Raw genomic sequence first — 72,089 nt, 5'->3', positions numbered from 1 at the left:
CATTTGATTTGCGGCAATTGTTCCGCGAGGAGCTTGATGTGAGTTACTTGCACGTTTTTGTTTTATTTGATTTTTTTACTATGTATTAATGTATGTTTTATTTTATCTGTTATAGCCGGATTGGTGATAGGAGGAAAAATTAAAAAAATATGAATAATAATAATAATAAAGTACAAGTATATCCAATATTAATGTAATTTATTTTTTGTCGCACCCTTTCCCATACTTCCTTTAATAAAATATATAGTAAAGATGAAATCAAAGTATTTTTTTGCCACGCCCTTCCCCACGCATGTAAAACATTCCAAGATCAACAACAAATTATAAATAAAAAATTAATTAGAAACACATTATGTAGTGGACCGAATTGTGAATCTAAACCATTCTCGAGTCAACTTGAACACACAAAAAAATTTCATCAAAATCGGTTCAGCCGTTTAGGAGGAGTTCAGTCACATACAGACGCACAGAAGAAATATAAGGATATGAAGTATGATTATTGGGAAGGGTTGGGCAAAATAAATTACATTAATAACGATTATATACTTTTTTATTTTCATATTACATTAATGGAGTACGGGGAAGGGTGTGGTACAGAATAAATTACACTAATAACGGTTATAGATATTTTATATTTTAAGTTAAATAATATAATAAGTAAAAAACAAAAAAATATAAATGTAGGCGGCTACCACCAGTCCGGCTATAACAGATAAAATATACATTAATACGCAGTAAAAATCTAATAAATCAAAATAAAATCGGACAGGCAACTTACATCGATTTCTTCTCCGAACAAATATCGGAGGTCGAACAGATCGACCTCCGTCCAAGTTGCCGCCCACCGCGCTTCATACTCGCGCCGCCACTCTTGCCGCTCGCGGCACTTTGCAGGCAGTCGCGCGGCATCCTCCGCCGGCGCAATTTCAAAGACCGGCATAACTATGGCTGTTAAGACGAAAACAATTAGTTAAAAATAAATAAAATTTGGGTAATTGTTGAAGATTACTTACGATAATGTTTGACAATCGCCAAGAATGCTAAGGATTCTAACCTTGGGACCGTCATGTTGAACAGAAAATAATGAATAAAACGAACACGCTTGGGTTTATAAAGCACTGTGAAAACATCTCCCTCCAAACTCTAAGACCTGAGATAAGTAAAAACTCCAGTCTCTTTCTCTCTCTCATGAAGTTGCAAGGTTTGCATGAACTCGAAACCCTACAGGCTTATAAAGATACTTGGAAATTAATATTTTACTCGTGGAGCAAAGAATAAATTATGTTTTTAGGAATAATTATTTATTTTATAATGCCCCCAAGGCAATGTTCTTGTGGATTGTGGAATTATGAATCGTTTATCATCGTAAGGACTAAGCACCTTCTTTTCTTCACATATAGAATATACATTGTGCAATTTTGAACGAATACATCTCTGTTCACGATGCACTTCTAAACGTTCATACAAGCAACGTATATAATCATCGAAGGAAATAGTTTTCCTAACTACGTTACTTTTGACACCCTTCACTTTTTTCGTGTCCCGTTTGCCCTCTACGCGCAAAGCATACATTTTCGACCGAAGTCCGACAAACTCAGTCATTATACACGCATTATTTTCATCCTTCATTAGTTTTTTACTTCAGTACTTTTTTATTTACTCGTGGCATACTGTAAACATTGTCCTCGGTATAGTCGCTCGTGTCAAACCGATGTATATCGCGTTTCATTACATCGTATATGTCATCACATTCCAGTTCGTATATAAGACTGTCTGTGTCTGTGTATAATATTTTACAAAGATGTTTAAATTTCGGCCAAATATAATCATGATGGAATTCGTACAAACATGTTTTTGATATATCCAGAATACACATACCAACATAAATGGGTTTTACAAATTTAATTTCCAACTTTCGCATCTCTATTGCGACCAAATATTCCGAAAATATTGATCTGCTATGAAAATTTGGTTTTGATATCAGGGCCTCGGCCCCGTATCTACCATCCCATTTTGTAACTAATTTAACGTCTACATGATTTCTAACGTTCTCCATAGTTTTGCCAAAGACTGCATTATTCATTAATTTAAATAAATTCTTTTCAAAATCATTTTTAGCCGCAGTTCTAAGTTGCGTGTTTAAATTAATGTATTCGCGAAGCCATGGAGATTGTTTAAATTCTAAAACGCGATGAATTACAGAAACTTTTAAACCATGATTTAAGCATTGTTGAAGATTGCGGTAATGGATGATGTAACGTTGCTTATCCTGAACTGTAGCGAGTAGTTTCTCGTGTTTGGCATTAGGAGGCTTCTCGCGTATTGGACAAAAAGGTAAATCTGCATGCTTATCGTGTAATTCTAGCGGGTATTTCAAATCGACTTCCAAAATATATCCAATGTCCGAATTTTCGGATATCGCATATGTAGGCGATAGGATGTCGGACCTCGCTCGAGGATCCCCGTTTTGAGAGCATCGGAGAACAAAACACTATCGCGACGTTAAACCGTTACGAGCGGTTGCGGGTCGCGACCAGTCGACGAGCGAACGAGGAAATAGAACGTTCATCCAGACATTTTTATTTCTTTGCCAACGACCCAGGCCTTTTCCCTACAATTTAGAAGTGGGATTGATCGAAATTTGGTGCAGTGCGCGACTTTTGTTTTAACCGCGGCTGCCGTTTACGTGCCATCGATTGCCACCTGCGAATTTTGTTTGAGGGAATTTGTGATTAGTTGGTAACGATTTGTGTGTCCGCAGATCTGTATAGTTAACCTCGTGACTCACTTAAGGTGCAAGTTTTGTGTTGGACTTTTCGTTAAGCGTTTTGTAGACGTAAGTGTTATCGTATCAAAATGTCGAAGGGCAAATTACAGGAATTAACGATTCACCAATTAAAAGAACTGTTACGCGAACGTGATTTGCTGGTGACCGGTAGTAAAGCCGAATTGATCGCTCGTTTGTTGCAAGCTGACCCGGATGTTGAAAAGTCCCTTCCGACGGGTGCAGGGGGGATCGATGCAGGGCCTTCGGAAGGTACATCAGCCGAACGTTCTGTAAGTGGTTCGGATACACAAATTTTGTTGCAAATGATGGAAATGATGCGGGCGGAAATGAAAGCCATGCAACGCGAGCATGCTCAACGAGCACAAGAGCGAGAGCCACGGCAAGAGCGAGATTTACCACACGGACAAGAGTTGCAATTCACGCAACCGGTGGAGAGTGCGGCTTCTCTTTCCATGCACCCGACGATCGGAATCAAGACGATCGCTGATCTTTTGGTCGAGTTTTCTGGGGGACCTGAAGATAATTTTTGTAATTGGAGGCAACAGTTGGAATTACTGCGAGATACTTACCGTCTGGACGACAACAGTGCCAGAATATTAATGAGTTTACGTTTGCGTGGAAAAGCGGCGAAATGGTTTCATTCGAAGCCTGACCATTTGAGAATGATGGTCACCGATCTCCTCGACGAGTTGCAACGCGTTTTTGATAACCGACCGAGTAAAGCAGCGTTGCGCAAAGAATTCGAGAGACGATCGTGGCGCAAAGAAGAATCTTTTTGCGAGTATTATTTTGACAAAGTTACGCTGGCGAATAAAGTCACCATGGATCAAGAAGAACTTGTTGATTTTATAATTGATGGAATCCCAGATATCCGGTTAGGAGATCAGGCGAGAACGCATCGTTTCCGAAAGCCTGAAGATTTATTAGATTCGTATAGAAACATTTCGCTCACCGAGTCGCCAAGAAACGATCGAGATCGCAAGGAGGTGAGGAAGCCGTGGAGTGCAAAGACTTTACAAAAGGAAGAAACATCTATGCGCACGAGGGAAACGCTTGGACCTGCAGGGGATACATCGGAACGCACGAGGGAAGCTCGTTGCTATAACTGTAACGAATTGGGCCATACGAGGAAAGACTGTACACGACCTCGACGAGAGTGGGGTTCCTGCTTCCATTGTGGCAGTATGGAGCATCGTGCGAAGAATTGCACACAAAAAACAACAACGGGGAACGTACAGAAACCAGGGAAATCTTCAGTGGGAGAGACGTCAACGCATCTGGTTCAACCGACTTCTCCCGAGATCCCGTTCACGGCGCCGATATCGTTTACAATTTGCTATGATAATGGAGAAAAAACGAAGTTTGTTATTAACGCTATGATAGATTCAGGATCTCCCGTAAGTTTGATTAAGTCTAGTTTATTGCCCGCTGGTTCGTACTCTGCGAATGCGTCCGAGGAACATTCATATCAAGGGTTGAATCATTCTCCGGTAGAAGTTTTGGGTATTTTTGAAGAAATGGTTACCATCAATGACGTTGCGATGAAAATAAAGTTTCTTGTAGTTCCGGATGAAACAATGACGTATACTGCTATTTTAGGGCGAGATTATATTTTATCACCGCTAGTAAATATTACGTTGGGTCGTAAATTTAAAATTGAGAAGGCTAGCTTGGATTTTGCTGTTAATGAAATTATGCAAATCGAGTACGTTGAGAAACCCGAAGGCGTAGCCACAGATTTAGATATCAATCCTGAAATGGATGTTAAGACGTCGTCAATGCTCGAAAGAATTTTCCACGACGAAATGTCTGCACCTCGTAATTCGAGTCCTTCTTCGCCGAGCGATACCGAACTTGTTATAACGCTTAAAAGTGATCAGCCGGTATGTTTTCGTCCGCGACGATTAGCTTTTGCCGAAAAACAACAGCTGCGCAAAATTTTAGACGACTTATGCGAGAAGGAAATTATTAGACCAAGCAATTCACCATATGCGAGCCCCATTGTCTTAGTGCGAAAAAAGAATGGGGAAATACGTCTTTGTGTCGACTACAGAGAATTAAACAAGATTACCGTTAAAGACAATTTTCCGGCGCCTCTCGTTGACGACTGCTTGGATCAGCTGCGAGGTAGAAAATATTTCACTAAGCTGGATTTAAAAAATGGTTTTCACCACGTGAGGGTTTCACAATCATCTATCAGATATACATCTTTTGTAACTCTCTTGGGGCAATTTGAGTACCTGAAAATGCCTTTTGGGCTTACCAACGCTCCGCGTGTTTTTCAAAGATATGTTAATTCCATATTCGCCAATCTTGTTAAAGAGAATAAAATCGTATTATATTTGGATGATATTTTAGTTGCTACAGAAACAATCGAAGAACACATTTTGATTTTACAAGAAATTTTTCGTTTAGCTGCACAACACGATTTACAATTCCGTTTAGACAAATGTTCTTTTTTGTACCGCGAAGTTACATATCTCGGTTATTTGATTGATGAATCTGGTATTCGTCCCAGTCGAGAGGGCATTGAATCTGTCTTAGACTATCCAATACCACGAACAGCCAAAGACGTACAGCGTTTCGTGGGCCTTGCAAGCTATTTTAGGCGTTTCATACCGAATTTTTCTATTTTGGCGAAACCCCTATACGATTTGTTGAGAAAGGGTGTATCTTTCCGCTTTGGTGCAGAAGAAGATAAAGCCTTTACGTGTTTAAAAGAAAAATTAGCTAACGAACCAGTTTTGGCTATTTATTGTCCCGATTTTAAAACGGAGTTGCATTGCGACGCCAGTGCAAGCGGGTTTGGCGCGGTGTTAATACAAAAACAAACAAACGGTTTCTTTCAACCTGTATTTTATTTTAGTAAGCGAACCACTGTCGCGGAATCGAAATATGCGAGTTTTGAACTGGAATGTTTAGCCGTCATTCATGCCATCAAAAGGTTTCATATTTATCTTTATGGGATTCATTTTAAGATCGTCACTGACTGTGATAGTTTTCGGCTCACGTTAAGTAAACAGACGGTTAATCCACGCATCGCGCGATGGGCGATCTTCTTACAAAATTATGATTACGAGATCGAACACCGTGCCGGAACGAAAATGTCACACGTTGACGCATTGAGTCGTTGTAATAGTATCCTTGTCCTGGAACCAAATACTTTCGAATATGTACTGTCGCTTAAACAAACCGAAGACGAAGAAATTAAGAAGATTAGAGAACAGTTAGAGCAGTCTGAACAAAAATATTACGAGTTGCGAGACGGGTTAGTGTACACAAAATTCGATGATGATAAGCTTCTGTTTTACGTTCCACAGTCAATGGAAAACAACGTAATTAGAACGTGCCATGATGATTTAGGCCACTTGGGAGCCGATAATGTAGTTGAAAACATTTCTAGGACTTATTGGTTTCCGAGCATGCGTAGAAAGGTGAAAATGTATATTAGCAATTGTTTGAAATGTATACAATTTTCACCTCTTAGTGGGAAAAGCGAAGGGTTTCTGCATAGTATTAAAAAAGACAGTATTCCGTTCCAAACGATACACATTGATCATTTTGGCCCCCTTGAGAAAAGCAACGGTATGAAATATATATTATCAGTAGTGGACGGTTTTACAAAATTTATTAAACTTTATCCGTGTAAATCGACGACCACAAACGAAGTAATTAAGCACTTGAAAGAAGTGATCGCGGAACTTGTTTTACGTCTAGTGTCTTTAAAGATTTTTTAAGGGAAGAGTCAATTCAACACGTCTTAATAGCGACTGCAACACCCCGCGCAAATGGACAGGTGGAGCGTTTTAATCGAGTTATCACACCTATGCTAGCAAAATTGTCGGAACATCCAGACAAATGGTTCAAAATTTTAGATAGAGTAGAATTCGCTTTAAACAATTCGATTTGCCGATCGACGGGTGAAACACCTAGTCGTTTATTGTTCGGGATGAACCAATTGGGTGTTGTCAATGATAAGCTGCGTTTAGAATTAGACGCGAATATCGAAATAGAAAGAGATTTGTCTGCGTTTAGCGATGCTGCGTCTAAAAGGATTGAAAAATGCCAAGAGGTAAACGAGAAGTTATATGATCGGAAACACAAACCGGCAACAGAATATCAGGTCGGAGATTACGTCGTCATTTCAAATCATGTTGTTGCACCAGGAGTAAATAAAAAATTATTACCGAAGTTTAAAGGACCCTACGTTGTAACAAAAGTACTCGATAATGATCGCTATGTTGTCAGCGATATCGAAGGGTTTCAAAGGACACGCGTACCATTCACTGGAATTACTGGTCCTGACCAAATCAAACGTTGGTCTTGCGATACAACTTAAAATTATTAACAAATTATTGTATTTAGAATTAAGTATTAGTTGGTAATGTTACGATAATGTATTTGTAAGTCATTATAATAGGTAGTAAGGAATATGTTATATTTAGAGTTAAACATTAAAACTAAGATTTTGTCGCTGTGCCGTGCCCGCGGTCGGTCACGAGGGTCAGGAATGGCCGAGCTGTAGGCGATAGGATGTCGGACCTCGCTCGAGGATCCCCGTTTTGAGAGCATCGGAGAACAAAACACTATCGCGACGTTAAACCGTTACGAGCGGTTGCGGGTCGCGACCAGTCGACGAGCGAACGAGGAAATAGAACGTTCATCCAGACATTTTTATTTCTTTGCCAACGACCCAGGCCTTTTCCCTACACATGGATGTTAAAAGTTTTAATTTCATTATCGTCTAACCACTTAAACTCGCCGTAAGGTAGATACTGCGACATTGCCCATCCATACAAATTATTAACGTCGAAATAAACTAAATATCGCGATGGTTCTTCGAAATTGTATGAATCCATGTATTTATTATTGGCCTTTGCGTATCGATTAGAACATTGACTTAAACCACCACGTATGCCGCGCTCTATGAAAAGTAGCATATCGATATCCGTCAATAATTCTAATTCGATACGCGTGTGCTTCAGCATTGCATCCCACGTAAAACCGGGTAAAGTATAGTAATATGCAGGATCCAATTTGTAACTTCTCAAACAGCTGCCACGAAAATTTTCAAAAATGTCGGCCAATAATAAAACGTCTGTTTTTAGATATAAATCGCTGTATTCGCCAAGTGTTTTTATATTAAAACTGAGCGAGACTTTTATCGCGTGGTCATAATCCTGCTGTGAAACGGCACAGTCGCTTAGTTGATTATAAAATTTGTCACATGTCGGCAATGTCGTCTCGCTCAGTTTCATGTAGTCGGTAACATAATCGTATGGAAAGATGCCTTTTCGTGTAAGCAAATCAAATCTTATCTCGTTCAAAAAATTAAATTGTGACCGTAAAATCGTCATATCGTCTTTCCCTAGATACGAACTCAATTTATCTAAACTTGAATTTAAAAATTTGAATGAATCTATAAATCGAAGCGAAATTTTGTAACGTTTTAGATTCGTTGAAAATGAAATATATTTTTCTTTTGTAATTGGCAAGACTGATGTCGAGCCTTCGATAATCGTTACCAATTCTTTTATTACAAAATGGGCATCGTATCCCGATAAGTTATGAAACACTATTGGTATAAAACGTTTATTTTTATAATTTAAATTACATCCCTGATGAGCAGGTCCTCGGTAACGACCAGTGAAATGGCAATGATCTCGAACTTTTGTTTCGTCGATGTCGAACGGTTTTTCGCAAAGATAACAATGCGTTGCATTCATATAATTTTCTCTTTCATCACCCGTCAAATTTGTCATGGGCACAATCGTATTAAATAATGGTGCAATTTTTCTTACAAGGCTCTCAAGTTCATTCACGAACCATTCAGCACAGTCAGGACCCCGATACGCGCGATACTCGCACACCGATGCGTTGTATGAACAGTGAAATAATATCCCACACTGTATGCTTCGTGTCGCTGGTATGCATTGCAGTGTCCTTGATTGCTGTTAACCTTCTTAAGCATGCATTCGAAATCGGCGTACACGATGAATGGATGACGTTCTCGGTGACAAAAATTATCAAACTTTATTATTTTATCTTCACTCGATGGTAGAATGATTGCGCAATCGTTCATCTTCATGCAGTCCTTCGTATGTTTCAATAACTTTTCTTCCGCATAAAAGTAGTGAAGGCATCTGCATATAAACAAAGTAACTGCATTAGTACAAAAAGAACAAACGCATACACTAAAATAGATCGTAATGGCATGATACAAACCTGTCACAAATATAAGTTTTACTCTTATGTGCACTCAGCTGGTTTGAAACAAGCCGGGAAAGATTTTTAATCCATGCAAAGTGACGCACATTACGGTTGGGCGTTTCAAGCATCAGCAGGTTAACGTGACGAAATCTTTTGTTGGTGGTGAGTTGGAGCGGAGCACACCTTTTCACATTCAAGTCCCAGAAATAAACGTTTATCGAAACATCGTTTTGGCGCTCAAATTTTGGTATTTGATTAAGGGTTATTGGAAATGCGATGCCCTCCAAATTTAAAACGGTGTCATAGTTGGGATACGATGATGGTCGATTTGCATTCACATGGACGGGATATAATGCTGCAACTATCGATCTGACAAACACGTATCATCGTCAACTGTCACATTTACTACCGCTCTTTTGTCCTTGATTGTTTTTGGTATGTCTGTGTAACAACCAGCATGCATCGGATTGCATTTATTGATATTTAACATCAAATGCAGAATTTTCGATATTGCCCAACCACTGTCCCGTTCCTGAAATTCTTCCATCAGTGTTAAAGTTGAGTTCACAACGTATTTGTCATACCAATCGTTCAAGTTTGATGTAGAAAATAATTGTTTATTTCTTACACTGAAACTTTTCACATCAGTTTTATTATTAGCGGTAAACTCCCCATACAACACCGTATTCACTTTTATGCATGAATGATTTAGGAAAACTTCCGCTAGACGTTGGAATACTATTTTTCTAGCATCTTCCAAAAAGTTTCGTGGTTCAATATGCTCGGTGTTGATTATAATTCCTGTAGTTATCCGGTTATGGAAAGCTGATTCTACATTCTCCCAGATAAGAGATGATGATGCACGTGATTCAGCATCTGCTCTCCTTTGACCTTCGCCTATTTTTACAGATCCGTGTAACTCTGCTCTTAACGATTTAAATCTCGCTATCCTGGCTGTTAAACTATTTTTCAAACCAGTTGATAAGTCCTTTTCGAGTTGCAATCGCTCTATCATTAAATCAATGCATTGATTGCATTGCACCAGACATGCGTTTCGGTCGTCGTTACTACTTATGACTGCAATACGTTGTGTCACAAGTTGTTCTATACAAGCAAGTTCGTTTAGTAATATTGCCTTTTGACCACTAGGATGATCATTGTCACGATACAATATCCTACGCAAGGCGTCGATTCTTTCTTTGTATGCTTCTATATCTCGCCATCCTTCGACTGATAAATCGTCTCCCATTTGTAATCGTTCGTCTATCAATTCGATGCACTGGTCACATTGCATCAAGCAATCACAACGCTCATCTTCAGTATTGATGTTTATCGCCCGCTGCGCCAATAATTCGGTGATGCGTTCGAGTTCTTGCAGTAACATGGCCTCCATTTCTCTTTTCCACAAACGCGTTAAGTAGCCTTGCACTTCTAATTGTCAAACTACATATGACACACATTGCAAAATTTTCTCCCATTTTATTAAAGTGGGGCTGTCATTGACGAAAGTGTTTAATTGCTGTTCACTCTGCAGCGTCAACAAAAAAACCGCATTTCCAAGACGTAGAAAAATTCGTTCAAGGTCATGAGCAAAACCTCTACCTTCTATAGTCGCGAATTGCAGCGTCAGATTTGGTGCGCCAACAAAAAATCCCATTTTCAAGACGTAGAAAAGTGGCTGGGGCCTTGTGTCGTCTTCCGATAAGACAAAAATAGTTCAAGGTCATGGGGGGGGGGGGTATCATATTTTTGCTGATGGTGTCAACTTTCAGTTCAAGGTCGGGGGGGGGGGGGGGATATTTCTCCTGTGGGGGTAGCTATGGGGCGGGGGTTGTCATAGGGTGGGTATTTCAACTGAGGGGGTGGTTAAAGGGCGGGGGTTGTCATAGGGTGGGTATTTCTACTGAGGGGGTGGTTATGGGGTGGGTATTTCTGCTGAGGGGGTGGTTATAGGGCGGGGGTTGTCACAGGGTGGTTATTTCTGCTGAGGGCGGTGGTTATTGGGCGCGGGAGGGAGAGGGGGGGATCATATTTCTGCTGACGGTGGTGTCAAATTTCAGTTCAAGGTCATAGGGTGGGGAGAGGGGTGGATGTTGTCGGGGTGGGGGGTATCATATTTCTGCTGACGGTGTGGTGTCAAATTACAAAAAATGCTGACGCCAGTGATTTAGAATCCGCATAGAACAACTACTGAAAATTATTCAAAGCGACCTAGGTAAGATAAATGCGCAATTTTTTAAAATAATTGCGGGTATGCCGTCCTCTCCCACGCTTTTGTTTAATGTCAAGGTTTGTCAGCTCGCAGTATATTTCACCCGGGCTGATGGAGATACTTGTTAAATTTAGGTTAGGTTGATTCTGGTTCGGAGTGTTTTGAAAGGGCACTTGAGAGAAGGTGGTGTAGTTTGCCTCGAAAAAGTCGGCGAAAAGATTGGCAATAGTTGGAGCGTCGGACGATTCAGTTCCTAAATATGTCAGATTTGCTGGAAGAGATCGGGTAAGACGGTTGGAATTGACATAAGACCAAAAGGCCTTGATATTAGTTTTAATATTATTCTCTGTCCTGCGATATTATTCTCTGTCCAATTCATTCCAATTGATGGAGTTAAAAAATTGGGTGATGCTCGTATAGTCGGCGTTACGGAAATCCAGCTTGAATTTCGTTGAGGGGGTGAGGGGATATATCGAGGGAGATAAGTGGTGAGGAGGAGGGGAGGGTGATAGGAATCAACGGGTGAGAGGGGGTCAATGGCAGATATGACTGTGGAATCAGGGTTGTTGGAGAGGACAAGGTCAAGAATAGAGGACGTGGAATTTCTATTATGGTTTAATTGAGTAAGGTCGCAGGAGTCAAGGAGTTCGGATAGTAGAGAAAAAATGAGGGAACACCTATGGTTCGGGGAGGTGTTAAGGGTAGGAGTTAAAGAAGAAGAAGGTGTGAGGAGCCAGTTGATGAAAGGAAGGTTTAGGTCGCCTGTGGCGATTATTTTGTGGATCGGATGTGCTTGGGAAAGAGGAGGGTGGGTAGAGAGGAGAAAGATATACAGTAGAGAGGATTATCGGGTGGTGGGGAAAGTTGAGTTTGATGAAGAGGTGTTCGATATGTGAGGAGGCGGGGAGGAGCGTTGCAGGGCTAGAGGAGTGTACGGCGATGAGGACGCCACCACCTCTGGTGGAGTCGTTGGAATGCTCATCTCTGTCATGCCGGAAAACTGTGTAGTTGTTAAAGCCGAGCTCTGAGGTGTAAATACTACTGTTCAACCATGTCTCTGTGAGAATAAAAATATTATAATTAACGGATGTTGTTTGACAGGCAAGTTGGAGTTCGTTTAGTTTAGTGCGTATGTTACGTCGCGAGCGAGATACGGCACGCGACGTACAAAATAAAAAGAAAAGAAATTTATGTTTAGTTATATTATTATTTCTATTACTTTCTGAGTGGTTAATACACGGTTGAGAACGGTATTAGCGCTGCCACCAGTCCCAATCGTGCTCGACGATGTTAGGTCGGTAACGATTGGAACAATTTAAAAAGAATCGAAAAATTTAAAATAAGATCCTGGATTTATTTATTGAGTCCGTCAATGCTCTGGTCCCATACGGGCCCCTCGTGTGAATTCGTGCAAGAAGGTAGGCGTGTTAGTAAAGGAAATGAGAAAAGGGTGTTTGAACGCAAATTATTAGCAATTGAATATACGTAACCTGTGTATAATTCCGAGTAAAATAATTACAACATAATGGTTTGATTAACAAAATGTGCGAGCTGTATGAAATATATGGATAAAGAAAATTATAATATGTTAGAACGGATATTAAATCAGAACGAATATGTGTAATATAAATGTGATGAACTTCTAACAGAAACTGACAGGAAAACGATATTATTATTATTAGAAATCGTGATTCGAACTTCGGTTTTATCTCATATTAACGATCGGAAAAGAAGACGGTCCCAGTGGGATACTTCCAAGACTAACAGTCTCGTGGGCCGTCTTCGCGCGCGTGTAAACGGAAAATTTTAATAATTCTTTTGTTACCTCGAACTTTGCGCTAAGAACGGAACGATCTAGTGGGATACTTCCACGACCAGCAGCCTCGTAGATCGCCGTTTTGCCCTCACTCGACACCAGATTCGTTGTGTTAACAAAGATATAGAATGTGCAACTCACCAATTCGATGTACATTAAATTATTTAGATACGATTATCTTTATGCGTTTTGCTGTGGTGATGGTCTAGAAATCTGGAAAATCGAAGAGAGGATGAGAACTGATGCACACGCACTACGCGTTCGCGTTTCAGCCTTCGTTACGGCGTTACGGATACGAATTACGATACAACATACGAAACAATATACGGAAACAACGCGACGCGGAAAACGAATATAATTAATTATCGGACGATTTAAAAACGAAAGAAAATGACAGAATATTGAAAAGTATGAAAAGATTTGACGTATTCGTATGAGTCCTTGACACGAAACCGCGAATCGAAACACTCTCGACACTCTGCCTCGTTACACGGAGGAACTTTGCCGAGCAATCTAATTACACGATCCCGAAGACAACTATGTCTCTACGCGAACACGAGCTCTCCGTCACGTACCTTACGATTTTTCGACGAAGAGTGATTTGCCTCAGTCAAGCGATCGTGTCTCAGGGTTCGACCCGCGATCATGGTCCAAAGTGGGGACATCTTTGGCAAATCAGGGTACGTGTCGAAGGGGAAGGCCCGCACGCATTGGTTTTATCTAGGCGCGTTTTCCGAGTTCTCATCCCTCCTTGACCTTCCTTCCAACTCTGCCTATCGCTGACTATCTTTCTTTTTACCCCTACAGCGCTACATGAATTCCGTGCGTCGCAATTTCTATACCTTCTAGAATCTTCGAAATAGCTTCTATTTGATTTTATTCGTTTCTCAATTAATTAATAAAGCTTTTATGAACGAAACTCTGGTGTCGATTAACGTTTTATTTATGTTATTTGTTATAATATTCGTGTAGTTAATAGTATTTGGGCTCTTTAATTCATTCGACGTATTTTATAATCGATGTTCGTTTTATTACACGCATTTTCCGGCTTCCGTGACAAGGAAAAGAATCGATGTTTTACTTTTAATTAATTTCGGGAGCATTCTATTCGCATTTTAACGCAAGTTCACGCATATCGAATATATATATTGTAACGTGGTGACACCCGTGCCCCCCCGTTACAATCGCTGCGCTTTCCCCCACCCATGCGCCCACCTAATAATAACCACTAACCCTTCCCTCACCTTACCCCTTTTCCCCAGCCACCGGTGTCGGGCCGATGGAGGCGACGGACAGGTCAACGAGGATCACCCTCACCAGGAGCTTCGAGGCCGGCGACAGACACACCCCTCCAATAAGCGGAGCAACGTGGGACTCCCAAAGAATCTCCCAGAAACTATGATGAAGCGGCCCAAATTGACGCAAACGTCCACCCGGAACCATCTGTCGCCGAGCCCGAAGACCTCAGCCCACCCGTTACCGTAGGAAGTCCGTCAGCCCCATCGACCCCGACCACCGGTGTATCGAAGATCGACAATCGATCAATCCCGGGCCGGAAGAGGCCCCCTTCCAACCCCCTCCCCCCCCCCCCCCCCCCAAGTATCCCGCAACGGCCTCGTCGTCGCAGCGGCGACGACGAGCCGGCAATTAGCCTTGAGCATTGTATAGAGCGTGTTAGAATTTTCCCAAAAGCGATTATCGAAAGCGAATTAGAGGAGTTGTAAAGCGTGAGCAAAATTGTGAGTCTGCGAGCTCGGAGTGTGAGGCGTTTTGGTGAGCCCTTCATATTATTAACATTAATAGAGTTCTGAGTTTGGCAACGAACCCCTTCTCGTTTCGACCCCTGTTTATTATAAAACTACGCGTAACGTAGAGACCCCAGCGAGAACCCATCCCGACCCTGTACCTTCCCACCCCCAGCTATTTCCTCCTTGCGCACTCCCCCGCGAACGTGTACGGACGAAAGTGCCCGAATCCCCGCCGTTGTGAATTTCCCCAATACCCCTTTCTCTCTTTTTTGATTTCGATCGCCACATTACGTGGCTGGCGCCCAACAAGTTTTGTATTTTGCGACACCCCCTCTGTATAGAGTAAATCCCCGAAAGGGTCACAATATATATATGGCAGTTTTTGTTGCCTATCCGCAACAATATGTGTTTATGATCCCCGTCGACCGTTGTCTCGAACGTTCCTGAACGTTGGTCGACGTTTTCAAATTCGCAGTGGTTGTCACGCAAACCTCGCTCTCCATTCCCATTCAAATCGCTTCATATCATTCAGAACAAATCACTTTCATTCTTCATTGCAATGTTGGGATCCGGGTGAAGAACGATCACTTTTTAAAATATAAAAGTTTATTCGAATTGTTCCTCGTGACACGCCGAACTCAACTAACGCAATTTACATGAATAAGAAATACGTAATGGAACAACACAAGTACTTCACTTGGTGGTTGAATCTTTAATTCTCTGTTCTGACCTATTGTCACGATATATATATGTCTTCTTCGCTTAGTGGGGGAGGATGACTCTAACTCTTGATGCGTGAGATCGGAGGTAAGACTATCGCTGATGAGTCGGAGATCGCGGAATTGGATGGTGGGACATCCGGCCTAGACTTCAACGAATTATTGGTATTGGATGGTGGGATATCCGGCAGTGAGTTCGACGAATTATTGGTATAGAATGGTGGGATATCCGGCAGTGAGTTCGTAGGGTTACCGTTATCAAATGTTGGTCTTCCAACAGCACTCATTCTCCCGTGGAAGGACCGACTGACGCATGCTCTACAGGTATGAGAGGTATCTACTTGTAAAGTAAAGCAAAAATCGCATTTTCTTTATTCTGCGCAGTTAAGCTGGGATACCTCCAAGTGCGTCGCACTGCTTAACCGCGCGGCGAAGGATGTTATGATACCTCTCCTTGACCTTAACGGTCACAAATTTCTATACATTTCCAAACATAGTTCCAACGGCAATCGTCCCAAGGAAGATTAATTTGAATTATTCGAAAGAGCCGAATATAGCCTTTTTTTGAGTTCCTCGCCTGGGATACTTCCAAGTGCGTCGCACCGACGAGGCACACAAATTAGGTACATTAGCTGGTAAACTATTGAAAATAAAATAAAAGAAAAAGGAAAATAGATCCTAGCCACGGTCGAATTAATATAAATAATTCGGACGCAACACGTATATCTCTAACATTTTGGTAGTATAATGTAATTGGTGTATCCTTGCTTAGTTTTTTGGACGAGTGCTGCGCCTCGGTTTCGGAATGTCGGTGATCCGTGGTATCCCATTGATGTACCGGATGGTTTTGTCGCGTTGTCCTTGCTCATGCATTTCGTCCAGTCTCATTCTGAGTTGGCGTAGATACTCCTGTTCATGCGGTGTCTTGTCGTCTGAAATCTTGAGAGGCCCGGTTACCTGATTTTTGTGGAGGGGGATCCGGCGAGCTGTGTAGGCATCGTGGAGCGGGACCCTCAGGGGACGGGGCTTGACACCCGGCCTGCCGAGGCGGTTGACCCTGAAGTCGCCAATGTCCTGCGGTAGTATGGTGCGCAGTACTTCCTTTGCCCTGTTGTGGTCGAATTCACCATCAATTGAACGAGCTGAGGTGGAGGAGGTTTGTGAACCGGCCGGAGCTTCTGCGAGGCCGTGGATAATTATGTTAAAGGCTCGCTTCTGACGGTCTGCAAGTTCAGCGATGACTTTGTGGGTGGTTTCAGTTGGTGAGTCAGAAGGAAGCTTTGCACATTTGTCTTCTACTTCTTGTACCCTTTTGGAAAGCTCAGTCATGTCAGCGCGAATGGCACTGAGTTCTTTGCCGAGTGTCGCAATCTCGATCTTAAGGAAGTTTTGGAGGTTGAGGTGTGCGTTTTCGAACTCCATCCTAATGAGGTCCCGCACGAGACCGAAAACTCGTCGAGAGTGAAAGATGTAATAGTGCCACCTGTTGTCGCTGAGGTAGATTACCCTGGCGAGCTCGCAGTTGACGGCAGTGTTGATGTTTTGCAATTTAAAAGTCTGCCGTTGTGCCAGAGGTGCCCGGTACGAGAAAGACAAGACGAGCCCGGGTGGGCGGTTATACCACAGTCCGAGCATTTGATCGGGTTAGCCACCAGTGCTTTACAACCCTTGCACCTTTCACTCATGTTATATATATTTTATGTATATTAGGTATAAAGATCTTAACTAATCGTGTTTTGGTAGTGGTTGAAGTCGTCGTGATTAGCCGTTATGCTGGATACCACACTTTTGTTAAACTGTTAATAATAACGCTTCACCGAGAATTAGACAGCGTTATTAATGCAGAATATTTGTTAATGCAGTTGTTGTCAGGATCACTGGTGATACAAATACAGTCGGTCACGAAAATATTCGGACACCACTATAATTCTGACTATTATAGTTCGTACTTCAGAATTTTATGCAATAAGAACAAAAAGAGGTTTCACGTATGTTACTATGCAGTGTATAGTTAACAAAAACATAAGAGATATTTATTTACGATAAATGATTACATAAATAATAAAAGAAAAATGGAAAGTACGCTCATTTTCATACGTACGAAAATATTCGGACACTTGCAGTACTTCTCAAGTTTCCAGGTTCCAGGAACTGACTGAAACAATGTTTGTAAACATATCATTCATACTGTAACGACCCTGTAACGACCCAAGAATTTAACACAATATCTTTTTAATTTTATTTTTCTTTATTATAACCAATTTTTTTTTTTTATACAGAGTATTTTATTTTATTTTTATTGTTAATATTTAATGTATAAATTTTTGTAATAAACATTTTCATTTTTCGTCGATAACCGAGTTTGTTGAATTGATCGATAAAAGTTTAGTCGATAAGTCGGACGGTAAAACAGTTTACCGATAAATTATCGACGTCCGACCGCGCACGCGCGAGCGCAACCCCAGTAACCATACGGTGGGGTAGTATTCTAGAGTGGGGATGCTGGACCACCACGTGACGGGAAAAACCCAGCTACCCCAAGAACTCTATGCGGAAAAAAAGTGCCGACTCAGCAAAATCTGAGTATAAATAGAGGCGTTCCGCACAGTTTCATAGCAGATCTTCTCAGACCTCGGTCTGAAACAGACAACACTCTGATCAGTAGAGAAGAGCTTGCGCTGAACTGTCTAGGCAGCGATAGAGCGCGAGCTATAGCTAATTTCTACTATTCCACTGGTGGCGTGCAGGACTACGGAACAGTGGACCTCCTATTCGCGGTGCGCAACGTGTTACACAGGTGTTACGCTAAGCCAACATTCAAGTGTAAAGAGCTAGCGAGGAGCGGAGCTCCTTGAACGGCCTGCGTTTAACACGGCTCTGGTATAACCAGAAACCGATTGCGACCTGTAGGAAGGGTTAACTTGATTCCAATAGTCTAGCACAAACCTCTGGAGTTTAGTTTCCATAATTATTGTTGAAAACAAACAGAGTGTTGGCTGTAGAAGAAGACCACGCCGCATTTGCGTTAGCGCTAACGATTAATTACAATTATTAATTTTTACTTACATATTAATTACTAATTACATATTTTTCAATTGTATTCCCAATCTAGGGCGAACTAATTATAATTTCTTATTGTATTCCTATTTCTAGCCGCACTTATTGTGATACTAGCAACTTTGTATTATAATTCAATATTCACTTACCTTTCATTCTTGAATAAACATATTTCCATTCAGTTTCTAGCACATTAGTGTTTGGATTTCACTCCTTAACCGCACACCACACGAACCTAAAATCCTTAACACGTTTATTACGAGTCGCCTTCTAAGGGAACCGCTCTCCCTACGAGTCGGTGCAGTGACGTACTCACTCTGGGTCGTTACAACCCGATAATCAAAAACAATATCTTTTTCATTTTATTTTCTTTATTGTAATTAATTTTTATATTTCATACAGAGTATTTTATTTAATTTTTATTGTTAATACTTCGCTTAATTTGTATAACAATTTTTGTAATAAACATTTTCATTTTCATCGATAACCGAGTTTGTTAAATTCGTCAATAAAAGTTTAGTCGATAAGTCAGACGGTAAAACAGTTTACCGATAAATTATCGACGTCTGACCGCGCACGCGCCAGCGCAACCCCAGTGAACACATAGTGGGGTAGAATTCTAGAGCGGGGATGCTGGACCACCACGTGATGGGGAAAACCCAGCTACCCCAAGAACTCTATGCGAAAAAAAAGTGCCGACTCAGCAAAATCTGAGTATAAATAGAGGCGTTCTGCACAGTTTCATCGCAGATCTTCTCAGACCTCGGTTTGAAACAGACAATGCTCTGTTCAGTAGAGAAGAGCTTGCGCTGAACTGTCTAGGCAGCGATAGAGCGCGAGCTATAGCTAATTTCTACTATTCCACTGGTGGCGTGCAGGACTACGGAACAGTGGACCTCCTATTCGCGGTGCGCAACGTGTTACACAGGTGTTACGCTAAGCCAACACTCAAGTGTAAAGAGCTAGCGAGGAGCGGAGCTCCTTGAACGGCCTGCGTTTAACACGGCTCTGGTATAACCAGAAACCGATTGCGACCTGTAGGAAGGGTTAACTTGATTCCAATAGTCTAGCACAAACCTCTGGAGTTTAGTTTCCATAATTATTGTTGAAAACAAACAGAGTGTTGGCTGTAGAAGAAGACCACGCCGCATTTGCGTTAGCGCTAACGATTAATTACAATTATTAATTTTTACTTACATATTAATTACTAATTACATATTTTTCAATTGTATTCCCAATCTAGGGCGAACTAATTATAATTTCTTATTGTATTCCTATTTCTAGCCGCACTTATTGTGATACTAGCAACTTTGTATTATAATTCAATATTCACTTACCTTTCATTCTTGAATAAACATATTTCCATTCAGTTTCTAGCACATTAGTGTTTGGATTTCACTCCTTAACCGCACACCACACGAACCTAAAATCCTTAACACGTTTATTACGAGTCGCCTTCTAAGGGAACCGCTCTCCCTACAAGTCGGTGCAGTGACGTACTCACTCTGGGTCGTTACACGTAGTTATAGTTAATAAAAATTTGGTGACAGCGGTGGGATTGTTCGAGTGGTAAGGAGAAATCATATCTCTGCGGACATTAATGGTTAGCCTAGAAACAGACAAATACAAATAAAAAGTAAAGTACAAGAATATATATATATAAAAAAAAAAAAAAAAGGAAAAAAAAAAAAAAAAATATATAATACATAATACACATACATATATACTATATCAATAAGCAAAAATCAAGATGCCAAACGGAATAGCCGATCAACCAGCCAGCGCATCAGCCAGCGGATCAGCCAACGGATCGACTGAAGGAAGCCGACCGATCAGTATTCGCGATGCAGCAGACATCGTACCAGCATTTAACGGCCGCAACATACCAGTCTATCAGTTTGCAAAGAGCTGTTTCAAAGCGAAGAATATAATCTCTCCGAATGCTGAGTATGGATTGGTACAATTAATCAAGAACAAGTTCTACGGACAAGCAGCAAGAGTGGTACTAAACGGAGACTACGACACCATCGAGGAACTGATTGCCGTAATAAAATCACGGTTCGCACCACTCTTCACTTCGATGCAGCTATGCGGTGACATGGCAAGGATCGCACAGGGTCCAACTGAGGCAGTCGTAGACTACGGCAGCCGCGTCTCAGGACTTCTACTACAAATTAAAAGCTGCAACGAGTTAGAATTCCCAGACAACATCGAAGGATACAACCGGTCGTCGGAAACTAATACAATTAAAGCTTTCCTCACCGGTTTAAAACAGGAGGTATATAACCGAATGAAAAATCAAAACTTCAACAGCCTTGACGAAGCAATCAGTGCAGCAATTGTAGCCGAGGCAGAAAATATAGAAAGCCAGACCAAAGCTAAGCTATCACAGGGATTCACTACGGCCGAGCAATGCGACAACTGCTATGGATACGGGCATAACGCCAGTGTATGCTGCAGTCAGCGGTTCCAAAGACAATCAATGTCGAGGGCCCGCTGGCCAGCAAAACACTGCCAACACTGCCAAAGGTCCGGGCACACCTTGGAAACTTGCTGGTTTAAGGACCAACCAGCAAGACCCGGAGTCCCCCAGGACTTTGTGCAGCCAGCTCAAACCTATAGAAATCAACCCACGCAGAGACAAGGTCAAAATTGGACACGAACAAGACCTCCAATTTGTGAATTCTGCCAAAACATTGGCCATACAATTCAGGAATGCCGGAAAAAGGCATATCAAGAACGTATCAAGAGCCAGAGACCCCAGCAAACTCCTCAAGTACAACAGGTACGTAAAAAGGCAAATTTGTACCTAAACTTAGGAGAAATAAATAAATCTCCCAGTGTCGAGCTGGTAAGCGAAAGTTTCAAAAATCAGCAAGCCTTATTCATGGTCGACACGGGGTCAGACATTAATATAATTAAAAAACAAGCAATTTCAAAAGAAATTATTATAAATACAGATGCAATTTTTCAATTAAATGGAATCACTAAAAGCTCCATTTATACAACAGGATACATCAAAGTAAAGATATTGGAAACTGAATCCATATTCCACATCATCGAAGAACTACCAATAGAACAAGACGGAATTTTAGGAACAGAGTATTTCAAAAGCAGTGGAGCCAGCATCAATTACGCCAAGTCTATACTAATCGTAAATAACAATATAATACCATTCAAGCAACCAGCAGTGGTAATACCATCTAGGACAAAAACCATGATACCTATAAGAGTATCAAACACTGAAATAAAAACTGGTTTTGTCCCAAAATTACAGCTTCACCCACAAATATATATGGGAAACGCTGTAGTCACGAATCGTGATGGTATAGCATTTCTGTATGCGATCAACGTTGGAGCAGAAGACATCGAAATCGAAATGCCAGCAGTAGAGCTGCAACAGTATGAAGAGGCACCACAGAACGAAGAAACATTCCATCAAGAACCTAAAAGAGCTCAGCAAATTCTTAAAATATTACAAACAGGTCATTTGAATCAAGAAGAACTCACTAATGTAGAGGATATAGTAAAAGAGCACGCTGACAGATTTTATATAGACGGAGATAAACTTCCAGCAACGAATAAAATCTACCACAGGATCATCACGACGGATGAGGTGCCTGTAAATGTTAAACAATACAGATATCCTCATGCGTTGAAAGATGAAATCAATCACCAAGTAAATGATCTCCTGGAAAAAGGAATCATTAAACATTCATCATCACCATTTAACTCCCCCTTGTGGATAGTACCAAAGAAACAAGATTCACAAGGAAATAAATGTTGGAGATTAGTGATTGATTTTAGAAAATTAAATGAGAAAACGATCAGCGATGCCTATCCACTACCCAACATTACGGATATCCTGGATCAAGTGGGAAGCGCAAAATACTTCTCCGTGTTTGATTTAAAATCTAGTTTTCATCAAACACCTATGCATCCGGAAGACAAGCACAAAACAGCATTTTCAACACCATTCGGGCATTTCGAATTCAACAGAATGCCTTTTGGTTTAAAAAATGCTGCAGCCACATTCCAGCGCCTGATGAACAACGTCCTAGACGGATTACAAGGACTGGAACTATTCGTGTTCATCGATGACATCGTAATTTATGCAAGCTCACTAAAAGAACACGAGATAAAGGTCAACAGGATGATGACGAAGCTTAGAGAAGCAAATTTATGCTTACAACCTGACAAATGCCAATTTTTAAAGAAAGAGGTGGCATACCTGGGCCATATAATTACAGAAGACGGTGTAAAACCTGACCCAGCAAAGGTTGAAGCAGTCCAAAAATTCCCCGTTCCAAAGACTGTCAAAAATATCAGACAGTTCCTAGGATTGTGCGGATATTATAGACGTTTCATTAAAGACTTCTCTAAAATAGCTAAACCATTGTCTGACTTGACGAAAAAGGAGCAAAAATTCGAATGGTCCAACCAACAACAGCAAGCTTTCGAATTCTTGAGAAACGTATTATGCGAAAAGCCAATCCTACAATATCCTGACTTTGAGAGACCATTTAATATAACCACTGATGCATCCGGAACAGCAGTAGGAGCGGTCCTAAGTCAAGGAGAAATAGGAAAAGATCAGCCAGTAGCATACGCATCAAGAGTAATGAATAAGCCGGAAACACAATACTCCGCAACAGAAAGGGAATTACTTGCTGTAATATTCGCAATAAATCATTTCAGACCATATATTTTCGGCAGAAAGTTCTACCTGATCACAGATCACAAACCTTTAATCTGGTTAAACAGTCTCTCAAATCCAACATCAAGACTCATGAGATGGAAACTGAGATTGAGCGAATACGATTATGAGATTAAATATAAACCAGGCAAGCAAAACATGAACGCTGATGCTCTATCCAGAAATCCTGTCGAAGATATAAATGATCTACAAATAAATGCGAAAAGGCTGCACTCATCTACGTCTGGATCAAAGAAAAAACGTAAGAAAAGGAAAGAGTGGCACCAATATCCCACTCGCCCCAGACAAACAACGACCACCTCAGAATCAGGCAAGCACAAAAAAAGGAAGGAGTGGCATCAATATCCCACTCGCCCTAGACAAACAACGACGACAGAATCTAGGGAATTTAAAAAGAAAAAAGAAACACATCAGTATCCAACTAGACCGAGACCAACAACTACAACTGAGTCTGAAAATCATAAAAGGAAGAAAGAATGGCATCAATATCCAAGAAGACCAAGGCCAACAACCTCGTCAAGTTCACGAGAAATTAAAAAGAGGAAAATCAGCCACAAACATTTAACACGACCACGAGATGACTCCACAGATGTTGAAATAAGGAAAAGATACCGAAAAGATAACATACGAGAGAGAAGCCCATCTCAAAGAGGAAGTACAGCAAGAAAAAGGATAAAAGAAGACTATACAAGTTCAGATGAATCTCAGTATTACGAAACTGATGTATCTGAAGAACCACCAAAATCAAAACCAAGAAAACGAATAAAAACATACTCTTCTGAAGAAATCAAGAAAAAAAGAAAACCTAATGAACAGCAAATTACAGTTGATGTACATCAACCACCAGAAGAAAAGAAATACATCATCCCACAGAAACGACTTATAGTTCAAGAACCTGTAATAATTGGAGATGAGATAGAAGAATATAATGAAGAAACGATATTGCCTAAACACATCTTCAGAGAACCACCCAGAATCGATTCCTCTTCAAGCACAAGAGAAAGGTCTCCTATAATAAAAAGAAAAGTAGAAAAAGAAACCTCAAGTGACACATTATCAGCTCCTATCACACCTATCAAAATTAAAAAAGGAAAAACCGAACAACCGTCTACAATTAAACAAATTAAACCAAAAATAATTAGCAATAAACCAGTCATATTTAAAATAGAAGAAACCGAAGACCAGTTATGGATGAAGAGAGGTACAGCAGTAATATTCATTAATAAAGAAGGACAACCTGAAGATTACCAATCAAAACAGTTAATAGAAAATGAAAAGATTAAAATTTTTAAACCACAAGACAGTATCACAGAATATAAAGTTAAGAATAAATTAATTTTTGGAGTATTAGTAGATTATAAAGAAAATTTACCACACAAAATTAAAGCTCTTCATCACATGTTAGTTCAAAAAGGAATCCAGGAATGCAGCATGCCAGACAAGCAAGGGTTAAAAGCAATTCTTCAAGTAATCTTTGCAGATTCAAACATCAACATCATCATCTGCAAAGGGACAATCCAAACTCCACCTAAAGATGAAAGAAGAAGTATAATTAAAGAAAATCATGAAAGCACAGTTGCAGGACACAAAGGAATTAGAAAAACTTACCTCAGGATCAGGAACAAGTATTATTGGAAAAACATGAAGAGAGAAATTACCGATTATATCAGATCATGCATCAGCTGCCAAAGAACCAAGTTAGTAAGGATGAAGAATAAGGAGCCTATGGTTATCACAGACACTCCTTCAGACGCATTCGATAAGGTGTCTTTAGATATTCTTGGACCCTTACCTATGACGCAAAAAGGATACAGTTACATCCTCACCATACAGGACAACTTGACCAAGTACTCCGTCGCAGTTCCACTTGTATCAGCTACATCAGAGGACGTCGCAAGAACATTCACCAACTCGTTCATATGCCAATTCGGCAGTCCTAAGGCTATCCTCACCGATCAGGGAACATGCTTCACATCCTCACTTATTAAGAAACTAGCTAAAATCTTCCACATCCAAACGTACCGTACATCATCCTTCCATCCTCAGTCAAACGGGTCCCTGGAAAGAAGCCATCACGTTCTAGTTGAGTACTTGAAACACTATATATCTAAACAAGAACACTGGGATGAATGGCTACAACAAGCAATGTTTTCATACAACACTAGCGTTCATGAGGGGACAAAATTCACACCTCATGAACTGGTATATGGAAGAAAAGCAAGGCTACCATCAAAATTTACACCTACTGACAGTTTAGATACATACCCAGATTATGTAGACAAACTATTACAAAATTTACATAAAATTAGGCAAACAGCAAAAACAAATCTAGAACAATCAAAATACAGACAGAAATACTACTACGATAAAAAAATACGACCAATTAATTATGAAACGGGAGAAGAAGTTATGTTATTAAACCCACCAAGAAAAAGTAAACTACAAAAAGAATATACAGGACCGTACAAAGTTTTAAGAAACATAGAAAAGAATAACATAGAATTACAAATAGGTCCCAAAAAGACTAGGATAGTTCACAAAGATAGACTAAAGAGGGCCTACCGGCCAATCTACAACATAGATCAAAAATAAAATCGATATGGCAATCTATATGATTTTCGAAAGATGCGCATGCGCACATGCAAAATTTCGAACACACCGCCATATTGCAGAGAACGTCTAAAAGTAAAAACACGCGTAAAAAGCGTTAAGTAAAATTTGGAAAAAGAAAGGAAAAGGAAAAATCCAAGCGAAAATAATAATTAAAACAGAGTAAGCATAAAGGTAAAGATTCAAAAAAAAAAAAAAAAAGTATTAATATCTCAAAATAATTTAATAATTACAGCATAATGGTTTGCAATGTTGGAGATACTTTATGCATTAAAGATTTTATCATTGCATTCGAGTATGCGCCGGATTTAAAAATGGGACGAATGTGTATCCAATGCGCATCTAATATCGAACCAGAAAACAGAAAAATGTGGATCCATGTAGGAAAACACCATTTTGTGTCTCGAGAACAGGGATTGAAACAGTCAATCTGCATAGCCTGTAGACAGGTGTTTGCTGAAATACAACCAGCCATGGCCTGTACTGCTTGCTACAGAGCCTTCAGTAACATGGATAATGAGACCCGTGAAGCCTATACAGAAGGAATTTTACTACAGACTGAAGACCAAGAAATGTTCTATCTAAACACCTTTTCCAATCATCCATAATTTATTTAATGTAATATTCATTTCACTCTTTTCATTTATATATTAACCCTAGTTCCAAATAAATCTTTCTTTTAAACAAGCATATTTAATTCCGAAGCCCTAATTCATTTATTTCAAATCCTACGAAACATTTTTATTTTGTTCGATATATTAATGCGCAGACTCGCAAGTCCGCCATGTTACATAGAAAAAAGATAGAAAGAGACAGAAACAAAGAGCGAGAGAGAGAGATATACGAAGCGACGCTACGCACGCGCAACTATATTCAACTCGTAGATAGCGAAAATGGTGAGACGCGCAGGACGACGCGAGCGTTTAAAAAGGCTAAGAAGAGCCCTAAAACAATTCAGAGAGGTAGAATTATATCATCAACGATTTATTTCATTTATTAATTATTTCTTTTGTGCAAAAATTTCAAAGACGACAGCGCAGGAAGAAATGTTAAAGGAAGAAACACCACCACCAACACCACCACCAACACTACCACCGCCACCACCACCACAGTGGAGGTTGATTACAATAAACATTCCGGAATTTGATTGGAAGACTTATAAAAATTCAGAAAAGACGGACCCAAGACGGGAACATGGACAAGTCATGCGCTATTTTGGCATTTTATCAGCCTCCCCGAGGAACAACGAGGAGAAGTGTTGCTGCGCCCTGTGCAACATAAAAAGAAAAAACATTTGTCTCTTGAGGACAAGAGACAAACGCGCGGGGGAAGCTGTAACGACCCAAGAATTTAACACAATATCTTTTTAATTTTATTTTTCTTTATTATAACCAATTTTTTTTTTTATACAGAATATTTTATTTTATTTTTATTGTTAATATTTAATGTATAAATTTTTGTAATAAACATTTTCATTTTTCGTCGATAACCGAGTCTGTTGAATTGATCGATAAAAGTTTAGTCGATAAGTCGGACGGTAAAACAGTTTACCGATAAATTATCGACGTCCGACCGCGCACGCGCGAGCGCAACCCCAGTAACCATACGGTGGGGTAGTATTCTAGAGTGGGGATGCTGGACCACCACGTGACGGGAAAAACCCAGCTACCCCAAGAACTCTATGCGGAAAAAAAGTGCCGACTCAGCAAAATCTGAGTATAAATAGAGGCGTTCCGCACAGTTTCATTGCAGATCTTCTCAGACCTCGGTCTGAAACAGACAACACTCTGATCAGTAGAGAAGAGCTTGCGCTGAACTGTCTAGGCAGCGATAGAGCGCGAGCTATAGCTAATTTCTACTATTCCACTGGTGGCGTGCAGGACTACGGAACAGTGGACCTCCTATTCGCGGTGCGCAACGTGTTACACAGGTGTTACGCTAAGCCAACACTCAAGTGTAAAGAGCTAGCGAGGAGCGGAGCTCCTTGAACGGCCTGCGTTTAACACGGCTCTGGTATAACCAGAAACCGATTGCGACCTGTAGGAAGGGTTAACTTGATTCCAATAGTCTAGCACAAACCTCTGGAGTTTAGTTTCCATAATTATTGTTGAAAACAAACAGAGTGTTGGCTGTAGAAGAAGACCACGCCGCATTTGCGTTAGCGCTAACGATTAATTACAATTATTAATTTTTACTTACATATTAATTACTAATTACATATTTTTCAATTGTATTCCCAATCTAGGGCGAACTAATTATAATTTCTTACTGTATTCCTATTTCTAGCCGCACTTATTGTGATACTAGCAACTTTGTATTATAATTCAATATTCACTTACCTTTCATTCTTGAATAAACATATTTTCATTCAGTTTCTAGCACATTAGTGTTTGGATTTCACTCCTTAACCGCACACCACACGAACCTAAAATCCTTAACACGTTTATTACGAGTCGCCTTCTAAGGGAACCGCTCTCCCTACAAGTCGGTGCAGTGACGTACTCACTCTGGGTCGTTACAACCCGATAATCAAAAACAATATCTTTTTCATTTTATTTTCTTTATTGTAATTAATTTTTATATTTCATACAGAGTATTTTATTTAATTTTTATTGTTAATACTTCGCTTAATTTGTATAACAATTTTTGTAATAAACATTTTCATTTTCATCGATAACCGAGTTTGTTAAATTCGTCGATAAAAGTTTAGTCGATAAGTCAGACGGTAAAACAGTTTACCGATAAATTATCGACGTCTGACCGCGCACGCGCCAGCGCAACCCCAGTGAACACATAGTGGGGTAGAATTCTAGAGCGGGGATGCTGGACCACCACGTGATGGGGAAAACCCAGCTACCCCAAGAACTCTATGCGAAAAAAAAGTGCCGACTCAGCAAGATCTGAGTATAAATAGAGGCGTTCCGCACAGTTTCATCGCAGATCTTCTCAGACCTCGGTCTGAAACAGACAACACTCTGATTAGTAGAGAAGAGCTCGCGCTCTATCGCTGCCTAAACAGTTCAGCGCAAGCTCTTCTCTACTGTTCAGAGTATTGTCTGTTTCAGACCGAGGCCTGAGAAGATCTGCGATGAAACTGTGCGGAACGCCTCTATTTATACTCACATGTTGCTGAGTCGGCACTTTTTTTCCGCATAGAGTTCTTGGGGTAGCTGGGTTTTCCCCATCACGTGGTGGTCCAGCATCCCCGCTCTAGAATTCTACCCCACTATGTGTTCACTGGGGTTGCGCTGGCGCGTGCGCGGTCAGACGTCGATAATTTATCGGTAAACTGTTTTACCGTCTGACTTATCGACTAAACTTTTATCGACGAATTTAACAAACTCGGTTATCGATGAAAATGAAAATGTTTATTACAAAAATTGTTATACAAATTAAGCGAAGTATTAACAATAAAAATAAAATAAAATACTCTGTATGAAATATAAAAATTAATTACAATAAAGAAAATAAAATGAAAAAGATATTGTTTTTGATCATCGGGTCGTTACAATACTATGTACAGAGTATGTTAGAGATCGAATATTTGTCTGTCTTGCTCAAAATTTGTGCGAAATGGGTCGGAAAAGTAAGAACACGTCGTTTGATATGCGACAATTAGTAATTTTTCATCGGGAAAAGGGGAAATCGATTCGCAAAATTGCAGTTTGTATGTTGTTGTGTTTAATTTTAGGCACGATTCCAGGTTCTCATCAGTAAGACGACTTTTTAATTTACTCTTGATGAGGTTCATGTTCGAGAAAGATTGTTCGCATGAATATGTAGAACCGAATAGAGAAAGAACACCAAACGCTACTTTTTTCAACTGATCAAATGAGTCAAGAATACTGTTCCAGGTGTTAAAAATTATCATATCTTCCTTCTTCAGGTCTCTCAAAGCAGACCACTTCTGCTGTGAACTAAGTTCACATTTGTTTTTCTCTAATATTTCCAAATCAGCACAAAGACGTTCAAATTTAGAGCTTCATAATTCTTTGTTTTTTAAATCCAGCAATTGCATTTCAAAGTTGCCAATGTCAACATCAAAGGGAGAAAAGTTTAATTCTGTTACAATAGCATTAAGAGGATTTTTAACAAAGGCTAACGTCGCTTTGCTGTTTCTGAATTCCTGAAACCTACTCAGAAAAGCCTCCCTCATATTTAAGATTGTTGTTTTGAAATAGCAAATATCAATATTAGAATTATTTTCTTGGTGATGTTTCCGCAGGCTTGGAAAATGAATCAAAATTTCTCTTTCAAAATCTTGAGCAAAAAGGGATAATTTGCTTCGAATGAAACAACTTTTTCTAACATCGAAAAAATTGTATTTCCTTTCCCCTGTAGTTTACGATTAAGCTGATTTAGATGAAATGTAACGTCTACCATGAAATAAAATTTTTGGATCCAGTGATCGTTTGTTAGTTCTGGATAGTGAACACCCTTCTCAAGGAGAAATGCTTTAATTTCTGCCAATAAAGAAGCGAAACGTTTTAAAACGTTTCCTCTTGATCACCAACGTATCTTGTTATGCAACAGAAGATCTACGTACTCACTCTCCATTTCAATTAAAAATTCTTTAAACTGGCGATGATTAAGAGCTTTAGCTATAATGGAGTTGATAACCTTAATCACCAATTCCATAACTTTGCAAAGGGTATAGCAGGATAAGATGGTCAAAAGTGCCCTTGAGCCGATTTTACTTCGCAATGCACCATTCGATGGCTTATCCCAAAAAACCGTGGTACACCAAGTTTCAACCTTGTACCTCAACCGGGAGGGTAGTTACAGGGTAAGAAAGAAAAAGTAGTTTTTGCCATATTTCTCCTATTTAACATTATGCAAAAAATCTACAAAAATTCCACAATATTCTAGACATGCTTCTTTATGATTGTAAATTTTTTCAGATTTCTCGGTTGCAAATCCTAGGCGTGAAAAATCAAAAACGCAAAGAAAGTCGAAAAATTGAGATTTCGAGTAGAAGCTTTCAAGCGACTAGATTTTTACTTTCACAGTAGTTAGATATTAGCATGAATATTATCTCCAATTTTTTTCAGATTTTTAGGTGTGGTGCAACGTACTTACAAAAATCAAAAACCGTCATTTTCAGCATATTTTGTGCGATAACTTGAGAAATACTTTATATAATTAGTGGGTTGTGAGATTTTTAATATTTTTGCGTTGGATGGAGCAAGATCTAAATGGAATGACTGAAGTTATTGTAGATAATTAAAAATTACGCACCGTATCTTCTGAAATATTAGAAAGTTTTTCAACGAAGCCGATGGGTGAGTGGTTAAGGTCTCCAACTGCGGAGCTGCTGGAAACTTTTTTGTCGCAGGTTCGCGTCCCATGAAAATCCAATTGTTTTTATCATAAAATCATTTTTCTTAAAAATTATTAATTACATAAAAATACACAATAATCATTTAGTTATATATTGTAGCGTGGTGACACCTGTGCCGCCCCCGTTACAATCGCTGCGCTTCTCCCATCTCACATCCCACCTAAAAATGACCCCGAACCCTTCTAACACCTTACCCCTTTCCCCTGACCACCGGTGTCGGGCCGATGGAGGCGACGGAAAGGAGGCACCAAGGATCACCCGCAAAAAGGATCTCCGAGGCCGGCGACAGATCTTCAACCCTTCCAGAGAGGGAAACCAACGCGGGACTTTGGAAAAAGAGACGAGCGGCCCAGCAGCTGATACAAACGTCCACCCGGAGCCATCTGTCGCCGAGCCCGAAGACCTCAGTCCACCCGCCACAGCCGGAGATCCGCCAGCCCCATCGACCCCGAACACCGGCAGATCGACAATCGATAACCAATCTATTCCGTTGCCAGAAAAGGCCCCCTTCCTATTCTCCATCCCCTCCCCAAAAATCATCCCGTGACGGTCCCGTCGTCGCGGCAGCGACGACGAGCCGTCATTGAGCCCGAGGCTAAGCTAGCGAAAAGTATAGAGAAAGATAAAGAGATTTTGTAAAGAGCGATTTGAAAAAAGGTGCGAGAGTGAAAATTCTGGTGAGTCCCTTGCGCTTACTTTGTAGAAGTCTGTGAGTTTCGGCAACGGCGTTATCGCGCCGGTTATCCTCCGTTGCATTTTGCGAAACCCCTTTTTTATCGAACCCCTAACATTCCCGTCTAAAAGAATCCTCACGCGTAACGTATACGAACTTCCAGAGAACCGTCCAGACCTGAGATCTTCCCTCCCACGCTTATCCTCCTTGCGTACTCCCCCGCGATATTGTAAGGACGAAAGTGCCCATGTCTCACCCCTTGTAGCAACCCCTATTGAAGCCCTTTTCCAAATTTCCGATTGCCACCGCGAGTCGCTGGCGCCCAACAAAATTTTGTATTCGAACCTGTATTATAGAAAGCAAATAAAGTGTACCCACGAAAACGGGTCACAGTATGAAAAATGGTTTTAAAATATTTTATCAATAAGTATACATAAAAATAAGTTGTGCACTACTGATAACAGAATTACAATTAAGGTAAAATATACATTGCTTTCCATATCCATCGTAAACCTATAACCACGTGGCCTTTCAAGTAAGAAAATATTGGGACCTATCCTTAATTAGAACAATACATAATCAGAAAATCGGTAGTGCACAACTTATTTTTATGAATACTTATTGATAAAATATTTTAAAACCATTTTTCATACATTACTAAATGATTATTGTGTATTCTTATGTAATTAATAATTTTAAAAAAAAATGATTTTATGAAAAAAAAAAATTGGATCTTCATGGGACGTGAACCTGCGACAAAAAAGTTTCCAGCAGCTCCGCAGTTGGAGACCTTAACCACTCACCCATCGGCTTCGTTGAAAAACTTTCTAATATTTCAGAAGATACGGTGCGTAATTTTTAATTATCTACAATAACTTCAGTCATTCCATTTAGATCTTGCTCCATCCAACGCAAAAATATTAAAAATCTCACAATCCACTAATTATATAAAGGAAATGTCAAAATTGAAGGTATTTCTCAAGTTATCGCACAAAATATGCTGAAAATGACGGTTTTTGATTTTTGTAAGTACGTTGCACCACACCTAAAAATCTGAAAAAAATTGGAGATAATAGTCATGCTAATATCTAACTACTGTGAAAGTAAAAATCTAGTTGCTCGAAAGCTTCTACCCGAAATCTCAATTTTTCGACTTTCTTTGCGTTTTTGATTTTTCACGCCTAGGATTTGCAACCGAAAAATCTGAAAAAATTCACAATCATAAAGAAGCATGTCTAGAATATTGTGGAATTTTTGTAGATTTTTTGCATAATGTTAAATAGGAGAAATATGGCAATAACTACTTTTTCTTTCTTACCCTGTAACTACCCTCCCGGTTGAGGTACAAGGTTGAAACTTGGTGTACCATGGTTTTTTGGGATAAGCTATCGAATGGTGCATTGCGAAGTAAAATCGGCTCAAGGGCACTTTTGACCATCTTATCCTGCTATACCCTTTCTTCTGGAAATGTCTGCACACAAAGCGCTTCTTGATGCACGATGCAATGGTAAGCAAGTATCTCGTGATTAATTTTTTCTTTCAAAATAGCAATAAACCCTTTTCTTACGCCGGTCATATTTTTCGCCCGGTCTGTTGAAATTGATACAATTTTATCGAGTCGAATATGATGTTTTTCCATGCATTCAATTACAGCATTTGCAATATTCTCACCGCATGTTTGACCTTTGAGTGGCAATAATCCTAAAAGTTCTTCTTTAGAACCTGTAGAGGAAATAAAGCGTACAAAAAGTGAAACTTGCGCTGTATCATTAATGTCACAAGACTCGTCAACTGCTATTGATAAAGCTGAAACCAATTTAAGATCTTCGACTTGCTGGTTTGTTATATCCAAAGACATTTTGTCTGTTCTATCTTTTACTGTCTTAGCAGACAACGGTAATTCTTTAATTTTTTTTAAATATCAGCTTTGTTCTTAAAATCCCGAAATAGCTCTTCGGATGCATTTATAAAACAACTTTTTATGTATTCACCGTCTGTGTATGGTTTTCCTCTCTTAGCAATCTTTTGACTAACCACAAAACTTGCAATATTAACATTGTTAGAAGATTGCATCCAGTAATTAAATACAGAACTTGATTTTTCTTGACTTTTTAGAAGTTCCTCAATTGCTTTGTTCCTTGCATCACCGACAGGACATTTACTGATAAATGACTCGTGTTTAGTTATAAAGTGGATGCAAATTGTGTTGTATATTGGTACAATTTTTTTGATTAAAATGAGACCAAATATGACAAAATTTGGACTGTATGGACGAAAAAAAAAATTCGCACTAGATGTTCCGTTGTACATAAAATAAAGTAAATATACTCCAAGTTATGTCGTGTTTGGTTTCATTTTGATCAGAAGAGTCTGGCCAATATGTTTAAAAAATCCGTAGGTAAAAAGAGGGTAATTATTTAGAAGTTGGTCCTCCTCACCGATTTTCGTGACCTTGAAATATGTTGTCAAGGTCATCATTCTGAACAATTTTTCCCTATACATGTTACCGCCGCTCGGCCTTAGTTTCCGAGATATTTGCAAAAATCTTTGGTAATTAGTTAGAAGTTTGCCCTTCTCACCGATTTTCGTGACCTTGAAATATGTTATCAAGGTCATCATTCTGAACAACTTTTCCCTATACATGTTACCGCTGCTCGGCCTTAGTTTCCGAGATATTTGCAAAAATCTTCAGTTAAACTTAGATTACGTGTACACTGTATTCCGGGAAAAATGGAGACTGAATGGTGATTGAAACAGTGATTGTAGTGGTTTTCAGGTTAGGGTTTTGTTTTTGATTTTTTCACGTTATAATTACTCTTTCTTTCACTTTTTATATATTGTACACCTATTATTCATTTTGTGCTTTATCAGAAATCGGAAACATTTCGCCCATCATGTGGAAAAATGCCATTATACCATCATTAACATCATGTTGACGTCGGAATAAAAACTCAGCTATATATCCCACGTAATGAGACGTACGAGTTCCATAACGAGAAATATTAGCTCTCATATCACACCATGTACGTTCTAAACCTAAACCTAACCTAACCTAACCTAACCTAACCCTAACCCTAAGCCTAACCTCAAACCACTTCAATCACTCTTTCAATCACTATTCAGTCCCACCTTTTCCCGGAATACAGTGTACTGGTGACATAAGTATAACTGCAGTTTTTTTACGAATATCTCGGAAACTAAAGCCGAGCGGCGGTAATATGTATAGGGAAAAGTTGTTCAGAATGATGACCTTGACAACATATTTCAAGGTCACGAGAATCGGTGAGGAGGACCAACTTCTAAATAATTACCAGTTTCATTAAAAAAAAGTCAAAAATAAAAAAGTTTTTTAATTCAATTAGTATTAGTCACACCGATACGTTTCGGCTCTTTCCTTTGCTCATCGGACCTCTCTCTTTCCACCACTGTCTGTCCTTTTCTACGTTCACGCTTGGCTGCTCGTGGCGTGTAACCCGAAATCCGATACCTCGACTGGATATATGCAACGGCTGGGTCCCAATGTTTGTTGCATATATCCAGGTTTTACTGTACCTGACTATACGATCCAGCCAATAACGATTTGATTGCGGTATGGCAAACTTGGTAATTAATAAGTCGTAAGAGAAAAATTATAGGTCCGGCTGAAAACATTTGTAATTGTAACGATTGTATCATGCCGGATCTACACTGCTGTTCGCGAACAGTTTGCGAACAGCTCGCGGACCATGTTCGCCGGCAATGTGGACACTTTTGGCCGAACAGCGAACTGGTCAGCGAACAGCGAACACTGTTCGCTAAGGAGGCGGTACATCAAATGGTCTGTTTGCGAACTCGAAACATGTCTGGACGCGTTGTAACATATTTCTGTTGAATTTGACGACCGTTCGCAGTCAAACTTCAGTTTTCATGTGATCTCCAACTAGTAAGCATCAGTTATGGAGTGGAACGATTCGAAAATAGCTACATTAATTGAATTATATCGTGAAAATTCATGTTTGTGGGATACAAAAAGCGAATTTTATAAAATAAAACCCAAAAGAATGGATGCATGGAGAAATATAGCATTAATAATGAAATCTGACGTTGCTGAAATTGAAAGAAAGATGAAGGTTATTCTTTCTCAGCTCCGAAGAGAAAAACAGAAAGTTGAAAATAAAATTAAATCAGGAGCATCGACAGATGATCTATATAAAAGTACGTGGATACATTTTAAAAGTTTACGATTTTTGTACGATAAAAATCAAGCACGAATCACGAAGGATACTTTTACGTTTGAAGTAAGTATAGACTGCTATTACAGCGATGAAATACGGAAGGAAGTTTTACTTCCTAGATTTTTTCATTTTTGTATTTACAACATGTTTTATAGTAACAATACATTGACAAGGCTCACTCGTATTTGTCTTGCCACGGCACACGACCGGTAGTATAAAAATATTCCGCAAACTCATTTCGAATTTCATGTGCTTCCGATGTTGATTTTCGTCCAGTCTTTTTCAAAGGGAGAAGAGAAGTCATACCTTCCTGGTCTTTTCTCCAGGATCCCTCAACAATATCATTATTCGATTCAATATAATCAACACTTGCGGGTGTGATATATGTATTTCTTGACGTGGTACTTTCTTTTAAGAAATTGTGTAGATAAACACACGTTAAAACAATTATTTCCGCTTTTCTCGGTTCTAGAAGCATAGGTTTTCTTAAAACTCTAAATACCGACGACATTATGCCAAATGCGTTTTCGACAACCCGACGTGCTCTAGATAATCGACAGTTAAATGTTCGTTCTAAAGAACCCTTCATTTGAGTGCCGGGATATGGTTTCATTAGATAGCTTTTTAATGGAAAAGCATCATCGGCAATAAAAACGTATGGTACTTCTTTCTGTCGGCCTGACAATATTTCGTTCATAGGTAAAGATAATGTTTCTTCCTGTAATTTTTTTCCAAAACTGGAATTCTTAAAAACTCCTCCATCGGAAATCCTCCCTTGACAACCAACGTCAGCGAATAAAAACGAATATTTTGCATCTACTACAGCAAATAGAACTATACTAAATGATCCTTTATAGTTAAAGAACTCGCTACCGGAATGCATAGGTGCCTGTAGGACTACATGTTTGCCATCTATAGCACCTAAACATTGTGGAAAATTCCACAATTTATCATACAGATTTGCCACATTTTTCCATTCTTCTGGTGTTGTAGGCATCTATGAAAAAAAGTTATTATTTTTAGGAATCTTATACTTTTGGAGATGAAAATAAGAACACTGCCGAGGACAGTTTTATAAATAGAACTGAAAATATGGAAGAAGGCATTTGTGTACATGAAGAAAGAAATATTGAAGACATACAGATTGTTAATGAAACAATAGAAACAAATTGTTTGGAAGATTCTGGTGACAAATTATTTCGTCTATCGAAAAGAAATAGTAAAAAAAGGATCATAAAAGAAGATCCGCGAACCGAAGAGGCTTATAATATCATGAAATCTCTTGAAAAAAAATATAAAAATGAAAAAGATGAGTGTTCTGTATTCGGAGAGTACATAGCAAATAAAATGCAAAAATATGATGGTCGCACAAGGGCTATTGTTCAATATCGCATTAGCAATATTCTTTTTGAAACAGATTTAGGTGCTTTTCTCCATTATCCAACAAATAATTATATGGAATCAGTGAACGTGAGAAATGATAGTTCTTCAACATGTAGTACTCCTTTACTATCGCCGACCGATAGAATAGCCTCAAATAATATTAACATGTACACACAATAAGAAAGTAATGCTACATATCATTCTTCGTAACGTATTTAAAACACATTATGCAAGTTTACTGCCTCTCCATACTCGTGTCATTCCTTACAAATATCTTTGTTGTAACAGTATATGTTATTATTACAGAATAAAGGGTTATAATTTTTTGTTCACGAAATAATTGATGTATTGAAACCTTCTTACCTTCACAAAATCTTTAAGGCCCGCTAATAAAGCTTCGCACACTTCCGGAATAATTAAAGAAATTACTTGTTTCGACATTTTGAAAAGATACATTAAACTTGAATAAGAATCGCCCGTTGCTAAAAAGCGTAATGTAACCAATAGCTTTTCCTTAACTGAAATTCCTAGTCGAAAATTGGTGTTCTTTTTTGATATTTGTGGTACAATTATGTTGAGTAATTTTTCACAATCTTCATACGACATCCTGGTAAAGTTTCCTACTTCATTTCTCAACAAGTCCTTTATTAAACTAATTCCACCAGAAATGCTTCTGTTTTAGAAAATCTTTCTCGGCCAGCACCGACGCAGTTTTTTTCTTTCAACACTATTTCCTTTTATTATTAAATATGCAGCTGATGCAAGTAACAGGTCTTGTTCAGATATTTTTTCAAATTTCAAAATTGACGATAATGTGCACATAAACAGAATCTACAACGAACTGCCCGTCATCAGCCAGCGAACAATTGTGCAACCGTTTGCGTTCCGTTTGCGAGCTGTTCACGAACTATGTCTGAGCTTAGGCGTGAATTCTGTTCGCGAACTGTTCGCAAACAGCTCGCAAACAGCTCGAGAACTGTTCGCGAACATTTCTACCCAGTGTGGACCCGGCATTAGAAATTGGCAGCACCCGTGATGTACACTGAGTCCCATCGAAGTTGTCGCAGTGAAGTTGGCGCACAAACACATTTACGCCGCGTCGGTGAGCCGATAGGTGAGGTGCCGACGACGAGGCGTGAATGCGTGGCCAACTTCACTGCGACAACTTCGATGGGACTCACAAGGAGACCTCACAGCAGTTGGGTCATCGATTTTGATATAACTTTTTCTGGTGAATCTTGATGAAAAATAAGTTGACTCGTGTTTGGCCGTTTTCGTCAATACTCAATATTTAAAGAGATATTTAATATTTTAATTCTCTGATATCCTTAAGTATTAAATTGATAAAGCGCTTATCGACAGCCGTGTTAGGGAAACGGGTAAAGTAGCAGGCTCGTTGAACTACACCGTCGTGAGTTCAAATCCTTTGAGGCTAATTCATTTTTTTCTAAATTTTTTTAGTTTCTGCTTTTTTTGTTCTGTTTTCTTGTTTTTAATTTATTATAATTTTGTCATATGTATTATTTACAATTTATGGGATGGTACACATCGTAAAACTTCAGTCAAATTTTGTAACTTTAATATTACGGGTGGGCTTCAAAATTAAATTTAACTAATTTTCATGATTTTGAATCCCAGTACGTGTATCTTGTCGCTTAACGGCGACCAGAATATCACTTTACCCTAACCTAATTTAATTCACTGATTAGGTAGAGTAGATTGGATTAGGTTAGGCTATATTAAATTCCCAGGTGCCATTATAGCTACGATACATTGAAATCATGAATGCAGAAGTACACAAGGTATACAGTAATGCGTCGAAATAAGCAAGTGGCTCGGGACCGAACAGTTGCTTATTTCGAAGCAGGTATGCTATTCGGCTTGACTTTGTTCTCGAAACGGGACGATAGAAAACGCGAGAAACGAGTGAGAGATCAGAGGTAGCGGCAAATCATAAAGTGATCGGCTGAGCAGCGATGTTATGTTTCAGACAAGGATAGAATATAGCATGCCTTCTCATTCTCGCACTCTGCTTTATTTCGAAGCAAATATACCAGACTGAGAAAGCATTATATATATTCCATCCTTCGTCTACTAACCGATGTCACTGCTCAGTCGAGCGTGAAAATTAACCTAAACATCGGCTTCGCGCTTTCATGGACCTCTCACTCATTTCTCGTACCTCTCACTTTGCGGGCGACTTCAAACAAAGAAGAGGGGATAGCGAGTTGCTTATTTCGAAGCAGAGACCACTTGCTTATTTCGAAGCATTACTGTATATTGGTCATTGGTCGCCGTGCGGTTGCCTGCAGAAACAGTAGAAAAACGGCGATCCCATACTAATGCGTACGTTGTCACGGACACGCACGGATGGCCAGAATTCAATGTTTTAGTTTCAACAGTTTTTCGAAAATATCTCGAAAACTAAGGCCGAGCGGCGGTTATATGTGTAGGAAAAAGTTGTTCAAAATGTTGAGTTTTACAATATATTTAAATTTCAACAAAATCGGTGAGGTGTAACCTAATCTCAATAATTACCAAAAAGAGTTAATATTAAAAAAGTTACAGTGCTTTATTATGAACTACCAAACTCTACCTCTCATCAAAGATGCCGCGACGTGTGTCGCGTGACTGACTCGAAGAAACAAAACATAGGCGTCGAATAAGAAATACATAGGTGTAGGACAAAACCGACGAACACTGTCAGCAGGGAAACAAACGAAGAACTAGAGAGATTTTACTGAGCGGCGCGATATTTGAAGCGCCAAGTGAGAGCTAACATAGCGTATACGCGATATTAAACACCATTAGTGCCTGCACGTGGTCATTTGCGGAAGAGCCACACTCGAGGGGCTAAAGTGCCACATGTGGCTCGCGAGCCACGGTTTGCCGACCACTGCAGTAACATATTAAATTCGTTTTGCTGACTGGGAAGCTGTGCCCCCCAGACCCCTCCTATCAACTACGCTAACTAATACCAATTTATTTTTAAATAATTATCTTTGTACTTTAAGGCGGGGACTCCGCCATTATTATTTTCTTTTAAACGCAGTACAGTAATGCTCGGCTAAATTTCACTGAAACCTGCTCGGTTAAATTTCCAAGACCCAGCCCCACTCTTCTTCCACCACTCAGCACAGCGAGCTCGGCGAAACCTGATCTCAGTAGACAAGGACAGAAAATGAATACAATGAAAAGAAAGAGAACAGACGCACATCAAATGGATGCTGCGACTGGAAAAAATAAACATGCAGTAAAGAAAATTTTATTTTCAGTCATTTTTGTCTTACGTTTATAATTGTAGCACCGATGGATAGTTGACATTCTTCCGATTAAAATGAGTCCAAACACAATATAATTTTAACCATATTTACTGTACATGATCCATTATGATTAACACTACGTGATTTCTTATGAAATTATTAGATAACGTAAATACAATCCGATTTACATCGTGTTTGGACTCATTTCAATCAAAAGGATCTCAATAATCCAATGGTATAATTTGCATAAAAATAAGTTGAAAATGACTGATAGTGAAATTCTCGTTATTGCATGTTCACTTTTTTCACTCGCTGCATCTCTTTGAAGTGCCGTGCCTCGACCGTCGCTGCTAGACGTAGTACGTCTATCTCGCTTCCTCCTATCGTATCTATTCTCTTACTCTGTCAAGTTCTACTTGAGTCAATTCTCGGAATAAAAACGCTACCCTGCTCGCGTTAATTTCACTGCTGACTCCCGAACGTAGTGAAATTTAGCCGAGCATTACTGTAGCTATTGTTGGATTATTTGTATTTTCTAACTAAACAAAAATGAATTGTGGAGTTGAGGGGCACTGGGTGCATTGTATAGAAAAGGTCTAACTTTGTAACCAGAGTCAATGGGCCTCTGGCCGTATCTAAACTTATAGGCCTGAGTAATAAACACGTTGCAGACCCAGGCCGTTATTTTTCTTTCTAAAGTGGGCGCCGGATTTTCTGCGTTGCATTCGTAGAAAGCCTCACTTCGTGGTTCAGCTTTCATGGGTAAAGACATCCTTCCATGCTTACAATAAAGTCTGATTTTTGATTTAATATTGTGAGTATTATTGAATTCAAACCCCATAATCTAATAGGTTATGGGCCCAGATACGTTTTTTTTTTTCTAAACACTGGTGATTTTTTTTTACGTTTAAATAATAATAAAAACAATACAATTATAATATAGTGTAATATAAAGTTATAAGGTGATAATTTAAGTGACTCAAAACACTAAAGTGATTGAAACGTATAGTGTATAAGTTTTTTGTTCTTATATAGTTCTTATTTTAAGATAAAAATGGAAAACATTCAAGTGAAAAGAAACATTAAACCATTTGATGGTGAACGCTATAGTGTATGGAAACTCAGAGTGCGTGCTCTAATGAGTGAGTTAGATGTAATTGGTGCGATTGAGGTCCCAGAACAATTAACGATTGACTGGATCAAAAAGGAAAGAATCGCGAAAAATGTTATTGTGGAGCATTTGTCTGACTCTTTCCTTGGTTTTGTAAAGACTGGTATGACAGCTAAGGAAGTATTGCAAAGTTTAGATGCTATCTACGAGAGGAAAAGTTTAGCCACGCAATTAGCATTGCAGAAAAAGTTATTAACTTTAAAACTACAAGGTGATACACCATTAGTAAAACATTTTGTGATTTTTGACGATTTATTAACCGAGTTAAGTGCAGCGGGAGCTAGATTAGATGAGACAAATAAAGTGTCTCATTTATTATTGACATTACCCGGAGAATATGATGGTGTGATAACGGCCATCGAGACTTTGTCGGAAGACAATTTAACACTAGCCTTCGTAAAGACGCGATTGTTGGATCACGAAGTGAAGTTAAAAACAGACAATACTAATATAAGTAATAAAGTGCTTCAGGCACAAGTGCCTAGTTCTAGTTATAAATTTAATAATAAATATAAATCGTTTAAGAATACAAATAAGAAAGGACAAAAATTTTTTAAACACGGTAAAAATATGCCGTTCATGAAATGTCACCATTGTGGTAGGAAGGGCCACAAGATTCGAGATTGTTTTTATTATAAGCGAAGTTTGAATCATGGAGCTGAAAATAAGAACGCTCAAATTGTTCATATAAGCGAACCATCGACATCGAAAGAGAGTGCGTCTGGATTTGCTTTCATGGCCGGGAATTTTAAAAATCAACATATTGACAATTTAACCTTTTTTAATTGATTCCGGAGCCTCGGACCATATAGTAAACAGAGAGGATGTGTTTTGTGATTTTCAAACTTTACTTCCACCTTTGAAGATTTCTGTTGCTAAAAATGGAACATTTATTTGTGCAACGAAGCGAGGCAATATAAATGTCACAAGCAACAAAGGAGTCCAAGGAGTTTTAGAAGGAGTTCTATACTGCCCAGATGCGATGCACAATCTTTTGTCGGTGCGAAGAATGCAGCAGGCTGGCTTCACGACAATATTCGACGAAAAGGGTGTAACAATCGAAAAGGGAAGTAACGTAATTATGACTGGTAAGCTTTTGAACAATTTAATAGCCGTTGATTTTAAATTTAGTAAGAAAACGGTAAATAAAATTAATTTGCATATCAACAATGTTATGCAAAATGATTATGAATTGTGGCACAGGCGTCTAGGCCACATAGGAAGATCAAAATTTTTAGAATTAAAGAGTAAACAAATGGTTGATGATTTTGAATTAATTGATAAAGTATCACCTAATGATAATATCTGTGAAGCTTGTATAAATGGTAAACAAGCACGATTACCATTTAATAGAGCCAAGGATAAAGAATATGTAAAACGACCATTATTTATTATTCACTCTGATGTTTGTGGGCCTATAACTCCATCAACAATTGAAAATAAAAATTATTATGTGTTATTTGTTGATGAATTCACTCATTATTGTGCAACATATATAATTACATATAAATCAGAAGTATTTTCAGTCTTTCAGGATTTTGTTACAAAAAGTGAAGCACATTTTAATTTAAAAATAGTACATTTGTATTGTGATAATGGAGGTGAATATTTGTCAAATGAGATGAAAGAATTCTGTGTAAAGAAAGGTATTAGTTACCATTTAACAGTTCCACGAACCCCTCAATTGAATGGTGTTTCAGAACGTATGGTTCGAACGATTACAGAAAAGGCACGCACTATGATAAGTGGTGCTGGGTTAGATAAAGTATTTTGGGGTGAGGCAGTTTAAAAAGCCCCAATTGAAATACCTGAGAATTTTCGGTTCGACCGTTTATGTTCACAATAAAACCAGGAAAACTAAGTTTGATGAAAAATCCTGGAAAGGTATTTTAATGGGCTATGAGCCAAATGGTTATAAAGTGTGGGATGTGGAAAACTGTAAATTTGTTACGGTAAGAGACGTAATTTTCGATGAAACAACTTACTTAAAAACTCGTCCTGAAATGAGAATTGAAGGGGATAGTGTAAATCCCGATAATAAAACTGATGCATCTGACATTCAGTCAAAATCAGTAAAATTGGGTGAAATAGCTCATAAATCTGATAATGGTAAATCAGATATATTAAAGTCGAGTGTAAAAGTAAGCTCTGAAACAGAATTTGTCGAACAGAATAATAAATCTGTAGAAGAAACAGATATGCAAAATGAATCTTCATCTCAGTCTGATAAAATAAGTATGCCCAGAAGGAGTGATAGGATTAGAAATCGTCCTCCTATTTCATATGAGGAAAGTGATTTGCAATGTGATCTTCTTATGTGTGCACAGTCGTTTATTGAAAAAATTCCAGAGTCATTTGATGAAATAAGAATAAATAAAGATAGAATACAGTGGGAACAAGCGATTAATGATGAATTAAATTCGCTTGAGTTTAATAAAACTTGGACTTTAGTGGAAAGACCACATGAAATAAATATAGTAGATTGTAAGTGGGTATTTACGATTAAGCATGATGAGCATGGAAATCCTTCGAAATATAAGGCACGCCTAGTTGCTCGCGGTTTTAGTCAAAAATACTTAATAGACTATAACGAAACATTTGCACCAGTTGCGAGAATAGCTAGTTTTAGATTAATAATAGCTTTTGCTAATCAACATAATTTATTGATACATCATATGGATGTGAAAACTGCATTCTTGAATGGTGAATTAAAAGAGGAAATTTATATGAGAGTTCCTCAAGGTGTAGAAAGCAATGAAAATCAAGTCTGTAAATTGAATAAAGCAATATATGGTTTAAAACAGGCAGCGAGATGTTGGTTTGAGGTATTTGAAAGATGTCTTTTAGAGAAGGGTTTCCGGAGTTCATCAGTTGATCGATGTATATATATATTAGATAAAGGAAATATATTAGAAAATATATATGTATTATTGTATGTAGATGATCTTGTGATTGCTTGTGCAAATATGGGAGCAATGACTAACTTTAAAGAATATTTAAAGAACAGATTTAGAATGACGGATTTAAATGATATTAGTTTTTTCTTAGGAATAAGAATTAAACGTGACTATAATAAAATAACTTTAGATCAAACCGCTTATATCAAAAAGGTCTTAGAAAGATTTAATATGAATGAGTGTAATCCTGTAAGCACTCCTCTGCCAAGTAAACTAGATTATTTAGCCTTGAATTCAGAAAATAAATATGAAGCACCATGCAGAAATTTAATTGGTTGTCTAATGTATATTATGATATGTACAAGGCCCGATTTGAGTACTGCGGTGAACATTTTAAGTAGATATACAAATAATAATAATAAAGAACTTTGGCAGAGTTTAAAACGTGTATTAAGATACCTCAAAGGTTCATGTAATATCAAATTAAGTTATATAAGAGGTAATTATAATGATATAATAAGCGGATATGTAGATTCTAATTGGGGAGGTCACGATGAAAATGATAGGAAAAGTACGACAGGATATTTGTTTAAATTATTCGAACGATGCACAATATGTTGGTCGACAAAAAGACAAGCATCAGTAGCTGCATCATCTACTGAAGCAGAGTACATGGCACTCTTTGAAGGTGTGAGAGAAGCTATGTGGTTAAGATCTTTAGCAATTAGCATCGCGATAGATATTTCAAAGCCCATTGTAATATATGAAGATAATAATGGTTGCATAAGTATTGCAAATAATCCAAGCAATCACAAGAAATCGAAACATATAGATATAAAATATCATTTTTCTAGGGAACAAATAGAAAAGAATATAATTAAACTTAAATATGTTTCTACAGATAGTCAAATAGCAGATGTGCTGACGAAACCGTTACCAGCACCTAAATTTGTAGAATTCAGGACAATGATGGGCCTGGAGTAATGAAAGCACACGCAGACAAATATATATATATTCATATTTATATAACTCTAGATTAAGTTTTTTTTTATATATTTATTTATATATATATATAAGTGTGTGAAATGGTCTGATCAGGTTTTCCTGGGTTTCCCTGATTCTTCGCAACAAATGTTGGGCCATATGTAATTCCCAGGAAAAGCAAGGAAGGATAGTTTTTTTTTTATTAATAATTTGGTTATATTTAGTATACGTGTATATAATCTATTATGTATTAGTTTAGTTTAAAACTGCCGATTCATTTTTGAGAAGGCGTGTTGGATTATTTGTATTTTCTAACTAAACAAAAATGAATTGTGGAGTTGAGGGACACTGGGTGCATTGTATAGAAAAGGTCTAACTTTGTAACCAGAGTCAATGGGCCTCTGGCCGTATCTAAACTTATAGGCCTGAGTAATAAACACGTTGCAGACCCAGGCCGTTATTTTTCTTTCTAAAGTGGGCGCCGGATTTTCTGCGTTGCATTCGTAGAAAGCCTCACTTCGTGGTTCAGCTTTCATGGGTAAAGACATCCTTCCATGCTTACAATAAAGTCTGATTTTTGATTTAATATTGTGAGTATTATTGAATTCAAACCCAATAATCTAATAGCTATTTTGTGTTTTTAAATATGCTCTCTTAGAATTTACCCTTCTGTAACGTCCCTGAGATAGGTACGTCACTGCACCGACGTATAGGGAGAGCGGTTCCCTTAGAAGGCGATTCGTATGAATGTATTAGGGATTATAGGTTCGTGTGGTGTGCGGTTGAGGAGTAAAATCCAAACATTAATGTGCTAGACTAAAGATTTATTCAAGTAAGTGGAAATTGTTAACTAAATATGCTTGTTCTCAATATAATATAAAATAAAATAATTTTTAACAAAAAAAAATCCGACTTCAAAATGCACTAAAAAGCATAAAATAATTTCTATTTCATTTATATCTGTATTCCACAGCTATTAATACAATCTACTTAATCGTTAAATAGGATACTAAATATATCTCAACCTTTTCGGAGGCGGCGCAAATTAAACATATAATTTTTTCTTTGTAAAATAATAGGAATTTCATTATAACGTGTATCTTCACCATATCATCATCCCTTATCAATTATCGTACGTAATATATTTCTGTCCACCATTTATATGATCGCAAATTAAGAAGCAAGCTGTAGAGGGGAATCTCACACGTTATTAAAAATCTGCCTAAATCTGCCTAGTGAGCTGCGCAAGTTAAGTATGGTCACTCGTGAAATGCAGTATACATGTACATCAGAAGTGCTACCAACTTCTGATACAATCGCTACAATTACAAATGTTTTCTGTCGTATCTATAACGTTTCGAATATGTTTTCTTACGACTTATTAATTACCTAGTTTGCAAATCGTTATTGGCAGGATCGTATAGTCAGGTACTTTTAATTTTGCGCCGCATCCGAAAAGGTTGAAATATATGTGCCCATAATTATGAAAGTGGTCTAAGTCATATATTTCTTGTTTCGAGATATTTAATGAATCGCATTTGAATAAATTAAAAAATATTTTTACATTATGCGACATTTTAATTTATAATTTTATTAGTCTTGATTAATGGAAATTTATTATAGATATGAAATTTTTTGTGAGTTTCATGGGAAAATGTTGTTTTTAAAGCTTAAATTGACTTAGACCATTTTCAAAATTAACTGAATGTCCTATAATTGACTTAAAGTAATAAAAAATTTTTTACTCTCCTTGTTATTGATTTTTCAAGTGATATCGTTGAAATAAAATCCGGCTGCGACATTCGTTTGATCGAAAATGTATTTCTTTTTCTACAATTTTCGATCAATTCATAGTAATGTGCAGGATTGTATAAGTAATTTGCTTTTTTTATTCTCATCTCTATCAAACCAAAATCACGGTCATTCGGTGGAAAGGAATGACCCGATACCAAAATTTTGTGGTCTATCGTTTCAATATTATTATTCGATGACTGGGCAATTTTCAACCACGTCAATGCTACTTTAATGTTGCGATTTTGGCCTGAACAAGCATCACTGTAGGCTATTACGCGTTTTCGAGAAGCTAAGATATCCTCCATATGCGCTAAAATGCACGATGCTACTTCCTGTGCACCTCTTGAAGCTGTTGTTTCATCCCATACATACATTTTGACATTGTCATCATGGAAATTATGGAAACCCAAGTTGTATACGTACATGTTTCGCTTATAATAGGCTAAGGAAACAGACAGTTTAGGATACGGAAGTGCTTTTTGCAAATCAAATGAGAATCCATAATATTCCCTGGAATTTTCTTTTGCTCTCTTTTGGTCCTCTGCAAGACAGTTCCTAGCTCGTTCGGCATTTTGTAAATGTACATCATGGCTTTCTCTAAAATGTAATTTCTCTTCCTCATTATTGCAAGCTTCGATTTTTCCTTTGAGTAAATCACATTTTTGGCATGTGTCTTTTCGAGGAGCATGGAAATTTAAGTTAAATTCAGTGTTAAATATTTTCCTGTAAATCCATTCCTGAACAAAGGATTGGTTATTTTCTTCACATTTCTCTACATACAGGCTATACATTTTTCGAATATCTAATTCAGGACTCAAATATTTTCGACCAGGAGTGTGACGAGCTCGGGTATAGTGGCTCTCGTATGCTGGGAAACTTAAAATATGCTCTCGTACAGCTTTTATCTTAATTTCGTCTGTTTTTCGCGAAGATCCAGGCATCTTACCACGACGATCAGTTCCACTAGTTTCAGCATTCAGAGCACGAGTTAACCGCCCTACAGAAATTTTATGGGTGTCTAAAAAAAACTTTCTGCAAACCGACACTACTTCTGACTTAGTGCTTCTTGACAGAAAATACTTGTAGCTGCATTTTCTCATGGGTCTTTCAAAAGTTCTGGGCCGCCTTTGTTTTATTAATTGTTGATGAACACAGGTATAGATTCTGGGTTATGTTTATATAATTTCTTTAAATTGTTGACTTAGACCACTTTCATAATTAACACTAAATGAATTCCGTATAACGTTGTAATTACAACTACTATCTAAAGGTTCATTTTTGACGATATCGTAAAAATTACATTGAATAAATTTAGTTTAAAATCATGTCGTGTGAAATAAGTGATAAATTCATTTTTTTTTTAAATTTTGACTTAGACCACTTTCATAATTATGGGCACATATTTAGTATCCTATTTAACGATTAAGTAGATTGTATTAATAGCTGTGGAATATAGATATAAATGAAATAGAAATTATTTTATACTTTTTAGTGCATTTCGAAGTCGGATTTTTCTTTTGTTAAAAATTATTTTATATCCGACTTCGTTCCTTAGACGTCTTTCTCCTGTTTCTTCAATCCTCTTTCTTTTTCATTTCCTCTTTCTGTTCTTCTTCTTCTTCCTCGTTCATCTGTGAAGAATGTAATTTATGTATAGATAAATGTTAATTATATAAGATTATACTTGCCGATTATACGTGATCAGACAGCATATTTGCATTCCATTTGTCCTGGTAGGTAATGCTTTCTTGAATATACCTATATATAATTTTTTAATTTATTTCGAGAAGAGGAAAATGCTGTTTTTAATTTCTCAACGACAAAAATGTTCATGCAAAGATGAATGAACATGAATGAAGATAAATATTGAAAAAAGAAAAAGTTAATGGAAATAGATGATATAGGACATTAATAATTTCATGAAGGGAATAAGAAAAAAATTGTTTCAGCTGAAAAAATAAATTTAAAGTCCTACGCTCGCTTCGCTCCAAGAAACCTCTTCTCGGGAATCCTTTCTTCGAAAATCTGTAACAAATATTAAGAAATATAGTATGACATCGCGTAACTCACGAGATCGTATGATCCGCGACTACAATTGCTATTTCATGCAATTGAGAACCACCAACAGAGTCAGTGTTACTGCACTTTACAGTGCAGTGCGTCGCCGGACAGTAACAGTATTTTTGCGTCGAGCAACTCACGAGATCGTATGATCCGCGAGAACAATTGCTATTTCATGCAATTGTGAACCACTAACAGAGTCAGTGTTACTGCACTTTACAGTAGCAGTATTCGTGCTACTTTTTGAGAGAGACCTTTTGCGCTTTTCTAAGCTTGCTCTCTCTTCTGTTATAAATTGAGGCTCCCAAATGGACATTCCCCTATTGTACCGGCTATCTATTAATTCCGGTAACATGCACAATAAATAAAATTGAATTAATTTTGGCTCCATATTGTTTTGCAAAAGTTATCGTCTGTATCGATTCTAATGTACTTTAACCCTTTTCGGGTCCAAATACAAAATAAGCAATATTTTATACCTGTGACATGTAATTGTCCTTGTACTTGGTAGTAATAGTAGTGGTTCCTGTTCAATGCATTTCCTTCTGCGTGTGCAAATATACGCCGAATAACTGCAACACTTTTGATTGCCTCCTCCGGCAATAAATTCTCCGCCGTTCTCGGACATTTGATTTCCACAATGCCCTCTTTGTCTATAAGTCCATCTGGCGAAGCTCCTAAGGACGGGATGGCACTATTAATAAATAATCCACATTCTTTAATTTCAACACCAATGCACATACTTAGTTCTTCACGTGCGAATTTTTCGCATTCCTGTCCATATTATACTGCAGGTGCACTAATGAGTCGTGGATACACTAACAACTTCACTGAATTTCCACAGAGCGTACCAATTCGACGACGGCATATTCTTCCAAAATTAGAGGCCGTCAATAATTTAGATTTGTAATTCAACCATCTAGGATTTTTCGCTTGACCGATGGTTTCTTCTTCAATGGCATCTCTTCTATTTTGCCAATTCTGTAACATTTCCATATGTTTTTTTTGCTCTAATTCATAAATATTGTTAGCCATATCCGGCTTTTCAGCGTTTGGTCCGTAATTGGAATTCTTTTCAGAACGGAATTGTTTCCGCACGTGCTTTGTAATTTTTTTTCCTTTCTCTTCTCACTGTATTTCTCATTTTCTTTCTTCCTTCTATTTTTTATTTTGCGTAAAATAACGGGCGGTTTCTTGTTCATCGCCGTATTCAGACGCGACAACACTTGTTTTGTGTTATACTGTAGTACAGCAGCAGCACATCTTCCCGTGTAAGATCCCCTCTCTCCGAAATTCAATCTTATTCCTCCTTTATATTTTGCGATGATTCCGTTGACACTTTCGACGGCATTATTGTTGCTGTTATACAGCAAACTCTCAGCATGCGCCAACAGAGGTCGAAGTATTTCTTTGATGTGTTCGTACATTCCCATCTTCATCAATTCAGGAACAATGTTCTTTTCATCTTGTTTACTCGTTCCATCGCAAAAGTATTGCAGTTTTGAACAATCAAAAACGTGGCTAGGAACATTGTGTATGTCGGCATACAAATTCTTAATTTTCTCAGCGGTTGTTACTTGCTGACTGTATCTGAACTCTGCGGCTTTTACTATGTCCGCACGCATTCGCCGAATGCTGCTTTCAACGATTCTTCTCAATGGACCAGGTGTTGCCATCTTTACAACTTCTTTCATTTTTCTGCAAAAGTTTCTCAACAAATGATTTGTGCATTCAATTTTTTTACACGAATCTGCGTTTTATATGGATCCGCATCTATAATTTTTTTATAAACGCTGCTGTCCCCATCAGCAATCAGTGTTGAATAAATCAGCCCACGTTTTTCTACGCTGGTCTTGAAGCCTTCGACTATAGCGTGACTTTCCATAGCCGTTGATGCTTGGCTTGCGCTCCAATTTTTGAAACAGGTGTGTTTCCGTGGCTCTTTTTTCTTTTTCTCAGCACATCGACAAATGCGGCACACCTTGTTTCTCACACCGATAAATAAAACTTTCTTTGTATGGTATCCAATCATAACGCCGACTCTAGACGCGGAATCATACGTTCCAGTCCGATATGATCGTTTCATCCAGCTTCCATCGGCCACAACGGGGATATGAGGGATTCCAAATCCAGGAACAATATCGCCTCTTTCAATGGCCAAGCACAATTGTTCCAGCAACTGCACACTGGGTTGTTTCCATTTTATTGCTGTCGTCAGGTTCACTGTGGATTTCACCTTTATATTTGCACATATCGCATATTACACTGAGGGTGGTCCTCAGGCCCGACCGTTTCATGCCGGTTATTTTTAGGTATCTAATTCCACAGTCCTCACTGTTTCTAGCATGGTCGCCTATTTTCTGAAATCCAGCAAAAATGTGCTGCATGTCCACGATACTGAAGCCATTTGGTATACAGAATTGTTCTTCAGGCTCGTTCGTTACAATTTTCTGTATCATCAATTCTTCATTTTCGGAATTTGTGCCTTCAATATTTATCCCATCTTCTGCATTGTTTCTTCCTTCAATTTCAAACAATTCATTCGTCATTTCTTCAAAAATTTCAATCGAATTTGCCGTTTCTGTTTCTTCATCCAATGGCAAATAAATTTTCTCGGGGGTGTATCTTTGTCCATCGGATGTTGATTGTACGGAACTTTTCTGAAGGGCTAACCGCCGTCTTCTTTCGCGGCATGCTGTTTTTTTTCGAATATCTTTTCATACTGATTGTATATTTTGGCCGACGACTTCTATTATCCGCCACACATTGATGTTCACATTCAATTCTCCTATCTTCAATCACTTCAATCATGAGAACATTTTCACTATCACTCATTGTCACTATCATACAACAATATTCACCTCTCACTTCGATCACTTCACACTTTCAAAGCTTTGAAATAAATTCAATGATGCTATCTATTTCTTGCTTCGAATGCAACTGTCGCGAAAACGTAAAATGCAATACGGAGAAACATAGGGCACCATGGTGGGGAGTGTTTCTAAGGACTACGAAAAAAAAAGAACAATGACGTCAATATTTATTTTAAAAAAAACTTTTCAAGTTGTATTCATTTATAATATTATGATTTTAAATTATTAAAAAAAAATATAACATGAAAATAAGAATTCAATCCGTACAATTAGAAATAAGGAAAGGGTCTATTTTATAAAACAGTGAACTCGGTCCTGATCCCCACCAACATTCGAATGGTTTCAGCATCAATGACAAAAGACAATCACATTCCAAAATGTCAGAAGAAAAGGTGCGTATAATCGGCTAGGAGAATATTATATCAATAATATTACGTTATTTATGTATAAATTACTTTCTTTATAGATGCAGATAGACGAAGAAAAGAGAGAGAAAAGAAAAGAAGAAAGAGAAGGAGCAAAAGGAGAAGAAAAAGAAGAAAAAACGGACAGAAAGGAGGAAAATAATTTTTAACAAAAAAAATCCGACTTCGAAATGCACTAAAAAGTGTAAAATAATTTATATTTCATTTATACAACTACGTATCAATTATTATTAATAAAACTTGCTGCATCAACAAAATGCGCTTAAAAGTATAAAATAATTTCTATTTCATTTATATCTGTATTCTACAGCTATTAATACAATCTACTTAATCGTTAAATAGGATACCAAATACATTTCAGAGTTTTCGGAGGCGGCGCAAAATTCAAAATACCCGAACAAACGATTCTGCCAATAACGATTTGATTGCGGTATGGCAAACTTGGTAATTAATAAGTCGTAAGAGAAAAATTATATATCCGGCTGAAAACATTTGTAATTGTAACGATTGTATCAGAAATTGGCAGCACCCGTGATGTACGTGCACTATACTGCAGTTCACTAGAGACCATACTTAACTCGCGCAGCTCACTAGGTCTAGAGAGATTTTTAATAACGTGCGTTATTCCCCTCTACAGCTTGCTTCTTATTATATTATACTTTGCCATCATATAAGTGGTGGGCCGAAATATATGACGTACGATAGCTGACAACCGGTGATGATATTGTACAGTTTCACGATACAATGAAGTTCGAATTATTTGTCGCAAAAAACAAATGATGTGAACGCAAAGTAAGAAGTAAGCTCTAAAGGGGAATCGCACGCACTATTAAAAATCTCCCTAGACCTCAGTAGGTCACTAGCTGCGCGAGTTAAGTGCGGTCACTCGTGAATTGCAGTATAGTTAATCTGCTATGGGTTTGTTGATTCCCGTTGAATATTGTTTACTTGAAATTATCAAATGGGTGATTTATCATAGGTTGCCGACGCCGGAGTTAGGATCTTCCTAGTAGAGGAAAAGTTTTTAATTTTGTGCCGCCTCCGAAAACTTTGAAATGTATCTGGTATCCTATTTAACGATTGAGTAGATATTATTAATAGCTATGGAATATTGGTATAAATGAAATAGAAATTATTTTACACTCTTTAGTGCATTTCGAAATCGGATGATTTTTTTGTTAAAAATTATTTTATACGTCTTCCAGAAGTGATAAATTGTAAAAAATCGAATTTCAGTGATATTGTGCTAGTTCAAGGAAAGTTGGTCTGCTCTGTTATCAGTGAAAAAAAAATTAAATCGTCCAATATTCGCTAAAATGTAGCCGAACGCAGCCATGTTGTTTGCTTACAACAGCGTCTGTCTCAATCGTACAGTTTCGAAAATTCTATTTTTCTCAACCTATGGTGTTTATTAGCGTTAAAGCGGACCAAACCGACCTGTAGCGAAGTCTATCCGTGTGTGCTGTACCCGCGAAAATTTCATTTATGCAATTATCGAGACGAAAAATGGAATCTACGAAATCGAGTGTCTCTCACACATGGCGTATACGTGCATGCTTTCCGTTGATTGTGTGAGTGCACGCATACAGGTCATGGCACAAGGAGTCTGTGCCCTTAAATTGGGGTACCGCTGGGACGTTACACTACTGTGACGACCTGATTAGAACCACAGCACCTTTTCGTTTCATTTCTATTATTATAATTAATTTTTATGTTTAAGTTTTGTACACAAATATTTTATTTAATTTTCATTATTCATATTCGATATTGTATAATAATTTTTGTAATAAATATTTTTCATTTTTGTCGATAACTGAGTCTGTTGAATGGGTCCATAAGCGTATAGTCGGTAAGTCAGACGATAAAACAGAATATCGATAAATTATCGACAAGCAACCACGTGTGCGCCGGCGCAACCCCAATGATCTCGCGGTGGGGTGAGAATCTAAAGTAGGGATGCCGCGTAGATTAAGGAGCAGGGGTACTCGGCCGTCACGTAATGGGGAATTCCAGCTACCTGAAGGAATTCTATAATGAAAAAAAAGCGCCAAGTCAGCAGAATCTGACTATAAATAGAGGCGTTCCACACGGTATCAGCAGATCTTCTCTGACCACGGTCAGGAGCAGGCAACACTCTGAAAGTAAAGGAAAGCTTGCGCTGAATTGCTTAGGCAACCATAGAGCGCGAGTAATGGCTTCATTCCTTCTCTTCCGGTGGTGACGTACGAGACTTTAGATCTGGGGACATCCTACTCACGGTACGCAACGTGTTAATCAGATGTTTTCTACTAAGCCATACCCAAGTATAAAGAGCTAGCGAGGAGCGGAGCTCCTTGAAACGGCCTGTACTTAACACAACTCTGGCTAGTCCAGAAACCGATTGCGACCCGTAGCAAAAATCCGCTCATATCTGAGAGTACTGTACAAGCCACTGGAAAATAGTTTCCAGTACTTAGAGTAATTGGCAAATTGTACAGAGTGTTGACTGTGATCGAAGATTAAGCCGCGTTAGCGTTAGCGTTATTATTATCAATTATTATTAATTACTAATTTCTAATTTTATATACACTTATTACTAATCATATATTTTTCACTGTATTTCCAATCTAGGGCGAATTTATTATAATTTCTTATTGTATTCCATATTCTAGCCGCACCTATTGTTATACTAACGATATTATTTTATATTCAGAGCTATCATATTCAATTAATATTCACTTACCTTCTTGAATAAACTACTATTAGTTCTAGCACATTAATGTTTGGATTTTGCTCCTCAACCGCACACCACACGAACCTTTCATTCATACGAGTCGCCTTCTAAGGGAACCGCTCTCCCTATACGTCGGTGCAGTGACGTGCTTATCGTTGGGTCGTTATACTATGGAGGTCTGATTACAACTCATATTACAATATTATTAATAGCTATGGAATATTGGTATAAATGAAATAGAAATTATTTGACACTTTTTAGTGCATTTCGAAGTCGGATTTGTTTTTTGTTAAAAATTATTTTATTCACAATTTATCACTTTTGGAAGACGTAAAACGAAATTTACGATCTGCACGCATCAGACGTAAAACAGACGAAAGAATAGTTCACTGATTCTCCGTCAGAGGCATTGATGGTATATTTGACCACGTTATCATCGGGGTCGATAAAAGCACAAATCAGTCGATAAATGTAAATTCTAATTTGACACCACAAACGGCTACGCGAATATAGCCACAAGTACGGCATAGTTGCCGCAACGTATTAATACTTCTGTCACGCTGTTGCCACATCTGTTACAATTGTAACAGGCTCGAGCCGATTTTGATTCCTGACAGAGATAGAAAAGAATAGTGCGCTCGAGAGAGGAAGAGGTCCGAGAATGAAACAAAACTGTTGCGTCGGGGAGTGGAGCTCGCTCTTTCCATAGCAAATTAAGATAACGAGGAACAATCTAAACTGTTTATATTTCAAGTACACAAGATTTCAATACAATAGGTCTGTACACGTCGGCTTCCCGAGACATTCTACAATTCGAAAGACGCCCGGTTGTCTAACAGATCTTAAACATTCGGTTGTGTTTCCGCTCGAAACAAGGAATAGCTTCTTGTCATGATTCGTCGACAGCTTCGGATGGAGCAGTAGATGGCTCTTTCGATAGATCAAGAAGCGGTCGATGCGTCGAAAAAGCGGGAACTTCTTGCCGTCGCAACAATACATATACTAATGTGTGCAACCATAAAACTGTTTTATTCATATTTATAATCAGGTTTTCTGATCAATAAAATTACAGATAGAATACTTGAAATGGTATGCCAGAAAAATGAATTATAAAACTTGCACTATATACAGTGAAAACTCGATAAATGTACATAACTATTGCCGGTTCAGTCCGCAACTGTTATGGAATAGCAGAATCATTTTTGGAATTTGATTGCCTAGTCAATAACTAGAAAGAGTCAGTAGCTAAAGACGAAAGAGGGACTGAAATCGGGATTAATTGCCTTCATTTAAATGTCCCGTGTCAAGAGAACGAAGTTTTTTATTTTGTACTTTTTGTTAATAAAAATTTCACTATCATGTGGAGAAGATTTTTCTGATTAAAATGAAGCTAAACACAATATAAATCGGTCAACAATTAGTTGTGTCACGTCCGGGTTAATTTTCTATAACCCGACCTTGCGTTTCCCGTCTTGTGTGCTGCACTTGGAAGAAGTTCCCTTTCGGGAGGCACAAGGAAGGGCATTTTCTTGATTTTTCCCATTTTCGTATCCTGTTCGCGCTCCCCCTAACTTGTGTCTCTTCGTTGAGTGCGCTGCACTTGAAAATATTCCATACGAGGAGCACAAAGAAAGGGGTTTGAGATTAAAATAATAATTCTTCTTTTTCTTGTCTCTTATTAGTTTCAATAGTTCAACCGTTAGTATACCAAGTTTGTGTACCTCGCCAGTGCGTAGCACTTGGAAATAATCCCAGGCGAGGCACACAAAGGAGGCTATATTTAGCTCTCTCAAATAATACAAGTCAACCTTTCCTTGGGATGATTGCCTAGTCGAAACTGCGTAGTTCAGAAACTTAGAAAGTCAAAACCGTTAAGGGAGAGGTATCATAAACATCCTTCGCCGCGCGGTTAAGCAGTGCGACGCACTTGGAAATTTCCCAGCTAACCGCGCCGTACAAAGAAAATTCTTGTTCTATCCTACTAGCGGGATACCTCTCCTACCTGCAAATCATGCGTCAGCCGACCTTTTCACGAGGAATGAATGCAATTAAAATCGAAAGCAATTAGTATGAAACGGAATGAAACTGTATGAATGATTATCGAATGAGAAGATTTGCGTGACAACCACTGACGTTTGAAATTTGTCGACCGACGTTCAAGAACGTTCGAGGTGAAGGTCGACCAAGGCAATAAACATCGACAACGAACTACAGCTAACCGTTAAACGTAGAACGTTTAGAAAATACGAAAATCGTTAAAAATTGATGTACGCGGAACTAATGACAATTAAATGCAGTGACGTACTTGCATACATCCGCGATTCGTTAACAATTACAAATATCTATTGCCTTTTTCCGTAAACCGCCTGTAACGACCCAGAGTGAGTACGTCACTGCACCGACTTGTAGGGAGAGCGGTTCCCTTAGAAGGCGACTCGTAATAAATGTGTTAAGGATTTTAGGTTCGTGTGGTGTGCGGTTAAGGAGTGAAATCCAAACACTAATGTGCTAGAAACTGAATGAAAATATGTTTATTCAAGAATAAAAGGTAAGTGAATATTGAAATATAATACAAAATTGCTAGTATCACAATAAGTGCGGCTAGAAATAGGAATACAGTAAGAAATTATAATTAGTTCGCCCTAGATTGGGAATACAATTAGAAATATGTAATTAGTAATCAATATATGTAAGTAGAAATTAATAATTATAATTAATCGATAGCGCTAACGCGAATGCGGCGTGGTCTTCTTATACAGTCAACACTCTGTTTGTTTTCAACAATAATTATGGAAGCTAAACTCCAGAGGTTTGTGCTAGACCATTGGAATCAAGTTAACCCTTCCTACAGGTCGCAATCGGTTTCTGGTTATACCAGAGCCGTGTTAAACGCAGGCCGTTCAAGGAGCTCCGCTCCTCGCTAGCTCTTTACACTTGAGTGGTGGCTTAGCGTAACACCTGTGTAACACGTTGCGCACCGCGAATAGGAGGTCCACTGATCCGTAGTCCTGCACGCCACCAGTGGAATAGTAGAAATTAGCTATAGCTCGCGCTCTATCGCTGCCTAGACAGTTCAGCGCAAGCTCTTCTCTACTAATCAGAGTGTTGTCTGTTTCAGACCGAGGTCTGAAAAGATCAGCTATGAAACTGTGCGGAACGCCTCTATTTATACTCAGATTTTGCTGAGTCGGCACCTTTTTTCCGCATAGAGTTCTTGGGGTAGCTGGGTTTTTCCCGTCACGTGGTGGTCCAGCATCCCCACTCTAGAATACTACCCCACCGTATGGTTACTGGGGTTGCGCTCGCGCGTGCGCGGTCGGACGTCGATAATTTATCGGTAAACTGTTTTACCGTCCGACTTATCGACTAAACTTTTATCGATCAATTCAACAAACTCGGTTATCGACGAAAAATGAAAATGTTTATTACAAAAATTTATACATATTAACAATAAAATAAAATAAAACACCTTGTATGAAACATAAAAATTAATCAGAATAAAGCGAATGAAAACAAAAAGACATTGCTCTTGATTATCGGGTCGTTACAACTTCCCCCGCGCGTTTGTCTCTTGTCCTCAAGAGACAAATGTTTTTTCTTTTTATGTTGCACAGGGCGCAACAGCATCTCTCCTCGCTGTTTCTTGGAGAGGCTGACAGGACTCCGAAGTAGCGCATTATTTGTCCGTGTTCCCTTCTTGGGTCCGTCCTCTCTGATTTTCCATAAGTTTTCCAATTAAATTCTGGAATATCTATTAATGTTAACCTCCATTGTGGTGGTGGTGGTGGTGGTGGTGGTGTTTCTTTTTGTACTGTATTTTCTTCCTGCACCGCTATCTTTGAAATTTTGTATAAAACAGATAATTAGTAAATGAAATAAATCTTTGATGATACAATTCTACCTCTTTGAATTGTTTTAGGGCTCTTCTTAGCCTTTTCAAACGCTCTCTTCGTCCTGCGCGACGTACCATTTTCGCTCTCTACGAGTTGAATTTAGCTGCGCGTGCGTAGCGTCGCTTTCTATATCTCTCTCTGTTGCTCTTTGTTTCTGTCTCTCTCTATCTTTTCTTTTACCAATATGGCTGACTTGCGAGTCTGCGCATTAATACTTCGAACGAAATAAAAATGTTTCGAAGGATTTTGAAATAAGATATGTTCATAAGGTTTTAACAAAAAGGAATTTATTTATGAAAATAATACATGAATTAAATTAAAGAAAAAGGAAAATGAACTGATCAGGGATAATTGGCCAAGGTACTTAAATAAAATGTTTCCTGGTCTCCCGCAGGTACCAGATATCCCTCATTGAAAACTTCTAAAGTTTCGGGGTCGATAGTGGTCATTGCCTGCAAACATGTTGTGCAGGCAATGGCTGGTCGAATCTCGGCAAATTGGAACCCGCACCTGACGCAGGTTGTTTGTGTGAGTCCTTCTTCATTCAGTATAAAATGGTGTGTCCCCACGTGGACCCAATATTTTTTATTTGGAGGGCTTACATGAAGTGCGCAGGTAGCGCATATACGTCCCATTTTTAAATTTATAACATACTCAAATGCCACTGTCAGATCTCTTACGCACAAAGCGTTTGTTGTATTCACACTTTGCTGAACCATTTTCCTTCTTTTTCTGTAAATTGAAGCTATTTTGTTATTATAAGATATTAAAAATTGTTAATTTCATTGTCTATGCTTACTTCGTTTTATTAATTCTCTTTCTTCTTCTTTCTTTTTTTCTTTTTTTTTCCTAAATTTACTACGTAGCGTTACTTTCACGTACTTGTTTCTTTACGCTTCTTAGCAATATGGCGGTATGTTTAAAATTTTGCATGTGCGCATGCGCATGTTCCGAAAATCATATAGATTGCCATATCGATTTTTATTTTTGATCAATGTTGTAGATTGGTCGATAGGCCCTCTTTAGTCGATCCTTGTGAACTATCCTAGTCTTTTTGGGACCTATTTGTAATTCTATGTTATTCTTTTCTATGTTTCTTAAAACTTTGTACGGTCCTGTATATTCTTTTTGTAGTTTACTTCTTCTTGGTGGATTTAATAACATGACTTCTTCTCCCGTTTCATAATTAATTGGACGTATTTTTCTATCGTAGTAGTATTTCTGTCTGTATTTTGATTGTTCTAGATTTGTTTTTGCTGTTTGCCTAATTTTGTGTAAATTTTGTAATAGTTTGTCTACATAATCTGGGTATGTGTCTAATGTGTCAGTTGGTGTAAATTTTGAAGGTAATCTTGCTTTTCTTCCGTATACTAGTTCATGAGGTGTGAACTTTGTTCCCTCATGAACACTTGTGTTGTAAGAAAACATTGCTTGTTGTAGCCATTCGTCCCAGTGTTCTTGTTTAGAGATGTAGTGTTTCAAGTACTCAACTAGAACGTGATGGCTTCTTTCCAGGGACCCGTTTGACTGAGGATGGAAGGATGATGTACGGTACGTCTGGATGTGGAAGATTTTAGCTAACTTTTTAATAAGTGAAGATGTGAAGCATGTTCCCTGATCGGTGAGGATAGCTTTAGGACTGCCGAATTGGCATATAAATGAATTGGTGAATGCTCTTGCGACGTCCTCTGATGTAGCTGACACAAGTGGAACTGCGACGGAGTACTTGGTCAAGTTGTCTTGTATGGTGAGGATGTAACTGTATCCTTTTTGCGTCATAGGTAAGGGTCCAAGAATATCTAAAGACACCTTATCGAATGCATCTGAAGGAGTGTCTGTGATAACCATAGGCTCCTTATTCTTCATCCTTACTAGCTTGGTTCTTTGGCAGCTGATGCATGATCTGATATAATCGGTAATTTCTCTCTTCATGTTTTTCCAATAATACTTGTTCCTGATCCTGAGGTAAGTTTTTCTAATTCCTTTGTGTCCTGCAACTGTGCTTTCATGATTTTCTTTAATTATACTTCTTCTTTCATCCTTAGGTGGAGTTTGGATTGTCCCTTTGCAGATGATGATGTTGATGTTTGAATCTGCAAAGATTACTTGAAGAATTGCTTTTAACCCTTGCTTGTCTGGCATGCTGCATTCCTGGATTCCTTTTTGAACTAACACGTGATGAAGAGCTTTAATTTTGTGTGGTAAATTTTCTTTATAATCTATTAATACTCCAAAAATTAATTTATTTTTAATTTTATATTCTGTGATACTGTCTTGTGGTTTAGAAATTTTAATCTTTTCATTTTCTATTAACTGTTTTGATTGGTAATCTTCAGGTTGTCCTTCTTTATTAATGAATATTACTGCTGTACCTCTTTTCATCCATAACTGGTCTTCGGTTTCTTCTATTTTGAATATGACTGGTTTATTGCTAATTATTTTTGGTTTAATTTGTTTAATTGTAGACGGTTGTTCGGTTTTTCCTTTTTTAATTTTGATAGGTGTGATAGGAGCTGATAATGTGTCACTTGAGGTTTCTTTTTCTACTTTTCTTTTTATTATAGGAGACCTTTCTCTTGTGCTTGAAGAGGAATCGATTCTGGGTGGTTCTCTGAAGATATGTTTAGGTAATATCGTTTCTTCATTGTATTCTTCTATCTCATCTCCAATTATTACTGGTTCTTTTTCTACGAGTCGTTTCTGCGGGATGATGTATTTCTTTTCTTGCGGTGGTTGATGTACTTCCACAATGACTTGTTGTTCGTTAGGTTTTCTCCTCTTCCTGATTTCTTCAGAGGAGTATATTTTTGGATTTTCGTTTGTTCTTTTTCTTGGTTTTGATGGTTCTTCAGATATATCAGTTTCGTAATATTGAGACTCGTCTGAACTTGTATAGTCTTCTTTTATCCTTTTTCTTGCTGTTCTTCCTCTTTGAGATGGGCTTCTCTCTCGTATGTTATCTTTTCGGTATCTTTTCCTTATTTCAACATTTGTGGAGTCATCTCGTGGTCGTGTTAATTGTTTGTGGCTGATTTTCCTTTTCTTAATTTCTCGTGAACTGGACGAGGTTGTTGGCCTTGGTCTTCTTGGATACTGATGCCATTCTTTCTTCTTTTTATGATTTTCAGACTCAGTTGTAGTTGTTGGTCTCGTTCTAGTTGGATACTGATGTGCTTCTTTTTTCTTTTTAAATTCCCTAGATTCTGACGTCGTTGTTTGCCTAGGGCGAGTGGGATATTGATGCCACTCCTTCCTTTTTTTGTGTTTGCCTGATTCTGAGGTGGTTGTTGTTTGTCTGGGGCGAGTGGGATATTGATGCCACTCTTTCTTTTCTTACGCTTCTTCTTTGACCCAGACGTAGATGAGTGCAGCCTTTTCGCATTTATTTGTAGAGCATTTATATCTTCGACAGGATTTCTAGATAGAGCATCGGCGTTCATGTTTTGTCTCCCTGGTTTGTATTTAATTTCGTAATCGTATTCGCTCAATCTTAGTTTCCATCTCATGAGTCTTGATGTTGGATCTGAGAGACTGTTTAACCAGATTAAAGGTTTGTGATCTGTGATTAGGTAGAATTTTCTGCCGAAAATATATGGTCTGAAATGATTTATTGCGAATATTACAGCAAGTAATTCCCTTTCTGTTGCGGAGTATTGTGTTTCCGGCTTATTCATTACTCTTGATGCGTATGCTACTGGCTGATCTTTTCCTATTTCTCCTTGACTTAGGACCGCTCCTACTGCTGTTCCGGATGCGTCAGTGGTTATATTAAATGGTCTCTCAAAGTCAGGATATTGTAGGATTGGCTTTTCGCATAATACGTTTCTTAAGAATTCGAAAGCTTGCTGTTGCTGGTTGGACCATTCGAATTTTTGCTCCTTCTTCGTCAAGTCAGACAATGGTTTAGCTATTTTAGAGAAGTCTTTAATGAAACGTCTATAATATCCGCACAATCCTAGGAACTGTCTGATATTTTTGACAGTTTTCGGAACGGGGAATTTTTGGACCGCTTCAACCTTTGCTGGGTCAGGTTTTACACCGTCTTCTGTAATTATATGACCCAGGTATGCCACCTCTTTCTTTAAAAATTGGCATTTGTCAGGTTGTAAGCATAAATTTGCTTCTCTAAGCTTCGTCATCATCCTGTTGACCTTTATCTCGTGTTCTTTTAGTGAGCTTGCATAAATTACGATGTCATCGATGAACACGAATAGTTCCAGTCCTTGTAGTCCGTCTAGGACGTTGTTCATCAGGCGCTGGAATGTGGCTGCAGCATTTTTTAAACCAAAAGGCATTCTGTTGAATTCGAAATGCCCGAATGGTGTTGAAAATGCTGTCTTGTGCTTGTCTTCCGGATGCATAGGTGTTTGATGAAAACTAGATTTTAAATCAAACACGGAGAAGTATTTTGCGCTTCCCACTTGATCCAGGATATCCGTAATGTTGGGTAGCGGATAGGCATCGCTGATCGTTTTTTCATTTAATTTTCTAAAATCAATCACTAATCTCCAGCATTTATTTCCTTGTGAATCTTGTTTCTTTGGTACTATCCACAAGGGGGAGTTAAATGGTGATGAGGAATGCTTGATGATTCCTTTTCCCAGGAGATCATTTACTTGGTGATTGATTTCATCTTTCAACGCATGAGGATGTCTGTATTGCTTAACATTTACAGGCACCTCATCCGTCGTGATGATCCTGTGGTAGATTTTATTTGTTGCTGGAAGTTTATCTCCGTCTATATAAAATCTGTCAGCGTGCTCTTTTACTATATCCTCTACATTGGTGAGTTCTTCTTGATTCAAATGACCTGTTTGTAATATTTTAAGAATTTGCTGAGCTCTTTTAGGTTCTTGATGGAATGTTTCTTCGTTCTGTGGTGCCTCTTCATACTGTTGCAGCTCTACTGCTGGCATTTCGATTTCGATGTCTTCTGCTCCAACGTTGATCGCATATAGAAATGCTATACCATCACGATTCGTAACTACAGCGTTTCCCATATATATTTGTGGGTGAAGCTGTAATTTTGGGACAAAACCAGTTTTTATTTCAGTGTTTGATACTCTTATAGGTATCATGGTTTTTGTCCTGGATGGTATTACCACTGCTGGTTGCTTGAATGGTATTATATTGTTATTTACTATTAGTATAGACTTGGCGTAATTGATGCTGGCTCCACTGCTTTTAAAATACTCTGTTCCTAAAATTCCGTCTTGTTCTATTGGTAGTTCTTCAATGATGTGGAATACGGATTCAGTTTCCAATATCTTTACTTTGATGTATCCTGTTGTGTAAATGGAGCTTTTAGTGATTCCATTTAATTGAAAAATTGCATCTGTATTTATAATAATTTCTTTTGAAATTGCTTGTTTTTTAATTATATTAATGTCTGACCCCGTGTCGACCATGAATAAGGCTTGCTGATTTTTAAAACTTTCGCTTACCAGCTCGACACTGGGAGATTTATTTATTTCTCCTAAGTTTAGGTACAAATTTGCCTTTTTACGTACCTGTTGTACTTGAGGAGTTTGCTGGGGTCTCTGGCTCTTGATACGTTCTTGATATGCCTTTTTCCGGCACTCCTGAATTGTATGGCCAATGTTTTGGCAGAATTCACAAATTGGAGGTCTTGTTCGTGTCCAATTTTGACCTTGTCTCTGCGTAGGTTGATTCCTATAGGTTTGAGCTGGCTGCACAAAGTCCTGGGGGACTCCCGGTCTTGCTGGTTGGTCCTTAAACCAGCAAGTTTCCAAGGTGTGCCCGGACCTTTGGCAGTGTTGGCAGTGTTTTGCTGGCCAGCGGGCCCTCGACATTGATTGTCTTTGGAACCGCTGACTGCAGCATACACTGGCGTTATGCCCGTATCCATAGCAGTTGTCGCATTGTTCGGCCGTAGTGAATCCCTGTGATAGCTTAGCTTTAGTCTGGCTTTCTATATTTTCTGCCTCGGCTACAATTGCTGCACTGATTGCTTCGTCGAGGCTGTTGAAGTTCTGATTCTTCATTCGGTTATATACTTCCTGTTTTAAACCGGTGAGGAAAGCTTTAATTGTATTAGTTTCCGACGATCGGTTATATCCTTCGATGTTATCTGGGAATTCTAACTCGTTGCAGCTTTTAATTTGTAGTAGAAGTCCTGCGACGCGGCTGCCGTAGTCCACGACTGCCTCAGTTGGACCCTGTGCGATCCTTGCCATGTCGCCGCATAGCTGCATCGAAGTGAAGAGTGGTGCGAACCGTGATTTTATTACGGCAATCAGTTCCTCGATGGTGTCGTAGTCTCCGTTTAGTACCACTCTTGCTGCCTGCCCGTAGAACTTGTTCTTGATTAATTGTACCAATCCATACTCAGCATTCGGAGAGATTATATTCTTCGCTTTGAAACAGCTCTTTGCAAACTGATAGACTGGTATGTTGCGGCCGTTGAATGCTGGTACGATGTCTGCTGCATCGCGAATACTGATCGGTCGGCTTCCTTCAGTCGATCCGTTGGCTGATCCGCTGGCTGATGCGCTGGCTGGTTGATCGGCTATTCCGTTTGGCATCTTGATTCTTGCTTATTGATATAGTATATATGTATGTGTATTATGTATTATATATTTGATTTTTTTTTATTTTCTCTCTTTTTTTTTTATAATTCTTGTTTTTTTTTTTTTTTTTCTTTTTTTTTGTATTTGTCTGTTTCTAGGCTAACCATTAATGTCCGCAGAGATACGATTTCTCCTTACCACTCGAACAATCCCACCGCTGTCACCAAATTTTTATTTACTATAACTACGTGTAACGACCCAGAGTGAGTACGTCACTGCACCGACTTGTAGGGAGAGCGGTTCCCTTAGAAGGCGACTCGTAATAAATGTGTTAAGGATTTTAGGTTCGTGTGGTGTGCGGTTAAGGAGTGAAATCCAAACACTAATGTGCTAGAAACTGAATGAAAATATGTTTATTCAAGAATAAAAGGTAAGTGAATATTGAAATATAATACAAAATCGCTAGTATCACAATAAGTGCGGCTAGAAATAGGAATACAGTAAGAAATTATAATTAGTTCGCCCTAGATTGGGAATACAATTAGAAATATGTAATTAGTAATCAATATATGTAAGTAGAAATTAATAATTGTAATTAATCGATAGCGCTAACGCGAATGCGGCGTGGTCTTCTTATACAGTCAACACTCTGTTTGTTTTCAACAATAATTATGGAAACTAAACTCCAGAGGTTTGTGCTAGACCATTGAAATCAAGTTAACCCTTCCTACAGGTCGCAATCGGTTTCTGGTTATACCAGAGCCGTGTTAAACGCAGGCCGTTCAAGGAGCTCCGCTCCTCGCTAGCTCTTTACACTTGAGTGTTGGCTTAGCGTAACACCTGTGTAACACGTTGCGCACCGCGAATAGGAGGTCCACTGATCCGTAGTCCTGCACGCCACCAGTGGAATAGTAGAAATTAGCTATAGCTCGCGCTCTATCGCTGCCTAGACAGTTCAGCGCAAGCTCTTCTCTACTAATCAGAGTGTTGTCTGTTTCAGACCTCGGTCTGAAACGATCTGCGATGAAACCGTGCGGAACGCCTCTATTTATACTCAGATTTTGCTGAGTCGGCACTTTTTTTCCGCATAGAGTTCTTGGGGTAGCTGGGTTTTTCCCGTCACGTGGTGGTCCAGCATCCCCACTCTAGAATACTACCCCACCGTATGGTTACTGGGGTTGCGCTCGCGCGTGCGCGGTCGGACGTCGATAATTTATCGGTAAACTGTTTTACCGTCCGACTTATCGACTAAACTTTTATCGATCAATTCAACAAACTCGGTTATCGACGAAAAATGAAAATGTTTATTACAAAAATTTATACATATTAACAATAAAATAAAATAAAACACCTTGTATGAAACATAAAAATTAATCAGAATAAAGCGAATGAAAACAAAAAGACATTGCTCTTGATTATCGGGTCGTTACACACCGAAACACAAATAAGAACGGAATAATTTAACATTATTCATTTATTAGTTATTCAATATAGTAAGTTAACCATCCATTAAAAGGGCTAGATGTTCTTCGTTACCGAAATATCATTTATAAATATCACTTACAAGAGCCTCTTTGATTAATAAATTCGAACAAATAAAGTCGTAATAGATTTCGAATATTCCAAAAGTATAGAAATTGCGACGCACTAAATTCACGAAGCGCTGTAGGGGTAAAAAGAGAAAGACAGTCTACGATAGACAGAGTCGGAAGGAAGGTCAAGATGGGATGAGAACTTGGGAAACGCGCCTAGACAAAACCAATACGCGCAGGCCTTCCCCTTCGACACGTATCCTGATTTACCAAATGATGTCCCCACTTTGGGCCCACGATCGCGGGTCGAAACCTGAGATACGATCGCTTGACTGAGGCAAATCACTCTTCGTCGAAAAGTCGTGAGGTACGTGACGGGGAGCCCGTGTTCGCGTTAAGCAATAGTTGTCATATGAAAATCGTAGTAATTAGCTGCCCGGTAAAGTCCTTGCAAAAGGCAGAGTGGCGGGAGATTGCAGTTCTCGTTTTCCGCGGCAAAGACTTTACGAATACGTTAAATTTCATACTTTTCAATATCCATCCTTTTCTCTTTTGTTTTTAAATCGTTCAATAATTAATATTCTTTCTTTTTCTGCGTCGCGTCGTTTTCCATATATATAAAAATCGTTTCCTTTCCTTAACCGTAATACCGTACAAAGGCCGATCGCGAACGCGTAGTGCGTGTGACAAGTTTCTCATCTTTTCTTCGCCTTCCAGATTTCCCGACAACACCAGCGACTACTAAGCACATTTATATTATCGTGCATTAATTAACATCGAGCTTGGTAAGTTATCTATTTCATTTTCTCCAATACGACGAATCTGGATTTAGTGAGGGAAAACGAGCGATCTTGAAACCGCGTGTTCTGAAAGTTTCCCACAAGATCGTTCTGTTCAACATCGTGTTAAGGTATCGAAGACATTTCGCAATTCTTAATAATAATTCCGTTTACGATAACGAGAGGCGGCCCACGAGACCGTTGGTTTTGGAAGTTTTCCCCTTGGGACCGTTTCCTCTCACTGCTTATTAATTGTTCACCGAAATCGCCGCTCGAATCATCTTAAAATTCTGTTCTATGATTCAATAGATTTCAATATTACCTAATTACACCTATTTTGTTAACATATATCTAAATTTCATTTTTCTGTATTTCCAACAGCTCGAACTCTATGTAAACTAATTCATTTTGTTATGCTTTTCTCTTTTTGAAATTATATTTCTTTTTGGTTACACATAACTAGTTTCATATTCATTTTTAGTTTAGCACACTTCCTTCCTATACATTCACGCTTACCATCTTCGCACAAATTCGCACGAGGGGCCCGTATGGGACCAGAGCATTGACGAACTCAATAAATAAATTCAGAACCTTATTATAAAAATTAAACGATTCTTTTTAATTGTTCCGATCGTTATCGACCTAACATCGTCGAGCGCGATTGGGACTGGTGGCAGCGATAATACCGTTCTCAACCGCGTATTAATCATCCAAAGGAAAAGAAATAATAATATAACTAAACACTAAGTATCTTTTTTTTAAATTTGTACGTCGCGCGCCGTATCACGCTCGCGACGTAACAGTTGCATAATATTGGGTTAAATATTATGCTTGCGAGTCTTTCTCTCTTTGTTTATCCTTCTTGCGTTATCCTTTTCTATGTTCGGAAACATCAAAGAACGACGGATTCGCGGTGCTGGTAGGGGTAGAACGAATGAAATAATACACATAACGTAAGTAGGCGACCATGAAACTTATAGGAATGAAAACTACATGACATAGTAATTTCAAGAAGGGAATAAGAAATAAAGAAATGTAATGATTTATAATGTTTATTCATACATATATATATTTTTAGTATATGTTAACAATAATAGGCCGCCCGCCACCGCCACCTCCTACCGTCTCTCTCTCTCCTTTTCTACTTCCTCGGCAGCCGCCGTATAGCATTTTTTTGATTAATTTTTTCATCTGAAATGAAATAATGAATTTTAATATAATTCTGTCACACTTAGACTGGAATACCCTGCATATGCAGGTACAATTATATTAAAATTCATTATTACAGAGGTGCCCACTTAAGCGTCCACAGTCGGGACCGAATATGGACGCTTAAATGGGGAGCTGACTTCTGCGAATTCAACTGAAGGAAGGAGAGGAGATGAGTGCGAGTAGGATACCTATATTCTATCCCACAAAAAGTACATTACATGCAAAAAAAAGGTAACGCCAAGTAGATTAGGCACTATATGGTACATATTTTGTGAATTTTCTAAAAAAGTAACGGATATCATGCAAAACCAGTCAAGTATTGAGTTATATATATTTTTCAAAATATTTATACTTGACGTTTGGCTGCCTCGTTGCGATTCAACAGAATTTGTTGAACCATGATCAGAGCGCCCTGCATTGGACCTTCCTCTTTCGAACGAACCATCACCCAGCCCCAAATCTTCTCATATAAGGACAAAAAGTGTATTCCCGTAAACCCCTTTTTAGGCCCATTTTTGCCGGTAATGTCACCTGTCTGCATTACCTACGTCTACCCCCTTAACATGGGTATCGGTTTCTATGACCATTCCTCAAGGACACCACCGATTTCTGATTTTATTCTGTATAAACACTCATAGTGACCACTGTGATCAGCTTGCAAAGAATGGTCAAAATTGATAACCCAGTTTTTGAGTTAAAAAGTCACAAAAAATGCCTATCAGTCGTTTAATAGAGGAGCTTCGCTCCAATAAAGTCGATAATGTATTCACAGGTTTTGAATAACGTACAACAAATTTTGTTGAATCGCAACGAGGCAGCCAAACGCCAAGTATAAATATTTTGAAAAATATATATAACTCAATACTTGGCTGGTTTTGCATGATATCCATTACTTTTTTTAAATTCACAAAATATGTACCATAGAGTGCCTAATCTACTTGGAGTTACCTTTTTTTTGCATGTAATGTACTTTTTGTGGGATATCACGACGTTTTCAGGGCCACACTGAAATGCATTGTGTATTAGTGCAAAGAGGTGCTCCGCTCATAATGCCTAAACTATAATACTTGGCGTTACCTTTTTTGTACATGTAATGTACTTTTTGTGGGTTAATATTTATTTTTTAAATTACTTTATATGTGTGAAATGTAGTTAGAATTAATCTCTGGTGCATTGAGTGTCATGTATTTTTGTAGCCATTGGATGGTTTCCTACGTTACTTCTTTCAAAGAACATCATGTATACATCTTTTGCACCTCTTGGCCACTGTTTCTTATATTGAATTGTGTCATCATCAATGTATACGAACGTCTTTTTTGAATGCTTTATATAGCATGTGTAATGTTTCTTGCCTTTACTATTACTATCAATATACAATACAGCGCTTGTTGCCCTATATGTATTTTGGGCAACGTGTATGCTTTCTGTATGCGCGGCTGCGATGTTAGGTCATTTAATGTCCACAATTTTCCCATTTTTATTGTGAAATAGCGGTAATTGTATTATGAAAACATTTTCAGCTGTCGTAATATCACTTTTTGAAAGTATACCCTTCTGTCCGCAATGAATACATACAGCATCATCCACTGTGTTCCAATTCCGAATAGGTGTTAATGATATACTGGAATTGTTATTCTTTTTCCTTCCACCTGAGACAAGGGTAGTGTTAAAATTATATTGTCCTCTGTGTTAACAGACGTTTGATGACAACATTTACAACGTATTGTGTGAGTTAACTCATGTTTCACAATCGCTCGGATATAAGTGTAACTATTTATAATATGCAAGAAAAATTCAGATGCGTCCTATGGAATTTCTTGTACGAAAGTACCACCCGCATGTTGTCTAACAGCAAAAGAGTTAAGTATCTGTACATCAGTGCCTAGGTAAGCTTGGGCTACAGCTCTCATAGCATCTGAACTTTCACGTGTCAATAACTTTCGGCGCATACTATCACAGCAAAGTACACATTGCAATATAACAGTAGCATATCCAGATACGTGGTCAGCATTAATGAATCCTTTTAATGGATTGTTGTCGCATTATCTGTATCCACTGGTACAAAGAATGGACGAGTTTTGGAAATTGAAGTCCATTGTACATCATGAATTTTCAGTCTTCGTACCGGCTTACATTTCAGTGCAGCTAAATCTGGCCTATAAATATTTCTTAATCTGTTATATTCTTGTATCACCAATGTATTTGCCTTCACCATGCACGGATCGAAATTAATTATATGCAAGCCGTTTAAAGTCGTTACTCGAGATAAAGCCACGTAAGCCAGACCGCAACTGAAAATACTATTACCTATATCGACTACAACTGTCTTTACGCTTAATCTCTGGCATCTGTGAATGGTGATTTCTTAGCTGAGAGATATTGGAAATTGATATCGAAGGACATAAGCTTTATCCATTATTTCAAACTTGGAAGTAATTCTTTGTAACGAATGCACAGTACCCGTGATAATCGAA

General features: G+C 38.4%; 1 protein-coding gene across 1 annotated transcript; it reads right to left on the bottom strand.

Annotated features, from left to right (window-relative positions):
* Positions 1-12,054: 12,054 nt before the first annotated feature.
* On the bottom strand, positions 12,055-38,094 carry LOC114881971 (protein ALP1-like). The gene is made up of 3 exons (XM_046289757.1): positions 37,852-38,094; positions 36,412-37,102; positions 12,055-12,251 (listed from the first exon to the last, which is right to left on the bottom strand). The coding sequence occupies exons 1-3, from the start codon at positions 38,092-38,094 to the stop codon at positions 12,055-12,057; spliced, it is 1,131 nt and encodes a 376-aa protein (XP_046145713.1).
* Positions 38,095-72,089: the final 33,995 nt, after the last annotated feature.

This window comes from Osmia bicornis, unplaced genomic scaffold (assembly GCF_907164935.1).
Source record: "Osmia bicornis bicornis unplaced genomic scaffold, iOsmBic2.1, whole genome shotgun sequence".
In the NCBI taxonomy this organism is placed as follows: domain Eukaryota; kingdom Metazoa; phylum Arthropoda; class Insecta; order Hymenoptera; family Megachilidae; genus Osmia; species Osmia bicornis.
This window is presented reverse-complemented; position numbering and strand designations above follow the sequence as displayed.

Bases quoted from the DNA above. Each gene is read 5' to 3' on its own strand.
- LOC114881971 (XM_046289757.1), bottom strand. From the start codon at position 38,094: ATGTCGTATGAAGATTGTGAAAAATTACTCAACATAATTGTACCACAA. The intron at 37,103-37,851 runs GTAAGAAGGTTT...TTTTTTTCATAG, and splicing joins GCCTTAAAGATTTTGTGAAG to ATGCCTACAACACCAGAAGA. The intron at 12,252-36,411 runs GTATGACTTCTC...ATGGTTGAACAG, and splicing joins CTGGAGAAAAGACCAGGAAG to TAGTATTTACACCTCAGAGC.